Source organism: Helianthus annuus, chromosome 1, assembly GCF_002127325.2.
Source record: "Helianthus annuus cultivar XRQ/B chromosome 1, HanXRQr2.0-SUNRISE, whole genome shotgun sequence".
Taxonomy (NCBI): domain Eukaryota; kingdom Viridiplantae; phylum Streptophyta; class Magnoliopsida; order Asterales; family Asteraceae; genus Helianthus; species Helianthus annuus.
The window spans coordinates 131,886,240-131,958,328 of NC_035433.2; the positions used below are offsets into that span (position 1 = coordinate 131,886,240).

At 37.9% G+C, this 72,089-nt stretch overlaps 4 protein-coding genes and 3 long non-coding RNA genes across 9 annotated transcripts in view; 4 read left to right on the forward strand and 3 right to left on the reverse strand.

The window, feature by feature from the left end:
- Positions 1-1,757, forward strand: part of LOC110878483 (polygalacturonase) — a 2,969-nt gene extending 1,212 nt beyond the window's left edge. Inside the window, exons 2-4 of the mRNA XM_022126796.2 lie at positions 1-59; positions 772-997; positions 1,363-1,757. The exon at positions 1-59 is cut by the window's left edge and continues 231 nt beyond it. Coding sequence (XP_021982488.1) covers positions 1-59; positions 772-997; positions 1,363-1,581 — 504 coding nt within the window. The 3' untranslated portion in view covers positions 1,582-1,757. The remainder of the gene's footprint in view (positions 60-771; positions 998-1,362) is intronic.
- Positions 1,758-3,548: 1,791 nt separating this feature from the next.
- On the forward strand, positions 3,549-13,965 carry LOC110939914. 2 transcript variants are annotated; one of them, XR_004861807.1, is made up of 4 exons: positions 3,549-3,807; positions 3,872-3,994; positions 13,301-13,711; positions 13,788-13,965. It is a non-coding gene; the product is annotated as an uncharacterized LOC110939914 (long non-coding RNA). The 2 variants fall into 2 exon arrangements; XR_002592607.2 differs by lacking the exons at positions 3,549-3,807; positions 3,872-3,994 and adding an exon at positions 12,383-12,501.
- A 673-nt stretch (positions 13,966-14,638) lies between these two features.
- On the reverse strand, positions 14,639-16,222 carry LOC110939909. The gene is made up of 2 exons (XR_002592594.1): positions 16,142-16,222; positions 14,639-14,820 (listed from the first exon to the last, which is right to left on the reverse strand). It is a non-coding gene; the product is annotated as an uncharacterized LOC110939909 (long non-coding RNA).
- Positions 16,223-19,947: 3,725 nt separating this feature from the next.
- LOC110931590 lies at positions 19,948-25,697 on the forward strand. Its single transcript, XM_022174978.2, has one exon. The coding sequence runs from the start codon at positions 19,948-19,950 to the stop codon at positions 25,021-25,023; it is 5,076 nt and encodes a 1,691-aa protein (XP_022030670.2). The 3' UTR covers positions 25,024-25,697.
- A 30,841-nt stretch (positions 25,698-56,538) lies between these two features.
- LOC110939904 lies at positions 56,539-59,304 on the reverse strand. The gene is made up of 3 exons (XR_002592593.1): positions 59,169-59,304; positions 58,287-58,374; positions 56,539-56,720 (listed from the first exon to the last, which is right to left on the reverse strand). It is a non-coding gene; the product is annotated as an uncharacterized LOC110939904 (long non-coding RNA).
- Positions 59,305-65,623: 6,319 nt separating this feature from the next.
- Positions 65,624-69,598, forward strand: LOC110878474 (ankyrin repeat-containing protein At5g02620). Its single transcript, XM_022126784.2, has 3 exons — positions 65,624-66,707; positions 67,539-67,948; positions 68,517-69,598. The coding sequence occupies exons 1-3, from the start codon at positions 66,296-66,298 to the stop codon at positions 69,375-69,377; spliced, it is 1,683 nt and encodes a 560-aa protein (XP_021982476.1). The 5' UTR covers positions 65,624-66,295; the 3' UTR covers positions 69,378-69,598.
- LOC110878460 (type I inositol polyphosphate 5-phosphatase 12) overlaps positions 69,594-72,089 on the reverse strand; it is a 7,084-nt gene continuing 4,588 nt past the window's right edge. Inside the window, exons 9-11 of one of the 2 annotated variants that reach the window (XM_022126773.2) lie at positions 71,129-71,252; positions 70,670-71,027; positions 69,594-70,086 (exon numbers count right to left, since the gene is read on the reverse strand). In XM_022126773.2, coding sequence (XP_021982465.1) covers positions 69,736-70,086; positions 70,670-71,027; positions 71,129-71,252 — 833 coding nt within the window. In that variant the 3' untranslated portion in view covers positions 69,594-69,735. The remainder of the gene's footprint in view (positions 70,087-70,669; positions 71,028-71,128; positions 71,253-72,089) is intronic. The other variant, XM_022126766.2, reaches the window with a different exon arrangement.

Sequence of the window (72,089 nt, forward strand, 5' to 3'; positions counted from 1 at the left end):
CCCGGATCCAAAAACATATGGATGGAGAAAATCGCTTGCGGCCCGGGCCATGGTATTAGGTATAAATTTCTCGTATAAATTCCTCTTAACGCATGACCTTTTTTCGATTTTTATAAATAAGTTCTTTTGAAAATACATGACGACAAATGGGGGACTTTCGTTATTTGAAATAGCGACTTTAGATTTTTAGAGGAAGCAAATCTTACTAGATTTGACAAGCGTATAGAATTTTGTCCTTATGTGTGGTTGAAGTAGATATCTCAGAACACGATTAGTGAAGTCGCCGTATGAAACAGCGACTTCAAGGCATTGCAAAATGACAAAAAAAAAAATTTGTTGTGCAAAGTGAGATCTCCAACTGATGTTAGGGATGAGCATTTTTTACCGAATACCAACCAAACTAAATCAGTACCGGCATTCATATTAAGGCTTTTTGCACTACTGGTACCGTACCGCGAAAATCCACCCATTTGTAATGATGCATTTTCAATTAAAAAAAACGTCAATCTTTTTTATTATAATAAAGGTTAGATGCACGGTACCCCTGACCGCGGAAGGGATCCCCCTTCCCAAGCTAGCGACCCAGCAACGCTGCCTGGCGGTTAATACCCTACCAGGTGGGCATTTTGGTTGAACCAGGGCTCGAACCTGCCCACACCAATTTGTAACGGGTGCTGGTGACCACTGGGACACCCCAAGTGTTTGCAGCATAGGTTGTAACCAGTTTTTATTATAATAGGCATACCCTAATCGTGAATCTTGGATTTGCAGCATAGGTAGTTTGGGAAACAGTTTAAACGAAGCCGGAGTGCAAAATGTGACGGTGACAAACGCGATTTTCTCGAAAACACAAAACGGGGTGCGGATCAAGTCATGGGCACGGGATAGCAAGAGTTATGCAAAGAATGTAGAGTTCAGGAACATTGTAATGAGGGCAGTCGATAACCCGATCATCATCGATCAAACATACTGCCCAGGTAATCGATGCCCGCGACAGGTGAGCCAACTTTCATCATGCACTAGATCTTGTATACATATCAACATTAAATTTCAACCCATTTACCTAAAAGAAAATCAACATCAAAACATGTTTTTTTTTTTTTTTTTTTTTTTTTTCATTTGTTACATTTTAAAGGCTGTTTAAATAAATATTTTAAACAGCCTTCTTAATGGTTTCATTTAAAAATGCAAGAATAGGGTGTTGACCGGTCAATCCAACCCGTCCTTAACATTTGGACTATATATATTAAAGTTACCCATTTTGATCTGTTACCTAATCTGTCAATGGCGCCGGCGGTGACGGCCATCTTTCTCCGCCACTAACCATTATTGGCCCATTAACACTTTATCGAACAAATGCAGACTTCCGGAGTTGAAGTGAGCAACGTGAGATACAGCAACATTAAAGGGACATCAACTACAGTGGAAGCAGTGAAGTTCGAGTGCAGTGTGAGCCGTCCATGTAGAGGGATTCAGATGCGTAACATTAGACTAACTACTCCGAATAGAGCAACCACCTCGACCTGCGAAAATGCTCGTGGTTGGACTTCGGGTCTGGTCTGGCCCCGAAGCTGCCTTTGATTAGTTACATCCTTTCGTTATCGCCAAACAATTGTAATGAGTTTTATTTACTATTCAATCCTTTGGTTGAATATTGAAATTGAATACTATAAAGTTTTAGTATGAATTTGCCAATTTGGGCTAGTGTCATGTCATCAATGGCATATGCTTGTTTCCTTGGTAAGCTTTTGTGAACCAATGTGAATCTTTTCTTAACTTGGTTGGATATAACTGAAAATGAAATTTCCTGGTTCATTGCTCAGATCTGTAGAAATATTTTGAAAACCAGATGAGATCACAACTAATTTAAAGTCTGTAAAATAAATTATACAAATATACACAAGTTCAAAGTTAAAACATTATCACTAAAATATAAAATAAGTTTTAAAATTAACTTATTAAAAATAACAAATTAAAAAGAAAATAACATAATATAAAAATTATAGGGTAAGTTTATTGTAAAAAAGGTGTTTTGTGTGAGAAAGGTAAGAAAGAATCTAAACCATTAGATTATTGATCTAATGGTTTAGATTAAGATGGCAATATTGTAATTAAAATAGTGTTTTTTAATACTGATTTGATTACATAGGGGTAAAATAGGGCTTTCACACCAATTCAAATCAATAACCGTATCTAATAACTCTTAAAACCTCTCTCATAGCGATCATTTCGCACGAAAAATCAGGGTGTTCTTCATCACCAAAGCTTTTAACCTACAATCGACAACAATGAGCCCTAAAAGAACTCGTACACAAACGGAAAAAGCACGAAACTTCATCATCAGATAATTTTGAAAGAAGGACGAAGAAGAAGATGGATAATAGTAGTCGGAAAAACACTACAAGCAGACGGCTTAAACTACCCAAAATCAAGAAAACAACATCTGAGATTCGAAAAGGTTCGTCGTCCAATGGTGTTTTATTTATTTTAAGATAGTTTTTGTTAACAGAGAACAAACAGAACTGATCGTTTGTTCAATGGTGTTAAACCTAGGTGTGTTGTAATGGTGTTTGTAGTTCAATGAGTTAATGTTTTGGTTTTATATAGGGTGTTAATGGTGTTTTATGTTTGTTTATCAGTTAAGGTTGTTATAAGATTGTGGATGTTGTTGAACATGGTGTTTTTAATTAGACAGGGTGTTATATAAGTCAGGTGTGTATTTAGTGTTATTTTTTGTTGTTGTATGTTGTTGTATCCTTATACATGTTCTGTGATGTTATATGGTGTTGTTAAACATAATGAGTTAAGCATATGTTTGGTGTTATGTATATCGGTCTTCCTAGCTATGGTGTTATATGGTGTTTATAAACATATTGGGTTAAGCGTATGCATGATGTTATGTATATTGGTTTCACAGCTATGGTGGTATGTGGTGTTATTAAATAGGTTGAGTTAAAGATGTGATTTTTTTTGTATGTATAGTGTTATGTATATTGTTACATGGTGTTATGTATATTGGTTTCCCAGCTATGGTGGTATGTGGTGTTATTAAATAGGTTGAATTAAAGATATGATTTTTTTTGTATGTATGGTGTTATGTATATTGTTACATGGTGTTTTTAAACAGATTGAGTTAAACATATGAATTTTTTTTGTATCAATCTATATATATTAATAAATGAGATGATTTGGGCCATGTGGCATGTGATGGTTGAGCTTTTTTGCTGATGTGGCATGTTATGGTGTAGGTATATGATGATTTTGGGGGGAATCATTCTAAATACACACAACTTTCTTGGACGCGGGATCCGAAAAAAATGAGTCGGATTTTTGGGCTTCTTGATCTATGGATTCGGATCTACTATAAATTCATTTTTTATTCGGCTTTACACACCGTCTTTCAGAACACTAACACAATTAGAGTTTCTTCTTCGATCTCTCTGTGCTCCTCCATCAATGTGTGAACCCAATTGGAACATGCTCCTTCTCCATGATACAACATTGCAAACACTAATTCTTCAAGCTTAGCCTCTTCGTGTCTAAAGATCAAGGTACGTATCTCTAACCCTAATTTCATCAAATTCATTAACAAGTATTCGAAATCTCATAGTTCTGTTTATGATTGTTTTGTAAACCCTAACCTCCATCGTTAACCCCAAAATTGATGTTTCTTTGTAGAAGATTGAAGATTGTTCTTTGTTTTTCAATGAATTATGAAGAATGACGGTCGGTGGTTCTGATTGGGTTTTTGTTGACGACTTTGATGTTCAATGTTTGTGTAGATTTATCTACTTCGCGAATTAACAGGTATTGTTCTATTTTTTCATTTTCGTCTTTTTCTAACCGTATAAGTAACGTTTTTGATTCACAGGGAATTGGAAACCTTAATTTGAATTATTGGACTTCCATCTGTTGTCAAGAAGATAGCGATGGTTCACAGGAAATTGGAGTTTTCTATGGGGATTCCCCCTTTTATCTTGAACCCATTGAAGATGTAAGTTTGTTTTCAATTAATTTGTGTGTGTGTTGTTATGTATATTTATTTTGATTAAGGGGATTTCAATTATTATGTGTGTTCTTTTATGTGCAAAGTGAGTAGTAACCAACTGGGGTAGCCTAGTTGGCCACCGACACCCACCTCTTCCCAGATGTACCGGGTTCGAATCTTGGGAGTGGCATATGTCGCCCAGGGTAAGATGTAACACCCCGTGTTACCGAATGTCAAAGTCAAGATTAACTTCTTTGACTGTAATTAGTTTATTTTTGTGATTTATTAGTTGTATTATGTGGAGTAAGTGTTATTAATCAAAGAAATCGAGGTAATCGAATGTTTATCGACGCGAAACGCTTTACGCCTGTGAATAGTAGGAAGTAACAATGCGATAAAGTCAATCAATCAATAATCAAGCTAATCGAATCATCTTCGAACTCGAAACCCGAATTGTGCAAACTTTGGTGTTGTTATACATGTGTGTGTGCCATATGTGTTACTTGTGCGTGCTTACCTTATGTTATGTGTGGTGATCAATCAAATCGAAACTCGAAACTCAATCAACTCAATCGAAATCGAATTATGATGAATGGTGGCGAAAAGATAGTGTGATATATAGATGCTCGTATGTAGATATAGTGGTTGGGATTAAAAGTAATTTGAATAGGAAACTCTATCGTATTCGCATCGTCTTCAATCAAAAATCGAAATATCAGAAATCGTCGCACCGAACGCTCAAAACAGGTTGTTGATCGATCAGGCTCCAGCCGATCGAACAGCCCAGCCGATCGGACGGACTGTCCGATCGAGCAGGCTGTCCGATCGGGATGCCTGGCCGATCGGCCAGCCCTTTCCTCTTTGGGAAGCCTATAAATAGCCCAGTCATTGTCATTCTTTCCACTTTTGGAAACTTCTGGACAATCTGTTTCGCTCAGTGCCAAGCCTCGATGATTCCGCCATCGGTTGGGGTGTGACAGATTGGTATCCGAGCCATAACTATAGGGAATTAGGCTAGACACGACCTAGTCCGGGTCGCTGTCTTAGAGACCTAGACTATAGTTAGGAACCAACAGACCAAGCCTATGTGCTATGTTCTATTGTTCTTCGCTAACACTGCACTCGAATTTTCAAATAGAGTCAAGTAATTTAGTCGAGATTAGGTGTGAAAGCCGCAAACTCTCGACTAGATTGCTTGGTCAACGCTGAATTTATCAATTTATCAGCGATTTCTTCATTATTTTTCAATAACGAACGAGGAGAATTATACCAAATCAGGAGTGAAATCCATATTTTGATGAATAATCTCCTCAATTATACTAACAAAACAAGGAAGAGGTTGCTAAGCCAGGGGTGAAACCCAAACCTTGGCAACTTATTCCAACTTTTACTCATCTCACCAAAGCCTCGACGGACTCCAACGACCTGAACTCACGAGTATGACCTAGGGAATACGTGCTGAATGCCCAAGAATCGAGGCGGAAGCACGATCCCGAAAGTCGAAATGTGACGACAAGTCTATTTAGAATAGTCGAATCGCTTTGGGTAGTCGATGTCTAGTAGCCGCAGACGATCCAATTCCCGATTTTTTTGTGTTTTTGAGTCGGCAGTTGTCACTCTAACGAATCGTCGATTTTATGTGTAATTACCTGTTTATGTGTTTAAATTTTTGGAGAATTTTTCAATTTTTGGTATCACTTCAATCAACACACACGACTCGCATTTGCTCTTCTATCTCAGTACGCTAACAAGTTGCTGCGATCTGGACGACATTATGCTATACGCTTATACTATACCATACTACTCGATGTATTATACGCGATCGCTATATTCGAATACTCGCAAACTTTGAGGCAGTCAGGATATTGTATGTGCTTCTGTGTGTTGATAGGAGGATTACGTGATAGTATCTGCCTCTGTGATTAAATGCGTATGTGCCTAAGTGCTTTTGTGACTTCGTGCTCTACGTGCTTATGTGCTTCTGTGATTATGTGATTTTGGTGCTTATGTGTTCATGTGATTCATGCTATATCGTGTTCCTGAGTTTTAGTAAGTAGTAGACGAGTGAGGTGAGATTTGATTTGTTGTGTCTGAGACCTACGACAATGTCTGTTGTAGACCATGTCGTTATCTGGACACCGAACCCCTCTTACCCGCCAAGAAAAGAGAGACCGTCGTCTTGCTGCTATCATCGCCAAGCAAGTGGCAAAAGCTGTGAGCGATGTGTATGAAAACGTCAGCAAATCTTCTGAGGAGTCGAGAACCGAAGCTCCTAAAGATGCTAACAAGACTGTTTTCAGTTTCAAACAGTTCAAGGCATGTGGACCAAAAGAATTCACCGGAGAAGATGGCCCAACGGCTATGTTTCAATGGTTCGATTCTATCGAAGTCACTCTGCGCCAAAGCGGATGTCCTGCAAATCTCCGTACCCTAAACGCAATCGGCGTCTTCCAGTCCCGAGCTCTAGACTGGTGGACGGCCGAACGAAACAAACGCGGGAATGATGCAGCTTATGAGCTGACTTGGGAAGAGCTGAAAGCCATCATGATGGACGAATTCTGTCCTCCCCATGAACGCCAAAAGCTGGAGGACGAGTTTTGGAACATCAAGCAGAAGGACGGAGACAACGCTGCCATGACTGCTCGTTTCAAGCAGCTTAGCATAATCTATCCCGATCAAGTCAAGACGTCAGACATGGCCATCAAGAAGTACATTCGAGCCCTACCCGATTGTGTTGCCGATTTTGTTCACGCCGCGAAAACCTCATCGATCGAGGAAAATTACTTGCTTGCCGCCGAGATCAATGACAAGCGAGTAAAAGCTGGTTTCTGGGATAAGCCCTCCAAGTCTCTGCATCAAGCCACCACTGCACCGACCACCGACACCACCACTGCTCAACCATCCAAGTCATCGCGCCGAAGGAAGAAGCACAACAACAGCAGCTCCAGCAACAAGAACTATGCTGTCACAGCCACTGCTGCTCCTCTGCAAGCCGTACTGGCTCAACAGCAGTCTCATCCTCGACCAGCACCAGTTACTCAAGCGCCGCCCGCAAAGCGTGCTTACACAGGTCCCCACCCGCTCTGCCCGACATGCTCATATCATCATCCGATGGGACTCGCCTGTCATTTATGTGCTCATTGCAACCTTTTACGGTCATTTCACTGCGAATTGTCGCTATGGTCCCCGAAACACCGCAGCTCCTGCCAATGCTCATCAAGCTCTACTCCCAGCCCCGCAAGGCCAACACGCAGCTCAAGCACCCGCGATCAACGCTCGAGTCTGCTTTGCATGTGGTGACCCTAACCACTTTGCAAACATGTGCCCAAACAGGGTTGTGAAGCAAGAACCCCAGCAGCAGCAGCCTCAGCAGCAGCAACAAGTAGCACGCGCCAGAACCTTCAATATCAATGCTCGTCAAGCCCAGGTTGACAACAACGTGGTTAATGGTACGTTCCTTGTGAATGGTATATATGCATCATGTTTGTTTGATACTGGAGCCGATAACAGCTTTGTGTCATTTGAATTCGAAAAGCTCCTTAGTCGTAAGCGTTCTTATCTCCCCTCGTCATTCGAAGTTGAAGTTGCTACTGGAAGAACTGCCGCTATTAACTCTGTTCTTCGTGATTGTACTCTCGAGCTCAACAATCACATCTTCCCAATCGAACTTATTCCGATGCAGCTCGGAAGCTTCGACTTCATAGTAGGCATGGACTTTCTTCGCGAAAACCATGCTGAAGTTATGTGCATCGATAAAATGATTCGATTCTCGCTCGCGAATGGTGATTTATTATGTGTATACGGTGAAAATGCTTCGAAAGGTCTCAAGCTCATGTCATGTGTCCAAGCTAGCAAGTATCTCCGCAAGGAATACAGAGCTTTCTTGGCCAACATTGTAGTAGCGGAGAAGGAAAAGAAAAAGAAGGCCGAAGTCAAGGATGTCCCAGTGGTCCGTGAATTTCCTCAGGTGTTCCCTGATGATCTTCCTGGACTACCGCCAAGTCGTGATATCGACTTTCGTATTGACCTCATTTCCGGAGCTAACCCTGTTGCCAAAGCTCCTTATCGACTCGCTCCATCCGAAATGCGGGAACTTTCGAACCAACTCCAGGAATTACTTGAAAAAGGCTTTATTCGCCGAGCACCTCTCCATGGGGCGCACCAGTCCTTTTCGTCAAAAAGAAGGATAGTTCGTTCAGGATGTGCATCGACTATCGAGAATTGAATAAGCTAACCATCAAGAACCATTACCCGCTGCCTCGAATCGATGACCTGTTTGATCAGCTACAAGGTGCTAAGTGTTTCTCGAAGATCGATCTACGTTCAGGCTATCACCAATTGCGCATTCAAGAGGAAAACATCCCCAAAACCGCTTTTCGCACTCGTTACGGCCACTATGAGTTCGTTGTTATGCCTTTTAGTTTAACCAACGCACCCGCGGTTTTCATGGATCTGATGAATCGCGTGTGTAAGCCATTTCTAGACCGTTTCGTCATCGTGTTCATTGACGATGTCTTGATGTATTCCAAGTCGAAATCCGAACACACGCAACATCTATGTTTGGTTCTCGAGCTACTCCAGGGGAATCAACTCTATGCCAAGTTCTCCAAGTGTGAATTCTGGCTGGAGGAGGTTCAGTTTCTGGGTCACATCGTTAATAGTCAAGGTATTCATGTCGATCCTGCGAAGATTGAAGCAGTTAAGAGCTGGATTACGCCTAAGAACCCGTCTGAAGTCCGTTCTTTTCTCGGACTAGCGGGCTATTATCGACGATTTATCGAAGGATTCTCTAAAATCGATGTGCCGCTTACCGCCCTTACTCATAAAGACAAGCCTTTTGTTTGGGGAACTGAACAAGAGTCTGCCTTTCAAACCCTCAAGCATAAGCTTTGCAATGCTCCTATTCTCTCATTGCCCGATGGGAACGACGATTTCATTGTCTACTGTGATGCTTCCAACCTTGGTCTTGGTTGTATTCTCATGCAACGGGACAAGGTTATAGCTTACGCATCTTGTCAGCTCAAAATCCACGAGAAGAACTATACAACCCATGATCTCGAGGTAGGCGCAGTTGTTTTTGCATTAAAGATATGGCGACACTACCTGTATGGTACCAAGTGTACGATCTTCACCGATCACAGGAGTTTACAACACATCTTTAATCAGAAAGAACTTAACATTCGTCAACGCCGATGGGTAGAACTTCTTAACGATTACGACTGTGAGATTCGTTATCACCCAGGCAAGGCAAATGTTGTTGCCGACGCGCTCAGCAAACAGAGTTATTTGCTCAGTATTCGCAATACTCAAGCCCAACACGATCTCGAAACCCTCATCCGCGAAGCCCAACATGCTTGCTTTAATGAACGCACCTTGAAGAAAGAGAGGATTTATCACGATGGAGCTCAGCTTGTAAGCAAATCAAATGGGATCTTTTACTATCTAGATCGAATTTGGGTCCCTAAGCGGATGGGATCTTTTACTATCTAGATCGAATTTGGGTCCCTAAGCGGACCGATTTGCGAAAGATTCTAATGGATGAAGCCCACAAATCCCAATATTCTATTCATCCCGGTGCCAATAAAATGTACCAGGACCTTCGCTACAAGTACTGGTGGCCGGGCATGAAACGGGATATCGCTCTCTATGTTGGAAGTTGCCTGACTTGTGCGAGAGTTAAGGCTGAACATCAACGACCTTCTGGCTTACTCGAACAACCGCCAATTCCGATATGGAAGTGGGAGAGTATAGCTATGGATTTCATAACCAAACTTTCGCCCACGCCATCAGGTCACGACAGTATTTGGGTTATAGTTGATCGTTTGACCAAATCAGCCCACTTTTTGCCAATACGGGAAGACTACAAGGTAGAACGATTAGCCCGAATCTACACCGACGAGATCATTTGTAATCATGGTACGCCTTGTGACATCATATCTGACCGTGATGCTTGGTTTACGTCGCGATTGTGGGAAACGTTTCAAGCAGCGCTCGGTACGTCGCTTAACCTAAGTACCGCATTCCATCCCCAAACCGACGGATAGACTGAAAGAACGATCCGTACTCTTGAAGACATGCTCTGTGCGTGTGTCATAGACTTCGGTGGTAGTTGGAACAAATACCTTCCGCTAGTCGAATTCTCGTACAACAACAGCTATCATGCCAGCATACAAATGGCACCGTTTGAGGCCCTATATGGAAGAAGATGTCGATCGCCTATTGTATGGCACGAGATCGGTCACTCGCAATTAACCGGTCCTGAGCTTTTACAAGAAACGACTGACAAAATCCTTTAGATTCGAGACAACTTGGTGAAAGCTCGAGATAGACAGAAAAGTTACGCCGATAGAAGACGCCAGCCCCTTAAATTTGACATTGGCGACTACGTACTCCAAAAGGTATCACCTTGGAAGGGTGTAGTCAGATTCGGCAAGAATGGGAAACTAGCGCCTCGATATGTTGGACCTTTTAAGATTCTGGAAAGGATCGGAAAAGTCGCCTACAGACTCGAACTACCGAAGGAACTTAGTAACGTCCACCCGACTTTCCATGTGTCGAACCTCCGAAAGTGTCTAGCTGACCATGATCTGATTGTACCTCTCGATGACCTTCAAGTCAACGAAACGCTACACTTCGTGGAGAAGCCTGTCGAAATCATGGACCGCCAAACTAAGCAACTCAGGCACTCGCGCATACCTATCGTGAAAGTCCGATAGGAAGTCAAACGAGGCGCAGAGTTCACTTGGGAACTCGAAAGCGACATGAAGGCAAAGTATCCGCAGTTTTTCAGGTGAGAGCCTAGAGAGAGAAAGTAGCAAAAGGTGATCCACGGTGCTGTGCAGCTTTCAGCCTAATTTCGGGACGAAATTCCCTAAACAAGGGGAGGTTGTAACACCCCATGTTACCGAATGTCAAAGTCAAAGTCAAAGTCAAAATTAACTTCTTTGACTGTAATTAGTTTATTTTTGTGATTTATTAGTTGTATTATGTGGAGTAAGTGTTATTAATCAAAGAAATCGAGGTAATCGAATGTTTATTGACGCGAAACGCTTTACGCCTGTGAATAGTAGGAAGTAACAATTCGATAAAGTCAATCAATCAATAATCAAGCTAATCGAATCACCTTCGAACTCGAAACCCGAATTGTGCAAACTTTGGTGTTGTTATACGTGTGTGTGTGCCTTATGTGTTACTTGTGCATGCTTACCTTATGTTATGTGTGGTGATCAATCAAATCGAAACTCGAAACTCAATCAACTCAATCGAAATCGAATTATGATGAATGGTGGCGAAAAGATAGTGTGATATATAGATGCTCGTATGTAGATATAGTGGTTGGGATTAAAAGTAATTTGAATAGGAAACTCTATCGTATTCGCATCGTCTTCAATCAAAAATCAAAATATCAGAAATCGTCGTACCGAACGCTCAAAACAGGTTGTTGATCGATCAGGCTCCTAGCCGATCGAACAGCCCAGCCGATCGGACGGACTGTCCGATCGAGCAGGCTGTCCGATCGGGATGCCTAGCCGATCAGCCAGCCCTTTCCTCTTTGGGAAGCCTATAAATAGCCCTGTCATTGTCATTCTTTCCACTTTTGGAAACTTCTGAACAATCTGTTTCGCTCAGTGCCATGCCTCGATGATTCCGCCATCGGTTGGGGTATGACATAAGAACTCGGCATGGGGAAGTCACCGCGGAGCTAGCTATTATAATTTCTTACATGACTTCTTAAATCAGTATTTATTTAAATAGTTATTTTTTGAGGTTTTATGATGATTTTACAAGATATTTTTTGTTCAAGTAAGTGAGTGTTCAGCGTGGAGTTATAAAGTTGTGGAGTGGACTGTATAATTAGGTTGATGATTGATGTGTTACGGGTTTTGTTGTTTGTGTTACAGATAAGTAGCATCTTCCGCAGATCCATGCGAAGAAAAAATACAGTAATTGGGGACCAGTAACGTTCTGGATCTAATGCAGTTACAACTTTCAAGAGCACATTGCAATCTGGTTTCTTACCCATTTTATACAGGCTAGGGTATGTAATTTTTGGTTTAATAGTTTTGTTTGTGCTTTTGTTGGAATATTGTAGTTTTGAATAAATGGTAGCTTCTTATTTGGTTATGTAATTGGATGTTTTTGTAGGAGCTAGCCTTTGCAGATATGGGATAAAGAAGGTGAGTGTTGACTTCTTTTATTGTTATGCATTTTGTTTAATTATGAATTAAGTGTTTGTATGACTTTTATAGTTTTACCCAATTAGTTGTTGCTCCAAAGTAGAGGATGCGGAACTATATTAAACTTGAGTTGTTTTCGTGTCTAAATATTGTGATGATTGGAACTAGAACTTCATCCTTGGTAGCAAAAATTACAAAACGTCCGAGGCGATTGACTCTAGATGCTTTATACATATGCTTTTATATTATTGGATGTTAACACTTACCCCCTTTTTCTTTAGTCAAATATTAGATAAGCCATCAGAGAATGTCTGCTTCCGCACCGCAAATTTTGAGGTAATGGATATAATGATGAATTGATGATTACCCCAGATGTTGAAAACTTAATGCTCATATGTGCTTCTTTATTTTTTCGAGGAAAAATAAAACCTTTTCATGGTTCTTTCTCTGTTTCAAGAATTTTGAAGATTTTTTTTTTCAAGAATTTGACTATTTTATCCTGGTGATGTTATCCAAGCAGGAGCTTTGAACGATTCTCCTTATCTTTCAATTTTTTTAAAGATTTTTCATGATTCTCTTAAATAATGTTTGAAAATTCGTATGATTTTGGTACCTAAGATATGTAGTTGACTTTTTTTCCTTTTACATGAGTATATTTTGAAGATACAATTGACATTGCGATTACGAATGCATATTACAGTAGACTTGTTGTTAGCTACGTGTATAACCCTTGATGTTGAGATCAGAGATTAATTTTGTACTATTTGTTATTTGATCATTGTTAAAGTAAATTAATAATGGTTCTTAGATGTATTTGTTTGAGAACAGTGAGTTTTTTTTTTTTTTTTGAATTTCCCTCTGTCGCTCTTGCAGAGAAAAGGTCTTCTACCTGATATAGAAAAATGCAAACTGAAAATTGTACAATTTTTTTCACACGAAAAAGATTCTGCTGGTTATAATGTAGTGATGATTGGTTTGTTGCGTTATTGTGTGTGTGGTGGTTCTTTAATATGTAATGTATTGAATAAGAAAGTGTGGAGTTGTCATATTTGTAGATTGGTTTGTAATTTTAACTTAAAAGAGTTTGAAGCATAATGTCTTTTATATATCTCATGTTGGTTTTAATCCTATGTAGATGACAATTGTAACAAAAATGGTTCAAAGTCAGCTTTCTGGAACAAGTTGTCTGGGCTTCTACAGGCAAGTTGCACAACTGACCAGTTATGTATAACGAAGAAGCATTTGTTGTCCATCATATGACCTCGGTGCCAGAGGCTAAGCAACGCAAGGCTGGTGTTGTATCTGTTTGGGTCAGAGAACCTTAAAAAGATGCTTCTTGAATATTTTGGGCTTTGAGGAATATGTTATTACTATGGATTATGTAAGAATTTATATTTTAGACATAGGTGGAGTTCTGACCAATGTAATGGGAGAATTCAAAAGCAAGCTTTTGTTTACTGGGGTGAGTTTTAAATCACCTAAATTACACACCAGACCAGTTCTATTTTGGAGTTGAGCTATAAATTCATTGCACCCATATATATATGTACGTAAAAATTTGTCTAATTTAATCACGTGGTAGTTTTTACTCTTACTTGAATAACTTTTTTAATCATTACCAGGTTGTACTTGAAGGCAAATGGAAAGAAGGTTACCTAGCAATGGCTCCAGTAGGTGCAACAAATGTAGGGTAGGGATGAGCTTAGTACCGAAAATCCCCAAAAGTATGTCCACTTCTTCATTAGTTTATGTAATACAGTATTTTTTTTCTATTTAATCTATTTATATATTTATGATCTATCATTATGATTCAAAAATGTGTTATATATGGGCAAAATACATTCATTCACTTAATTACAAATAACATCATACACAATTTGAGTAGATATCTTATAAAGTTTGGCCCGTTTATTTTAATTATCTATATTTTCCGCTAAAGCAATAACAATATCGTTGCATTACAAGTAGCAGTATGTTTATGGCTTCTAATTTTTGATGTTTTTACTGTTCTTCGTTTGCATAATCATCAGGTATGTTTATGGGATCTAATGTTTGATGTTTTTGTTATGTGATGGGAACCTAAATAATCGTGATATTTTTTGTTTTTGATTCTATAAACCATAAATGCTCAATGGTTACAAACGGTGGTTATTTCCAATCTACCTAATTATATCATTATAAGAATTTTCTTCAAGCACCTGGCTGCCGTTCTCAAATACCTTTCCGCTGAGGTAAGTTTGGCCATTGTTTTTCTAAAGTGGCGTTTGCTGGTTTTCTTTAGGTTTTTTTCTCAATTTGTAGCCCTTTTGTTTTGATTATGGTGATTAAAGATTATTACATTAGTTTATGTAACACCCATATTTTTTAACGGTTTTCGCATAATTTACGAAAATAGATTATTAATGAACGTAAGACCCATCTCTATTAATCAATATTATAATATTAAACACGCATTTTATATGAAAATGCAAGCTTACAAAAACTTTTCCAAGTTAAACTTCTTACATAATTTAAAACATTCCAAAATATAATTTCAAGTGTTTACAATATCCACTTTTTAAACTATAACAAAATAAGATCGTTGCGGAAGCTTCAAGACATGTGTTCGGTTCTCCTTTCTTGCTTGATCCTCATCCGGAGTTCCATAAGACATTCCTAAAATCAAAACCAACATAAAAGTTAGTTTTGACAGTTTCACAACAAGTTATAAACATATTTCCATCCAAGTCATTCATCCATTATTCAAAATTTTTGTTTCCTTCGAATTCAAATTTCAGGTTCTTAAACCGAATTATTTGACCCGTTATAGGTATTTATGTCAAACTATAATTTTATCAACTCTTAAAAAAACTCTCATTTCCTCCAACCATAATCCATATTATGGTTGGTACATGTACCCTTCACGAGAGTATCATTCCTTGTGCGTACCTGACACGGGTCAACATTGACTCGTTTTTAATACATTGCGTTACCTTTCGCCAACTTTGGCAAAACATGCTCATACTTTCCGCTTGCCTGTATTTGTAACACTTAACAATACATAATATTACCAATCATCATTTGTATTATTATACAACTTCTGACCAAGTATTGAGTCTAAACTAAGTGTTTAAGACCCCGAAACAATTTCTGCGAGTACGGACCTGCTTGCTGTCAACAACTATTTTGTTGACAAAACATCTACGAAAACCATGTTAAACAACTTCCGAAAAATTTATAAAAATTACTAATCATCATTTATATTGTTATACCACTTCTGACCAAATATTGAGTCAAAACTAAGTGTTTAAGGCCTCGAAACAATTTCTGCAAATACGGACCTGCTTACTGTCAACAACTATTTTGTTGACAAAACGTCCGTGAAAACCACGTTAAACAACTTCCGAAAAGATTATAAAAATTACCAATCATCATTTATATTGTTATACCACTTCTGACCAAATATTAAGTCAAAACTAAGTGTTTAAGGCCCCGAAACAATTTCTGCAAATACGGACCTGTTTGCTGTCAACAACTATTTTGTTGACAAAACGTTCGCGAAAACCATGTTAAACAACTTCCGAAAAGTTTATAAAAATTACCAACCATCATTTATATTGTTATACCACTTCTGACCAAATATTGAGTCAAAACTAAGTGTTTAAGGCCTCGAAACAATTTCTGCAAATACGATCCTGCTTGCTGTCAACAACTATTTTCTTGACAAAACGTCCGCGAAAACCACGTTAAACAACTTCCGAAAAATTTATAAAAATTACCAATCATCATTTTTGTTGTTATACAACTTCTGACCACATATGGAGTCAAAATTAAGTGTTTTAGACCCCGAAACAGTTTTGCAAATAACGGACCTGTTTGCTATCAATAACTATTTTATTGACAAAATACCCGCGAAAACCATGTCCATTTTATTATTCACAATACTATCCATTATACAAGTAGGTATTCTATTCTAGAAGGTGTAGGCTTTACTTACCTTGCATCCGAAACACACTTTTCCTTCACACTTGATTCGTCCGACCCGCTTCCTTTCCAAGCCTCCACCTAGCTTGTCAAGCGTCAAACTATCATCATAATTCGTAAGACGGTTAGATTAGTCATCATTAATTATGACTATTCCATCTTACGGATTTTACATCAAAATTTACCATTTGATTTCATTTTGGTCAGTTTGACTTTTAAAGGTCAAACTGCCTATTAGCATAAGTGATTATATTATGAAACTCGACAATTCATTTAAGCACTTTGTCAAGTATCCGATAGGCATTATTCTTATGCCACCGTTTTAACTACTTTTCAAGTCTAAGTTCATGCTATTATTAACACCAATTTAACTTAGCTCTCGATTATGAAAGCTAATTATTCACTTGTTAAGCAAGAACTAAAAGTTTCCATCTACATGTAAAAACCCGTTGTATCATAGCATTAGACATTCATCCGAACATCTAATATTATCTAGTTCTACATATTAATTAGTAGACTTCATGATTATTCGGGATAAGAAGTCATATTTGCAGCGGAAACATGAGGTGTGATTGGGTTCATGTTTGAGAGTGATCCGAATTGGATTTCCATGGTGCAAATAATGAATGAAAGATAATGAATATCGAAAGGATACTGGACAATTCTAACAGAAGTTGAATGTCTTGATATCCGACAATGTTGTCGGCAATCATGAATAAATACATAATGTTTTGGCGGTTGAATTTTGGCGGGTAACTACCTCCGGCAGTTATTTGAATTATTCACCCGCTTATCACACCGGTAAATACATAAGCTTATCATCTACAATTCGAGTGCATATCATACATATCTTACCTACTTATAAATTCGATTAAATACATATAAAACATAATAAAGTTTAATAATCCTAACATAACCCCTCTTAAACTTTAGTTATGTTTCCGAGCTTGCTCCATGACACTCCGGTTGGCTTCTTCGACAGCCCATCTTGCGTGATTGAAGTTGAAACGCTTCCTCTTCTTCATTTGATTCCAGTCATCTTCATCATTTCCAGCAAAGAGTGCAAATTGTGCCGATCCAGCAGGTTCCTGTTGAATATCACTTGCATTTTTCGGTCTCCTATGGCAGCCATTAGAGGACCCTTCTTCTTCAAACACCATCTCCTTGTCATGCACTTTCCCTTGAACCGTTTTAAACTTATAATAATACTCTAGGATATCGAGATACATGGCATAAGTGACCCTCATGTAATCTCCGTCTTCGTATCCAAATCCTAGATCTTTTGCTATTGCAGACCATAGATTTTCTGTTGTGACTTCCCGGTAACCACCGTCTATTGCCACCAATATATATAGACTTAACAAGTCTATTTTTCTTTTGTTTGGAGTAAATGGTGGGATTGGTCTTGTAGTTATTCCCATATAATCGATCAGAAACCACATAACCATCTCTTCAAATTTTGACTCCAATGTGTGTTTATATTTAAAAACAAATTCTCTATCATCGATTAAGTCCAGAAAGGCCTTACAGTCGGCAAATTCGTGGAATTCCATTGCTTTAACGATCATCAAACTCCAATCCGTCTCTTGTGAAGACAGATTTAGTTCTTCGAAATAAGAGTTTAAGTATCGTTCCTTGAATTCATCATCATACACACTCTCATCGAGTATACTGATGGGGTCTAAATTATACATATTTTTATATAAATATTTCCTACACTTTTGAATAGTTTTAAGGTTGTTTTTATTAAAATCCACTTGTAGTTAGTTCATATTTGGATTTCAATGGTTTTAAAAGAAAATAAGCTAAAATGGTTTAAAGATGACATTTAGTGACAAGTGAATAATGGACATTGAGGTTAAATGGAATTCAATTAGAAATTAATTACGGAGTTAATAAAGACATGTTTTGAAAAGAAAATTCTTGCTAAACACGCGTAAAGAAAAGAAAGGAATTTAAATGTGGCTCGCATTTATTGCCATGACTTCACTAATATGGGCATTTAACTTTTGTATCTACAGGAAGATATTAATACTTGTGGGGTCAAAAACTAAACCAAGAACTTGGCATCAATTTGGAGGCAATTGAGTGGATCATGAAAAGGACCCATGTCAACATTTACGTGGATTAGTGAACGAATTTTATTGGGCCTCCAAATGACATTAGGCATGAGTATGAAGTTGTGAAAATATGCCTTGGACGAAATTCAGTGAATATATCTTTGTGAAGATAGTGAGCCGCAAAACTCCACAATTATGTTCGACAAATCAGTGGGGTAATGAACTTGTTTTGTTTATTGGGCTTTGAAACAAAATTAGTGGGTATTAAACAATTAAAGCCCTAAAAGGCCAATATATATACATATAGTAGGCGTCAAAAAGAAGAGGGCAATTCACGCAAGATAGTGACGGCAACAGTTGAAGAATTGGCAGCTGAAAAATAAGGAGGGCAGACAGAAGACAGTTGGACGGCGAAAGAAGAAGTATTAATTATTTTTAAGATATTAGTTCGCAACCCGGTTAGATTTAAACACTAAACTTTGTTCTCTTCATTAGTAGACATGATGTATGCGGTCAATTTGAACATTGTTTATGCGTTTTTATTGACTATGAGTAGCTAAACTTTTTATGGTTGCCTAGGGTTGATGAACTAGATGATTGTTTAATTGAATAATTTTTGGTTTTGAATGAATGTGATGATTTATAAGTTATAATTTTTGAACCCGATTCTAATTATTTGTGTGTTGGTTTTGATTGGCTTAATAATTTATTTGTTGGTTCCATTGCTCTAGATACTTAGAAATATACTTTAGAGCCGGGAGTCAGTCTAGGTTGTAACCTTTCGGTCTAGACCTTGAAGGTGAGAAATCTAATTCAAGTGTAATAATTATTAAAACCTATTAATTAAAACGTGCAATCTTTTCTAGAGGTGAGAAATCTAATCTAGAATTGCTAGGTTATTAGCTGGGCGTTGTTTGGCAGTTTGGGTGGCCGATAACTCGGGTTCATCTGTCTATTCGCGTCTAGAGTTTTCTAGGGTCTCGGTGTTCTTTATTATTTCTGCTTCATAATTGGAGGGTTTTAGTAAATAAATTACTTTATACCTAATAGTTGTGGGATTTGGTGGTCGATAACTCGAGTCAGTCCATTTTAGCACTTCATCACTTGTCATACTGTTTGGTTCGGTTTTCCTGCCGGGGGTCTATCGGGTTAGACAGAGTCTTCATTCGAAACCAAGGATAGGATTTTATTCATGAGTCTAGGGATTCTTACCTAGGTAACCTATTTTTCTCATACTTGAGTTTCAGTCCAGTCTCTAGTTGTCTGTGCTTGCTGCTGTTTGGTCGTATATTTATTTAAATTGCTTTTTAGTTTAAAAATATTTTTCTCAAAACAAAACCAATTTATTAGGCTAGGGGTCGATAGAGGTTTAGTATCAAGAGTCGCTAGATTGTGTCCACGGTTCGATACTCGGACTTACTTGTTTTACTACTTACGACCGGTACACTTGCCGGTAGTGTGTGGTTTACGGGTTTTTCCAATTTTTAAAACTTGTTGAATTTAATTAACATATATTTCACACATCAAGTTTTTGGCGCCGTTGCCGGGGACACAGTGCGCTTTTGAGGACGACCCGAGTCGGGGATTTAGCCATTTTACTGCTTTCTTAGATTAGTTGTTTTTTGTTATTTCTTAGTTAAAAAAATTAAAAAAAAATAGTAGGTTTGTTTTTTTTTTAGGATACTTGCTAGTTCTGTGTGCCTACTTGTTTAGCTAGCTTGTTTGTGATTCGTGCCTTTTTATACTTGCTTTTCAGTGTATGCACACACGTTCCTCGGGCCCACCTGATACTTCACCATTCTCTGAACCCGAACGCGAGTTTCACCGTCGTTTACGCCAGCCACATGTACTTCTTCCTGATCTTGTCTTTTCTGTAGTTATGGCTGATCGTAGGACTGTTGCTGATCACATTAGTGTTGCTCCTACCACCGTTCGCTCGAGCATCACACTTCCTGCTGTAGAGGCGAACAACTGGACCATCCCACCCACCTTGATCAACACCATTACCCATTCGGTCCAGTTCCATGGTTTACGAGACGAGGACCCACATGCTCATCTGACTAGATTCGGTAGGGTCTGTAGTACTTTCCGCCTTACGGGCGTTACTGAGGAGGCCATTCACCTTCGTTTGTTTCCCTTCTCACTCACTGATCAGGCTGCTATCTGGTTGGACTCCCTCCCACAGGGAGCAATCACTACTTGGAATGATCTTCAATCTAAATTCTTACAGAAATACTTCCCACCTGCAAAAACCGCTCGTCTTAGAAATCTCATCTACGCATTCACTGAGCAGCCGGGGGAGTCTTTCTACGAGACTTGGGATAGGTTTAAGGCACTGCTGAACAAGTGCCCTCACCATGGGCTTGAGGAGTGGAGAGTCGTGGAGAAATTCTATAATGGAGTTTCTGAAGCGACTAAGAGACTGCTTGACTCCACCGCAGGAGGAAACATGATGAAGACCAAGACTGCTGCTGAGTGTCTTGAGATGATGGAGGATCTAGCCACCAGTACTTATACCGAGCCAGGCTCCGAGGGCGTTACTACTGCCTCTAGGGGTATTCATACGGTGGATTCTAGCGTAGCTTTAGCCGCCCAGGTCGAGTCCTTGACAAAGATGGTCAAGGACATTCAGGTGAAGATTAGCTCTAAGTGTGAGGTGTGTAGAGGTGGGCATGAGACGGTAGATTGCCCGGTAGGATCTGAGGAGGAGTTGAGTTTTATACAGAACCAGGGACGAGGCCAGGGTTACAACTCTGGATGGCAGCCGCGCCAGACCTCGAACTGGCAGGGAAGGAATCCCCCTGGATTCCAACCACGTCAGAGTCTCTTTCAGACCCCTGCTGATGGACAGAGTAGTGGAGAGCCCAAGTCTGAGTTGAGCGAGTTCTTGAAGAGGAATGAGGAGAGTCAGAGTAGGACGAATAAACTCCTAGAGTCGATAGTGATGCAAGGTGAGGCTAGACATCAGGAGCAGGTCAAGAAAAATCAGGAGTTTGAGCTCATGTTTAGGAATCAGGGGTCCACCATAAAGAGTCTAGAGAGGACCGTTGGAGAGATGGCCAATAGGATGACTGAGAGGCCAGTAGGTACATTCCCTAGTAGCACCCAGACTAACCCAAACGCCACTGCAAAGGCAGTGACTACTAGGAGTGGTAGGAGAGTAGAAGAGGAGAAGCCGGTAGACGAGGACGAGGACCCGGTTGATGAGGAGATTGAGATGGAGACTCCTGCTGGCAAAGTGCACCCTAGGCTGCGCCCAGCAAGTACAGCACAGTCCAGCGGGTCTTCGGGAGAGAAGGAGAAGGAAAAGGAGCCACTTAGAGTCTATAAACCCACAGCTCCTTACCCTGGTAGGCTTTTAGCTAAGAGCGATTCTGAGCAGTATTCACGGTTCTTGGAGATGCTGAAGAAACTCCATGTGAACCTTCCTTTCATTGAGGCTCTGTCTAAAATGCCTAAGTACGCCAAGTTCCTAAAGGATCTTCTCACAAACAAGAAGAAACTAGAGGAGTTGTCTACTGTCACTCTTAGTGAGGAGTGTTCTGCAGTCGTGCAGAACAAGCTTCCTAAGAAGATGACTGATCCAGGGAGTTTCACCATTCCGTGTCTGATCGGAAATCTTACTGTCAGCCATGCGCTGGCTGACCTAGGAGCTAGCATTAACCTCATGCCTTACTCCATTTTTGCTAAGCTCAATCTAGGCGAGCCATCTCCTACGCGCATGAGCCTTCAGCTCGCAGATCGATCTGTGAAGTTTCCACGTGGTATCGTAGAGAATATGCTTGTCAAGGTTGACAAGTTTGTTTTTCCGGTGGATTTCGTCATTCTTGATATGGACGAGGATTCTAAAGTTCCACTTATTTTAGGACGTCCATTCCTTGCTACTGCCCGAGCCGTCATTGATGTTCTTGACGGTAAGCTTACTCTCCGCGTCGACGATGATGCGGTCACCTTCGACATTCAGCATTCGATGAAGCATACGTCGCAGCATGACGACACTCTTTACTTTATAGACACTCTTATGTTACATGTAGGTAGTTTTCTTGGTGAGGTTTGCGGTAGAGAGTCTATAGAGACCCAGATGTTAGGGGTAGATGTCGAGGGCATTGAGTTGACCGAGTTCGACCTAGAGCAGGATTCACCACTACCATCGAGCGAGCCATCCATAGGATCCGAATTTTCTAAGGTTTCTGAGGTGTTTGAAGTGTTAGAGAGAAAGACACCTGAGGAGAAACCCTCAGTGGAGATACCCCCGCCTCTAGAGCTGAAGGAACTGCCATCTCATTTGGAGTATGCATTCCTTGGTGAGGGATCTCAGTTGCCCGTCATTATTTCATCGAGTTTGACGGAGGAGGAGAAGGAGAGACTGATGGTTGTTTTGAGGGCGCACAGGCATGCTATTGCCTGGAAGTTAGTAGACATCAAGGGTATTAACCCTTCCTTTTGCACCCACAAAATTCTTATGGAGGAGGAGTATAGACCGGTGGTACAGCCGCAGAGGAGGCTGAATCCCAATATGCAGGATGTCGTGAAGAAGGAGGTGTTGAAGCTGCTCGACGCCGGCCTGATTTACCCGATCTCTGATTCTGCATGGGTCAGCCCTGTCCAGGTAGTTCCCAAGAAGGGGGGTATGACTGTAGTGGTGAACGAGAAAAATGAACTGATACCCACCAGGACAGTCACCGGATGGAGAGTCTGCATTGACTACCGCAGACTCAATGATGCCACCCGCAAGGATCACTTTCCCTTGCCGTTTATTGATCAGATGCTTGAGCGACTGTCGGGGCAGCAGTTCTATTGCTTCCTTGACGGTTTTTCCGGTTATTTCCAGATTCCCATCGCACCGGAGGATCAGGAGAAAACCACCTTTACATGCCCCTACGGCACCTTTGCGTACCGACGCATGCCGTTTGGACTATGTAATGCTCCGGCTACTTTCCAGCGCTGTATGGTGGCCATCTTTCACGAGCTTATCGAGGACTCCATGGAGGTTTTCATGGACGACTTTTCTGTTTTTGGGAGTTCCTTCGATTCGTGTCTGCATAATCTAGATCGAGTGCTAGCTCGTTGTGAGGAGACGAACCTGATGCTTAACTGGGAGAAGTGTCATTTTATGGTTCATGAGGGGATTGTGTTAGGTCACAAGATTTCACACGCGGGGCTTGAGGTGGATCAGGCCAAGATTGATACGATTTCTAAGCTCCCGCCGCCTACTTCTGTGAAATCTATTAGGAGCTTCTTAGGTCACGCAGGATTCTATCGCCGCTTTATTCGTGACTTCTCTAAGATAGCTAGGCCTATGACCCAGTTGTTGGAGAAGGACAGGCCATTTGTTTTTGATGCCGAGTGCACTAGGGCCTTCGAGTTGTTGAAGGAGAGGCTTGTTACTGCTCCCATTCTTGTGGCTCCCGATTGGAGTCTTCCGTTTGAAGTCATGTGTGACGCAAGTGATTCTGCCGTTGGAGCCGTTTTAGGGCAGCGTAGGGATAAGCATTTTCATCCCATCTATTACGCTAGCAAGACCCTAAACGATGCTCAGGAGAATTACACCACGACTGAGAAGGAGTTGTTAGCGGTCGTGTTTGCATGCGACAAGTTTCGGTCCTACTTAGTGCTTTCTAAGACCATTATTTTTACCGATCACGCTGCACTTAGGTACTTGTTCGCGAAGAAGGACGCGAAACCCAGGTTGATTAGGTGGATTCTCTTGCTCCAGGAGTTCGACATAGAGATTAGGGATAAGAAGGGAGCAGAGAACGTGGCTGCTGACCACCTATCTAGGCTTGAGAATTCGGAGAGTGAACTGTCTAGCGGGGGGGCAATAGGCGATTCCTTCCCACATGAGATGTTGATGTACGTGAGGGCCCAAGAAGAGGGCTATCCCTGGTTCGCAGATTTTGCGAACTACCTGTCCACAGGAGAGCTTCCACACGAGATGCCATACCAGCAGAAGAAGAAATTCTTTGCCGACCTTAAATTCTACATATGGGAGGATCCTTATTTGTTTAGGATAGGTGCGGATCAGATGGTTAGGAGGTGTGTGACTACACCCGAGACTCGTAGTATTCTTGAGCATTGTCATTCGGGGCCCGCTGGTGGCCACTTCGGGGGAGCGTATACCGCTAAGCGAGTGTTTGATTCGGGGTTTTATTGGCCCACCATCTTTAGGGACGCCCACGAGTTTGTTCGTAGTTGTGATGCTTGCCAGAGAGCCGGCAACATCTCATCCCGGAATGAAATGCCCCAAAACCCCATCCAGGTGGTTGAGATTTTTGATATCTGGGGCATCGATTTCATGGGACCCTTCCCCATGTCACGTGGGAGTCGTTACATCCTTGTAGCTATCGATTATGTGTCTAAGTGGGTAGAGGCGAAAGCTTTGGCCACTAATAGTGCTAGGGTTGTAGTGAAGTTTCTGAGAGAGTTGTTTGCTAGGTTCGGCACTCCTAAGGCCATCATTAGTGATCGTGGCACCCATTTCTGTAACTCGCAGATGGAGAAGGTGTTGAAGCGCTATGGGGTCACCCATCGGCTTTCGACTGCCTATCACCCTCAGACGAGTGGACAGGTGGAGAATGCCAATCGTGGCATTAAGCGTATCTTGGAGAAGACTGTCGGACAGAGCCGCATTGACTGGGCCGACAATTTAGATGACGCACTCTGGGCTTTCCGTACTGCATATAAGACACCTATCGGGACCACACCCTTTAGGATGATCTATGGGAAAGCGTGTCATCTTCCGGTTGAGTTAGAACACCGGGCGTACTGGGCCTTGCGAAAGGTAAATCTTGATATGGACGCTGCGGGTAAGAAACGGTTTTTTCCAGATACATGAGTTAGAAGAGTTGCGTGATGAAGCATACGAGAAGTCGTGGGCTTACAAGGAGAAGACTAAGCAGTTGCATGACCGCCACATTAAGAGTGTGAAAGAATTTAAGTGTGGGGATAAGGTGCTGCTTTATAATTCCCGGTTAAGGTTGTTTCCGGGAAAGTTGAAGTCACGATGGACGGGTCCGCATTTAGTCACTGAGGTTTTTCCGTATGGCACTGTTGAGATTGAGAATGAGGAAGGTCAAAGGTTTAAGGTGAATGGGCATAGGTTGAAAATCTACATTGAGGGCCCATCTGAGGAGAGAGAGGGAGAGACGCTTGATCTTCCCGAGGTTGGCATGAGTGTGTGAGGTGTAGGCTTATTTGTTGTAGAGTTTTGTATATTTTCTTTCATTTTACTGTTGAGTCAGTCTTGAGTCGGTCTTCGTTTAGAGTCGATATTATGCTTGGGTTTGCTTTGTTTTGTTTGTGCAGGTTTGGAGGATACCGCCCGTACTCAATCTCCATTCGGGCGGGGATTTCGAGCTTTGTCATTATTGTAAAAGGCAGCCAGGTATATCAGTTTTGGATACGATCGCGAAGGAAATGCTATACGGTCGTGTACGGGTTCGGATTGATGACACGCGCAGCTGGCACTGATTTTTATCCTAACCAGCTAAGTCCTTTCCAATTCGTTGTATTTCTGTATATTATTTTAGGTTTTATTTCTTATTTATTTTTAGTTGTCTGTCATCCTACATTGAGGACAATGTAGAGTTTAAGTGTGGGGATGGGAGACTACGTCTTTCTAGCTAGATTTGAGTCAAAAAAAAAAAAAAACAAAAAAAAAAAAAACAAAAAAAAATGAAAAAAATTGAAAAATTGAAAAAAAAAAAGTGAGTTTGTTGCGAGTCCCGGTCCTATAGCGCGTAGAAAACAAAAACCTTTTCAAAACGTCGGTCAAAAACGGTTTAATTGTCGAATTTACGAGTCGAGAGCGCATGTTTCTTTAAGTTGCGGGATAGTAGGTTGACTGAATCGATTTTTGGGAGTAAAAGGTTTTGGGATGCCTAGGATAGTGGATGGAGCCGGAGAGTTAATCAATTGTGCATTGTCGATATCGGTAGCCATATTTTCCACGTGATAGTGAGATTTGAGCCTTTACATGTTTCATATATATGACCACTATTTTCGTTTCATGTGTGTTTACCGACTTGTTGCATTACTTTAGAACTTGTGCGTTTTGATACAGTTTAAGACCTTCGGTTAGGATTTGACATGGATGTGATAGAGGCATTAGGATCACCTTGTTTGTGTAACCTTTGTGTTTAACCCGTTTCACCATTACCCTTAGTTACACCACTTTGCGCCTAACCATTCGTTTGTTACCCATTGTTGATTTGATAACCGGATCGTGTTATGTCATTTGTGTTTTTCCTTAGAAAAAAAAGAGAAAAAGCCAAAAAGATAATATGAAAAAAAAAAAGAAAAAAAAAAGAGCAAAAGATGAGAAAAAGAAAAAAAAAAGAATAAAAGTTGTGGGTCGAAATGACCAATTTGTTAGTGTTTGTTTCGTGCTTATCCGGTTTATTGTGTGATTATGTGTGTAGCCACTTTTTCCCAATAAAAAAAATTAACCTACCTTTAGCCCTTGCCTACCCAATAAAGTCCTTTTGATCCGTGTCAAGTTTTAACATTTAGGTGGAGATCTGATTGACGTACAAGCTTATGATAGTATGCTTCATAGTTTGATTTTGAGAGTTCACTCAAAATTACATATTTATTAGCCGAGTGATGAGTGATATTGTGAGGGGTGTTGACAGTGCATAATTGATTGCTTGAAGGTGAGAAAAACTTGATTAGGTATGCCCCGTTTTCATTTAAATATTATGATTCGTCACCTTTTGAACGTTGTAAGTCTTGCGAAACCTCTGTGTTTGATGATTTCGTAGTTCGGGTTATAACTTATTCGAGACTTGCGTTATTGTTAAGTGTTTAAGTTGGACATGTTGCTTAGGATTTTGCTTAGGGACAAGCAAAAGGTTAAGTGTGGAGATATTTGATGGGGTCTAAATTATACATATTTTTATATAAATATTTCCTACACTTTTGAATAGTTTTAAGGTTGTTTTTATTAAAATCCACTTGTAGTTAGTTCATATTTGGATTTCAATGGTTTTAAAAGAAAATAAGCTAAAATGGTTTAAAGATGACATTTAGTGACAAGTGAATAATGGACATTGAGGTTAAATGGAATTCAATTAGAAATTAATTACGGAGTTAATAAAGACATGTTTTGAAAAGAAAATTCTTGCTAAACACGCGTAAAGAAAAGAAAGGAATTTAAATGTGGCTCGCATTTATTGCCATGACTTCACTAATATGGGCATTTAACTTTTGTATCTACAGGAAGATATTAATACTTGTGGGGTCAAAAACTAAACCAAGAACTTGGCATCAATTTGGAGGCAATTGAGTGGATCATGAAAAGGACCCATGTCAACATTTACGTGGATTAGTGAACGAATTTTATTGGGCCTCCAAATGACATTAGGCATGAGTATGAAGTTGTGAAAATATGCCTTGGACGAAATTCAGTGAATATATCTTTGTGAAGATAGTGAGCCGCAAAACTCCACAATTATGTTCGACAAATCAGTGGGGTAATGAACTTGTTTTGTTTATTGGGCTTTGAAACAAAATTAGTGGGTATTAAACAATTAAAGCCCTAAAAGGCCAATATATATACATATAGTAGGCGTCAAAAAGAAGAGGGCAATTCACGCAAGATAGTGACGGCAACAGTTGAAGAATTGGCAGCTGAAAAATAAGGAGGGCAGACAGAAGACAGTTGGACGGCGAAAGAAGAAGTATTAATTATTTTTAAGATATTAGTTCGCAACCCGGTTAGATTTAAACACTAAACTTTGTTCTCTTCATTAGTAGACATGATGTATGCGGTCAATTTGAACATTGTTTATGCGTTTTTATTGACTATGAGTAGCTAAACTTTTTATGGTTGCCTAGGGTTGATGAACTAGATGATTGTTTAATTGAATAATTTTTGGTTTTGAATGAATGTGATGATTTATAAGTTATAATTTTTGAACCCGATTCTAATTATTTGTGTGTTGGTTTTGATTGGCTTAATAATTTATTTGTTGGTTCCATTGCTCTAGATACTTAGAAATATACTTTAGAGCCGGGAGTCAGTCTAGGTTGTAACCTTTCGGTCTAGACCTTGAAGGTGAGAAATCTAATTCAAGTGTAATAATTATTAAAACCTATTAATTAAAACGTGCAATCTTTTCTAGAGGTGAGAAATCTAATCTAGAATTGCTAGGTTATTAGCTGGGCGTTGTTTGGCAGTTTGGGTGGCCGATAACTCGGGTTCATCTGTCTATTCGCGTCTAGAGTTTTCTAGGGTCTCGGTGTTCTTTATTATTTCTGCTTCATAATTGGAGGGTTTTAGTAAATAAATTACTTTATACCTAATAGTTGTGGGATTTGGTGGTCGATAACTCGAGTCAGTCCATTTTAGCACTTCATCACTTGTCATACTGTTTGGTTCGGTTTTCCTGCCGGGGGTCTATCGGGTTAGACAGAGTCTTCATTCGAAACCAAGGATAGGATTTTATTCATGAGTCTAGGGATTCTTACCTAGGTAACCTATTTTTCTCATACTTGAGTTTCAGTCCAGTCTCTAGTTGTCTGTGCTTGCTGCTGTTTGGTCGTATATTTATTTAAATTGCTTTTTAGTTTAAAAATATTTTTCTCAAAACAAAACCAATTTATTAGGCTAGGGGTCGATAGAGGTTTAGTATCAAGAGTCGCTAGATTGTGTCCACGGTTCGATACTCGGACTTACTTGTTTTACTACTTACGACCGGTACACTTGCCGGTAGTGTGTGGTTTACGGGTTTTTCCAATTTTTAAAACTTGTTGAATTTAATTAACATATATTTCACACATCATATACCCTATTTTTCATTTAACCCAATTTCCTCTTCCCTTATCAGTCCACTTACTTCATTCACGGAGTTGTTCACCGGGGTTGAAAACATAGGAAAAATTCTGCAAGTATCACTGGCCTTATTGACGGTGTAGCCTTGCAGTGTCAATTGATCCATGCTCAAGACGTTCCGGTCTAACTCCAGAGAATAAAACACACTTTGTATTCTCATAGTTTCATTGCATGTTTTAATTTCAACCGATCCAACCCCTCGTGTGAATAAGAAGTTGTTTCCCCCAGACCGTGTATCAACCCCAACAATAAGTTTAATGCGTTTAAACACATTTAGATTTCCGACAATGTGATGTGTAAATACAGAACTAACGTACCAAATATCGCTCCATAGCCCTCCTTCGATACCGATGACAATCATCTCCTGATGATTACTGATTTCTCCTTCTTGTTTCTGTATTCCCGTATTCACCGCTTGTCAAATCAATTGGGTTGCCTCGTCTGTTTCCTTCTTTTAACATGAGTAAATTTGGTGCCCAGGTTGGTGACAGTAAAAACATGTTTTCTCTCGATGAATTCGCTTGTTCTTGCCGTTCATCTCATCTGTGCAATGTTGGCATGGCAACAAAGTGGAAGTGGATTTAATTTCAGTCTTCTTCTTCCCCATTGCCGCTCTGATACCACTAAGTTGGGGATCAGAAGTCATATTTGCAGCGGAAACATGAGGTGTGATTGGGTTCATGTTTGAGAGTGATCCGAATTGGATTTCCATGGTGCAAATAATGAATGAAAGATAATGAACATCGAAAGGATACTGGACAATTCTAGCAGAAGTTGAATGTCTTGATATCCGACAATGTTGTCGGCAATCATGAATAAATACATAATGTTTTGGCGGTTGAATTTTGGCGGGTAACTACCTCCGGCAGTTATTTGAATTATTCACCCGCCTATCACACCGGTAAATACATAAGCTTATCATCTACAATTCGAGTGCATATCATACATATCTTACCTACTTATAAATTCGATTAAATACATATAAAACATAATAAAGTTTAATAATGCTAACAATGATTCCAAAGGCCTATTTACATGAACAAAATCACTAATTTCATCATAATATACAAAAACCCATTTCAAGTCATATATGAGCATTCACTCGAACTCATAATTGTTCAAATATTTTGCTCCAACTATCAAATATGATGATTTTAAGCACATGCATATCATCATCTTTACTATTTAGTCAAAACCCACTTAGTTCATACTTGATTAATTGACTAATCACTAGTTTATGATACAATTCTACAAGTTTGCATCTAGGGTTTGTTCCTAGACTTATACTCACATCAATATCACTATAACATTCAACATTCATATAAAAATTTCGTTTATGCATGTTTATCACAAATTCAAAATGTCACCAAACATCAAATTTCAACATACCTTGTGATTCCCTAAACTTGGTGATCACGTTTTTATTAAAAGCCCCAATTTCCCGGCTCGATTTCTCTTTTAATTTGCTGAATTTTTGTGATTTAGGGTTCAAGAGAAGAACCCTCCTTTGCTCTGTGTAGAAGTCGACCAGGAACACACTCTTGTTTGTGTTTTTGGTGTAGATTTTTCTTTTATTAAATTCACTTTCACTTTTGCCTATTTTAGTCCCTCCAATATTCAAGGTTTATAAAAGGCTTACTAATTCATGCTTCTTTATTGTTTTAAAACAAATAACTAACTAGGTTATTTATTCCTAGTTAACTTAGTGGGTTCCGAGAGTTATAACCCGTTTATTTTAAGTCTCGTTAATTCGGGCCCCTTTTTATATACTTTGTTTTTTCTCAACTTATTTATCCTCCTTTTAATTAATATTAGGTTTATTTATTTAATTCCTAATATTTACCGGGTTAATTTCACCACTAACGCTATTTTACCCGTTCATAAATATTAATGTGGTTTGATTACCAAACCCATTTTCAGGGTGTTACAAGTCTACCCCCCTTAAAGAGGTTTCGTCCCCGAAACCTTATTTGCGTAGCTCATTGGTTTAAACCAAACGAACTTGATTTCATTTTTAAAGCATTCATTCCTTTTTGTCAATATTTATCATTCGTATTGACATGTGTATCCTTCATGTGTAAGTCCTTACGAACCGTAACTTTCATCTTATATTTCTTATCTTTGTTACCTATTTGAGCGAGTTGTCACTTGACCCCTCATTCGCGTTAGTCTGTTAACATGCTTATTCTGCGCTTGTCTTATATTAACAAGCCCTTTGCATTTATCATGACATTATCTTGACTTTGAATAGTTTTACCGGCTAGACTACCTAGTCGCCGCCACTTCATACCCCGTCACTCGGGTATACTATTTTGCCATCTCCGGCCTTATGCGTGTTTAATATTTTCTAAACCACCTCATACTACTTATATTTGTTAAAACATTGCTTTTGGCTAAAAACTAAATTTTTAGTTTACGTTCTCTCTTTGTCTTACGTTGTAACAACCCTCAAAGATAGTCTCGATAACAAACCGTAATCAAAACCAGAACTACACGCGATGAAACTTGTATACTCAATCTGGAAAATTTAGCAGGTAAGGAATCTTGTAGTCCGATGAACCAAATTGCATAAAAATAGTCTTATTAGATTCACAATTAAAAAACCAAATTGATTGGAATCAAGATCAAGCATACGTGATAAGTATCGGCATGAAAATCAAGGAAAAACGCACGATTGGATGAGAAGGGTGGCCAAGGACACGCGTTACGACACTGCGACACGTGTCAGAACTACGTGGGACATGTGGTAACCGAAGCCAGGTCGACCCTCCCCGTGAAACGCGACAGGGGAGGCCGACCCGTGCGCGACACGCGGGAGGCAACAAAATTGACTATAAAGCCAGGGTTTGGGATCAGTTCAAATCGCTCAGTTCGACGGTCTAAAACGTTGTCCTACTCTTTGTATCGCCGTTTCTTTCTATCAACGCCCTAAAACCCCGAAACTCTGCTCGTTATTAGGGTAATAACTCTAATCACTGCTACGATTCAATCTCCGATCGACTGAAACTATCCGACGGGATGTTTAAGTGCTATCCTTTGTCATTAGTCGTGATTCTGACAGGATGTTTAAGTACCACCCGAACTCGGGGAATACTTTGTCATTCGTTGTGAATCCGATAGATGTTTAAGTGATTACACTTTGTCATTCGTTGTGAGGGTTTTATCTCGTGATTATCGTTAAAGTTGAATTGAGTTAATACACTAATACGAGTTCCATAGTATCTAGAAATTAGAACTCGAAAGCAAGGAGCTGCTAGAGTACTTAATAGCTAAGTAAACTTAATAGTTAAATAAACTTAGCAGCTAAGTTAGCTGAGTAGATTAATTAATCTATTAATTAAGTTAAGTATGATTAATTAATCAAGATTAATTAAGTTAATCAAGATTAATTAAGATTAATTAAGCTAAGAAAGATTAATTAAGCTAAGCAAGATTAATTAAGCTAAGTAAGTTATTTAGTTAAATGGATAAGCAAACTTAATAGTTAAGGAAACTTAATAGTTAAGGAAACTTAATGATTAAGGAAACTTCCTAGCTAAGGAATAAATCTACATATAAATAGGAAGCTTAGGATTCATTTTCCTTTGTTCATTTCTTCTATTCTTCTCTCTATACGTTGGTGTTATAACCAATAATCACCAAAGCGATGTTCTGTCCAATTGATTCAGGAACCAACGAACGAATACCAAAGTGTTGTACTTTGTGAATTTCGGTAAACGGAATCCAAAGTACTATACTTTGTGAATTTCGGTAAACGGAATCCAAAGTGTTATACTTTGTGAAATTCGTTAAGGTTCGAATCTCGTGATCATCGTTAGGTTTGATTTGGGTTTTACGCAAATACGTATTCCATTCTGTTAAACTATATGTTTAACCATCAGAATACTCCCAACTATACGCTTACAATCAAAATGGATGCTTAATCATCAGAAGATCCAAAATAATAAAGTATATGCTTAATTATCAGAAGGAGTAGAATCAAGAAGCTTGTTAAATCAATACTGCATGCTTATATTGTGAGTCATTCTCTTTTTATCAACTGTTTTACAATACTCCAAATTATTTTCGAAGTTATAATTACAGGGACTAAGTCGTGGATATCTTGAATCACTGGCTAGTGGGGTATTGTGCACATTACTAATTTTCTCCCAGTCAGGTTCATTAACCTACTAGGGATAATCATCACTATTTGGGTTCATTGACCTAATAGTGGTATGACCATCGTCACCATTGTGACATGTCACCATTGTGACATGGCGCCAGATAAATATAAGATATAAACCATTGTAATTGCTCTTATGCTGTAATTTATAACTAAGGGTCATTTTATAAAACCTGAATGAACTCACTCAGTATTTCCCGCTGACAAAACCTTTTTAAAACGCGTTTCAGGTAATTACAGTAGATTGGAGTAAGGATTGGATCCAGCACTGAAGGACTTCAAGAAGGCTTATTTTATTAATTAAATCAACTTAAGAAATATTGTTTTTGGGTTTATCCCGTATTAAAAGCTACCTTTGTAAAACATGGGTTTATCCCATCTATTTAATAAATAAAATCCGGTGTTTCTAAACTCTGATATTTTTCCTAACTCACGGTCCTGATGAAATTTCCGCTGCAATATTTTTCAAAATAACTCACCGGTACCACTGGACTGCTCGCGGCTCCCGATTCCGTCCAGGGTGGGTCGGGAGTCGTGACAGAAGGTGGTATCAGAGCCACTGCTTTAAGCCTATAAGTGTTGTGATAATAATACTTAAGCTTAAATAAAAGAGTTAGGAAATTGCTTTTAATTGGTAGCACATTTGATAATATTTAGACTTGAACATAAGAAAAGATGCCTTAGTATAAGCTAAGCCACTTGTTTAAGCAATTAGGTGTTATAACAATACCTAAGTTTAAACGGAAGAATTAGGAACTTAATAATATCTGGTAGCACTCAGGATAATATTTAGACTTGAACTTAAGAATTTTGCCTTAATATAAGCTTCAAGATAAATTACTTATATAAGTATAATGTGATGAATATTGGTATGCCATAAGAATGACGATTAGCATGCAATAGCACTTAATTGCTATTTATTCTTGCTTATTGATATTACTTGGTCTAGAATAAAGATATGTTATGGAAATACAAATTTCCTTGATTCTGAATAAAAGCCCTAATAAAAGAGGCATTTTTAAAATCTTGAAAAGATACTATTTATGGGAAATAGAAAATTTTCTCTGGCAAAACTGGGTATAGAGTAGCAGACTCTCCAGCTTGTCCGGAAATACTGAGATTACCTCTCCGGCGCGAATCGGATAAGATGGGGTATATAGTATGTCAAACAAGTGACAAGATTTCCCTAAATAATATCATGACCTGATATCTGACTTGTTTTTGGAAATATGAATCTGTTAAATACATTGACCTTATAAAGGGTATGTATATTATAACATGTGAAATATATGATTATATAGATATGTATATCTATAAGAAATTCCAAAAGTCACTTAAGAATAAAGCACAAACAGATGTGTTAATAATAAATCTAAATTTCTTTATCAGGAATCTCTTTTCCGATATCAAACATTATTTCGTTTGATCATCTACCTCGTAACTCGTGCGACAATATAAACAATGGAAACCCATTAAGTCGGGACATCATCAAAAGTAAAAGAAATTCTAAAAGAGTTACCATATACGATTTATGCAAGTAAAAAGCATATAAAGTTGTGCTAATGCACAAGAAAACACATGAAACTTAAATTATATGTCCACAGACGTCAAAGTTTATCACACACGACTTCCAAAACAAGACCTTTGAAAAATATAAATTTGGGCACGATGATACCAATACTAATTCCGTCAGTAAAAGAACTCCTAATCAAAAAGCGGCACTTTGCCACATAATCTTACAAACGATCAAAATATCGCTGAGATACGATAGAACCAAATTTCACAACAATCGGTGTACAGTCTAATCAAAGTCATAACTATTGGCACTGCAAAAGAAGTCATATACCTTTATAATCCCCACTTTTATTCGATATTCTCTAGTAATATCACTTAACAACGGTTATCACACGAAATTCCAGATAAAATTCTTATATTCCTTCCGTTGCAATCCTGACTTCTGCCTATAATGAGTTGACTTTTGCAATCATCATACCATGAGGATTTCTTTCATAGTAGCAAATATTGATCCATTTCATTTCTTGGTAAATCCACACGCTACACATGCACCGTTTGTTGCGCATGTGGTTCATTTGAATTATGAAGACCATAGGAGAGCATCATTCCAATTTGTTGTTTTATCAAAAGTTCAAATATCATTTCGCTATACTTGATCTTTTCATTGTAAACCGCGTTTTTACAAAGCGATGACTCTTTAATATCGAATCAATGAATTTCTTGAAAAACTCGATTTTCTTTGAAGAGTATACATGGTTTCTGTTATAATCATGTCCGAACTTCCTTATTAAAACTCGTTTTATTCAAACCAAGTAAACTTGCTCGCAATACGTATTCAATTCAAAGTCCCATATAATATTTTTGGGTCATCATATTCGAAATAATCCCAACAAGCACTTTGATTCTCTTGAGCTATAACATGTTTCTTGGCCTTCGACTTCACTGAGTTATTTCTTTGATCACGATCACCTTGTGGTGACGTTTTTTACAAAATCTGAAGCTTGCGCTAATCTCGGATTTAATAATTTGTTTCCGCTTTGTTGATTTATTTCTATACAAGCAATCTTAACACAATCATGTGCTAAGATAATGATACACAAATTCATTTCATATTTCGGTATACTCTCATTTAAGTTTATGTTTAGTTTCATTATTAGTAATAATATATTAATAGTAATAGTGTTAGTATTATTTTAAAATACTAGGGTTATTGTCAGGGATAGATATTGGATAGCCTAGCCTTAGTTAGGCATGGACTGATCACCTATGCTTAAACAAGGCAGCACTAACCAATATCCAACCATGATAATAACTATTTAATGTATGTAAATTAAGTCATCATACTTATTTAGTAAAATTCAAATTATATATAAAAATATTTTTATATTATATATAGAAATATATATACTTTGTACTGTAAAGAGAAGACATTTTCATAAAACAATTAAAGGGACGGATAAATTATCTAAATAATTATGAACAGGACATATTATAAATAAATGTTCATCTTGATTAATATTTCACAACTATTAAATACTTATAGAAATATTCTTTTATAATATATATATATATATATTAAAATATCAAAAGCCAATATTTAAGTATGCTTGATATTAAAATAAACATTTTACTTTTATGATTTAAAATACCCTATTATAAAATCTTATAGTTAAACATACTTGATTTTAAAAATGATAATCGTGAGTTCTCGGATATTGGGTAAACCTATTTACAAAACATATATCATTATTTTGTCAAAATTACCACGGGTTTTGATATTTTAAACCTATCTATATTTATTTATTATTCTACTTTATGATAACATAAAAGGAAAATGTATTTAATAAATCAAAATATCACCTATCTTTAATCAAACATTTTGATTAAAATCATCTGAATACAATTATGTATTAAGACAAAAATACACTAACTTTATTGTCTTTTCGTACAAATCACCCATCTCAGCACATTGATTTTCTCATATCATAATTCAATATTTGACAAATCATTTTCATGTTTTCATTTCATTTTGAACTTGTCAATCTTAAGTCTTCCTTAGGTATCAATCAAGGTAAGTTTTCTTCTGACAGAGAATTTTATTAATTTAAAAAAAAAAATTCTTCACATTCATTTTAAATATCTATTGATCATATATCTTTTGGCTTGAACATAATCACCTTGGAAACTATATCATTTCATCGGAATGTCTCATCTTTTGAAATATCTAGATTCGCTTCCTTGAGACTCTCAATTAATTTCGAAAATGGTGAATTTATTCAGTCACCATAATTATTTTCTTTCCGACACCTTGCAGTATTCGTATAAATTTATAGCCTGTGCTAATAATAAACCCTATTCATACGTCATTCGTTTAATTCATCATTTTTATAGTTCTGATACAGTTATGTATTCAGACCAGGATACACTAAATTCTATTGTCCAGTGTGTCCTTACCATTTAAGTAAACGATATTGATTTTCGGTTTGATCATTGACAAATCATTTTTCATACTTCCATTCACAAAATAGAGATTTATCAATTCAGAATCTCCCTCAATTGATAAAAGTAAGTTCTTTTCTGACATCGAATTCTATTGTTTCTACAAAGTCATTTTATTTCAAAATTTCATGCCTATCAAGTATCTTTTGATTCCATCCGATGATATATTGTTTTTACTAATTAAAAAGAGTAACGTAACCCCTAAAGATATCATAGTCCAAATCTCGAGGACGAGATTTAAAACAAGGTGGGGAGGATGTAACAACCCTCAAAGATAGTCTCGATAACAAACCGTAATCAAAACCAGAACTACACGCGATGAAACTTGTATACTCAATCTGGAAAATTTAGCAGGTAAGGAATCTTGTAGTTCGATGAACCAAATTGCATAAAAATAGTCTTATTAGATTCACAATTAAAAAACCAAATTGATTGGAATCAAGATCAAGCATACGTGATAAGTATCGGCACGAAAATCGAGGAAAAACGCACGATTGGATGAGAAGGGCGGCCAAGGACATGCGTCACAACACTGCGACACGTGTCAGAACTACGTGGGACACGTGGCAACCGAAGCCAGGTCGACCCTCCCCGCGACACGCGACAGGGGAGGCCGACCCGTGCGCGACACGCGGGAGGCAACAAAAATGGCTATAAAGCCAGGGTTTGGGATCAGTTCAAATCGCTCAGTTCGACGGTCTAAAACGTCGTCCTACTCTTTGTGTCTCCGTTTCTTTCTATCAACGCCCTAAAACCCCGAAACTCTGCTCGTTATTAGGGTAATAACTCTAATCACTGCTACGATTCAATCTCCGATCGACTGAAACTATCCGACGGGATGTTTAAGTGCTATCCTTTGTCATTAGTCGTGATTCTGACAGGATGTTTAAGTACCACCCGAACTCGGGGAATACTTTATCATTCGTTGTGAATCCGATGGATGTTTAAGTGATTACACTTTGTCATTCGTTGTGAGGGTTTTATCTCGTGATTATCGTTAAAGTTGAATTGAGTTAATACACTAATACGAGTTCCATAGTATCTAGAAATTAGAACTCGTAAGCAAGGAGCTGCTAGAGTACTTAATACTAAGTAAACTTAATAGTTAAATAAACTTAGCAGCTAAGTTAGCTGAGTAGATTAATTAATCTATTAATTAAGTTAAGTATGATTAATTAATCAAGATTAATTAAGTTAATCAAGATTAATTAAGATTAATTAAGCTAAGAAAGATTAATTAAGCTAAGCAAGATTAATTAAGCTAAGTAAGTTATTTAGTTAAATGGATAAGCAAACTTAATAGTTAAGGAAACTTAATGATTAAGGAAACTTCCTAGCTAAGGAATAAATCTACATATAAATAGGAAGCTTAGGATTCATTTTCCTTTGTTCATTTCTTCTATTCTTCTCTCTATACGTTGGTGTTATAACCAATAATCACCAAAGCGATGTTCTGTCCAATTGATTCAGGAACCAACGAACGAATACCAAAGTGTTGTACTTTGTGAATTTCGGTAAACGGAATCCAAAGTACTATACTTTGTGAATTTCAGTAAACGGAATCCAAAGTGTTATACTTTGTGAAATTCGTTAAGGTTCGAATCTCGTGATCATCGTTAGGTTTGATTTGGGTTTTACGCAAATACGTATTCCATTCTGTTAAACTATATGTTTAACCATCAGAATACTCCCAACTATACGCTTACAATCAAAATGGATGCTTAATCATCAGAAGATCCAAAATAATAAAGTATATGCTTAATTATCAGAAGGAGTAGAATCAAGAAGCTTGTTAAATCAATACTGCATGCTTATACTGTGAGTCATTCTCTTTTTATCAACTGTTTTACAATACTCCAAATTATTTTCGAAGTTATAATTACAGGGACTAAGTCGTGGATATCTTGAATCACTGGCTAGTGGGGTATTGTGCACATTACTAATTTTCTCCCAGTCAGGTTCATTGACCTACTAGGGATAATCATCACTATTTGGGTTCATTGACCTAATAGTGGTATGACCATCGTCACCATTGTGACATGTCACCATTGTGACATGGCGCCAGATAAATATAAGATATAAACCATTGTAATCGCTCTTATGCTGTAATTTATAACTAAGGGTCATTTTATAAAACCTGAATGAACTCACTCAGTATTTCCCGCTGACAAAACCTTTTTAAAACGCGTTTCAGGTAATTACAGTAGATTGGAGTAAGGATTGGATCCAGCACTGAAGGACTTCAAGAAGTGGCTTATTTTATTAATTAAATCAACTTAAGAAATATTGTTTTTGGGTTTATCCCGTATTAAAAGCTACCTTTGTAAAACATGGGTTTATCCCATCTATTTAATAAATAAAATCCGGTGTTTCTAAACTCTGATATTTTTCCTAACTCACGGTCCTGATGAAATTTCCGCTGCAATATTTTTCAAAATAACTCACCGATACCACTGGACTACTCGCGGCTCCCGATTCCGTCCAGGGTGGGTCGGGAGTCGTGACATACGTCTTTTTCTCATGTCAAGGAATTTCCGTTCTAAGTTTTATTCCTGGCCGTTATTATTTTACACGGAGAATTGTAACCAGTTTTCCACGCTTTACCCAAATGACCCGTAGGTTCTTTTACTTAGCCTTGTAGGCTATTTCTTTAGATTTCCACCTCTTTAAGGTGAGACTCCAACAGTTTGTTTCTTTCTATTTGTGACCCAAGGGTCTTTTTGGTGCCGTAGACCTCATCACCACTTACTATCCCGGGGGTTATGACGATCTCGTAGATCATCTTTTACTCATGTCGTTCTAAAATTATACTTTCGGTGTCAACACGCCCTTTTTAAGTTTAGAAGTCGTTCATTTTCATTCTTGAATTCTATGGACCTTGACCGTAGTCTAAGACTACATCCGCTTCCATTTTAAACTAATCTCCAGACTCTATGACTTCTTATGTCATTTACACGTCGGTTTGTTTTCTCGCTTATTGTTATCCGGTTTATTCCTATATTTATTTACAACCCGTTACCCGGGTTCTTTTATCTTAACATTTCACGCTTTTATTTATTCAGTTCGCGCTTACTTACATTAGCAAAGGTTATTTTTTATTTAGTTTGTTTAACTTGTTCATGTGAAATTTCGTTACTTGTGAATGTCAAACTTCATTTTTTTTATCCTACCCGTTCAACTTTGAAACAGTTGAACGAAATTTTCAAAATTTATGTTTGCAAAATTTTGTTGTCTTTTAGTCATAACTCTCAATCCGAGTCTTTTGACCTTCAATTCGCGTTCCCGTCTCATGGTTTACGCATACACTCAAAATCCTACCCGTCTATCGGGTATTTTACCGAAGTCATTATTAAGGCAACCGTACCGGTATGTAATAAGACTTTGCTTTAATTTATTTGGTCGTCTTAGCGAAATCCATCGCTTTTATTCAATCAAGTCCTTTATTCTTTATTTAATTCATTTGACTTGTTCGTGTGAATTTCATCACTTGTGACAGTCGAACTTTTATCCCTATGCCTTAGCATTCCTATTAGTCGGTCTGTGTTTTCATTTACTTTCTTCCTTGTCCCTTCTCTCAGGCTCATTATTCTAACGTAATACGCTTCTGTCATCCGACTTGCGTTTACGTTTATCATCAAACATTTTGTTTATTTTATTCTTTTGGGTACCCTTTTTAAATTGTCCCATTCACCCCGTCCTTATTACATCGGATGTAAATGCGTCCATCATAAGAAGTTCATGGTATCATGTGTTCACTACTTACTTGGCCAGAGTAAGCGGTCAACACATGACACGCATGACCTTTTCATAATTTTCACATCACGCCCTATGTAAGTAACGTCTCTGTTCATTTCTATATCTTTGATTTAAATTGGCACAACTTTACTCAATTGCTATTTAATCAATTAGTAGTTTTACCCGTTTCATTCTTGAACATATAAAAAGTTTTCTTTTTTATCTAACTATTATATAATCGCAATCGTTAATGTGATCGTTACCTTTCTCAATAGTATTATGTTGAGAATTATTCACTTGGATACTCACTCCCGCCCAAGTTTCCACATGAACTAATCTTGTTATTGCATTGTTATTCATCATTGTGAATAACACATGTTTTTATTTAACTTCTCTTGGAAACATCATCATGAATAGATATTCTATTCAAGGTTTTCCAAGTTTTGATACGTGGTTAAAACCGGTGTTCGTAATCGTGTAACTTGATGTTTTTATATGATTTTTAATTCCAAATAGCCTACTCTTAATTAAAAATGTGTTTTGCAGTTTGACGGAGTTTAAGGAGCTTTTTGGGAGCTTTACGAGTCACCGGGACGCAAACCGGACAATCGGGATGCAATACGGATCAACCGGGAGTGCAAAATGAAGAAATTGGAGAATTGGAGCTGGACCCCGAGCCAAGTGGAGCATGCATGAAGGATTCATCGGACGGGAAGTGGTGTTTCCAGTGGCGGATGGGTGAGTAACGCGTAAGAACCTGCCCTTGGGAGGGGAACAACAGCTGGAAACGGCTGCTAATACCCCGTAGGCTGAGGAGCAAAAGGAGGAATCTGCCTGAGGAGAGGCTCGCGTCTGATTATCTAGTCTCTAGGCCGTCTGGGACGGGCTCTAGAAACACCCGTCGGCCAATCTTGCCCGTAACCAGTCAAACAAGGCTGTTGCCAGTTTTTCAGCTTTTGAGAGGGCGTCGCCGACGGGGTCAAGGTCGTCGGCGACGAGCTCCCGTTTGTTCAAACGCGAAACTTTTGTTTTCTTGATCTTTTGACGAGTTTAATTAGTTCTTTGGCCATTAATTCGAGAGTTACACTTCATGTGAGTTGAATCATCATCCTTGGAGCCTAATTCACCGACGATTGACTTCTATTCCATCTCTTATCACACATATCACCTAAATCATCAAGAACATCATCATCATCATCATTCACAATCATCAATCCATCCATAAACCCTAATCATCTATACATCATTCCTTTTACCAACATCCTTCACCAAAACCCTCAACATCCACCATTTCTCCATTGTTCAAGCTTCAAGATGGTCCAAGTTAAGTTCCAATCATCCGGTGATCAAGTTTCTTCAACCATGAGCGGCTAATCACCTTGGTTTCACCCCGGTGTAGATAGTTGTTAATTTAGGGTTTTGAATTGTTCTTGATTCAACTTTGTGACAATTTGTATTGATTTTTGAAACCATTGACAATAGTTTACATTTGTTTCGTATTCGTAAATTGTCGAACGATTATAAAGTTATGACTTTGCGAAATGGTTATGTGTAGTTATGCATTGTCTTGGTTAGGTTTTACTTGTGTTGATTACAAAGTGCATTCTTGTCCGTTTTTCGAAACGTTGATAGTTATTGGCACCTAAGTCACGGTACACTAAATCCGCTAATCGTATACAATTGAGTTGTATCTAAAACTTGTAGAAACCCTAGGTTGGCAATTACCGAAACCGGGTGTGAACCCTTTTTATCATTATTGTTAATAATCAAATTTTCTTGCAATCGTTAATTATTAGTCTTTAATCAATTAAACCAATTCACATCTTTTTCCACCAAATAAAAATACAAAAACATTATAGCAAGCTTCATAATTTGTGACTTTCATTTTAATTCAATCGAATCCATTCGCAAACCACATACTCTTCGTGGTTCGACCCATTACTACCACTAGCTATTTGTTAAGGGTAATTTGGGACTATAAATATTATCTTTGACCGGAGCGCGACACTCCGATCAAATTTTGGCGCCGTTACCGGGGAGTGCGTGCGCTTTGTGTTTGGATATTGTTTGAATTTACGTGATAAACTATTTAAATTGCATAGTTTCTCTTCTTGTACCTTGTCTTTTTCCTTGTTACGCGGGGTGTGTTACTTGTGCAGGTTACAGGTAGTGTATGCATACGCGAAACTCTGGGAGGACTTCACCATTGGTTTACGAACCGGAAATCGAAAGAGTAGCAAGAAGAAACTTAGCAAGCCGGTTAGAAGCAACTCTTGTTTCTAATCAAACCACTCAAACACTACAATTCACACCAACCATTGAAACCGATTCAATGGCAAATCAAAACTCAAACCAAAACCAAAACCTTAACCAAAATCAAAATCCGAACCAATTCCAATACCGAAGCAACTTCAATCCCGCCCAAAACGTTCAACCTATACCTCAAGAGCAACCGGGTGGTAATAACAACTCTAGACCACCCACACCACCTTTCCGAAACCAAAATCCCAACAACACCCAAAGAACACCCCAACAACAAAACCTTCACCAACAGAATTCCTTACCCATTCACATCGATGACCGGAATGTCAATTCCGACCGTAGAGGCAATCGAGATCGTGGCAATCCCCCGAATGAAGACCCGTTCTTTAATATAGATGATTTGAGAAACGCCATCCCCGACAATGAGCCGTTTAGTGTTCCCGGTTACCAATCGCCGGAACATGTGAGTGTTCATACGGAAAATTCGGATGATGGGGGATATTACGATGATCAGGCTAATGATTATGAAGATTGGGGGTATGTGAATAGGGGTAACGTCTACAATGATAGAGGTTTTGAAGATGATGAGTTTGGCTACCAAAACGCCAACTTTGCGGGGAATGATGACTACGGGTATGGGAATGTGAGAAATGACGGTTATGAAAACAACCGTCAACCACGAAACAACAATCAAAGGAACCGGAATGATGGGTTTTACAACAACAATTGTTGGTGCAGTTGTCTGTCGACTACATCTTCGTTCGAGTCTTAGAGTCTTAGAATAGGAATGATTGTAAATGATTGTAAATATGAGAAATAGTGATTGTATAGGTTTAGATATTGGATCGCTCACTAGGGTATTATTGGGCTGAACTGCTCGAACGGTTAGAAGCTGAACCGTTCGAATGGCAATCAAGCTGGATCGCTCGTATGGCAAACCAGCTGAACCGCTCATTGGACATGATTGCATGAACCGCTCCAATGACATGTATGGGCCGCTTATTGGGCCTGTCCAATAAGCGGTCCCAGAGGTCTATATATACCCTTGGGGCGATTCCAGTTGTAACAGTTGGAACATTGTGTAGAAATCGTGCCGAAGCTTTGCCGGTGCGAGATTTGAGCTGTAAACGTCTGATATTAGTAAAACAAGTAGTTAAAGTGATTTGCCTGCTGTTTCTACCTTAGTTTCTTGTAATTCCGCACCTGAAACCAAGGAGAAAGCCTCTGAACGACTCGTTCGGGTCAGAATACGATCCTACAAGTGGTATCAGAGCTCAGGAAGAGGTTCTCTGCAGAAATTAGCCGGATTTCGTCACTTTTTCTTACTTCTACACCTTCTTTTTCTGATTCGAGAAGATTTCACGGTCGGAATTTGCTCAATTTTTCACAGATTGTGCGAAATAGTATCGAGATAAACCCTAGAAAGTTTCAGATCAAAATTCAAAGTCTAAGTGGATCAAAATTGGATTTGAATGTGGACCGCTCGTTCGAATATAGCCTGAACCGCTCGACCGAACAGTTCTGGACCGCTTATCCAGACGAATCAGGAACCGCTCATTCGATCGGACTACCCTTGAACCGCTCATCCGGACGGTTGGGAACCGCTCATTCGGACAATCTGATCTTGGACCGCTCCAAATTCATTGTTGTGAATCGCTTATTCAGACTTATTTGGATCGCTCATCCGGACCAGTGTGAATCGCTCATTCGGTCGAATTGCTCCTGGATCGCTTATTCGAACTGATTTGGACCGCTCCAAATTCACTGATTGTGGATCGCTTATTTGGATCATTTCTGGATCGCTTATTCAGACAATTTTTGAATCGCTTATTTGTCATCCGGATTGCTTATCTGGACCGCTTATTTGGCTCAATTGCTGTTTGGTTCGCTTTTCTGTCACATTTAGATCGCTTATTCGTCAACAAACACGTGTCGTTCTGTTTTGCGAAACATGGCAATGATGTTTGATGAAAAGGAGAACTATTATTTCGAAAGATTTAATAACTGGAATAACGGATTTCTAGATGAGGGGTATAGGAAAGTGAGCAAAGATGGTTGGGCAAAAAGGTTCAAATATTTTGTGTGTCTGAAAGACGAAACGTTGGATGATCTTAAAGACAGATATAGCGTTTTACTGAATTATATGAAAGATCATGAGATATATCCTTCAAATGTTGAAAAATTGGAGAAATTTGCAGATGCATTACCGATTGAATGGGAAGAATGTTTGAAGAATTTAAGGAAGAACTCAAATTTTTCAAAATTACCTCTTAATCAATTCATCAGCAAACTTCAAACTCATGAACTTGAAGTTAGAAAGAAAAAGAAAGATTTGATCAAGGTTTTGGAGTATAATGTGCTAGATCTAAGTTCAGATGCGATTGAATAGATACACAAAAGGGTTACTAAATGTATCAGGACAAAACATGTGCTGAAATACGATTTCAAACGAGGTTGTTATATTGATAATAATGGAAATCCTTTTGATTTCGTTAAATTGTTTTGTGCAGGTACATTGATAGCAAAGGAAGAAGAAACTTCAAAAGCTGAAGAATCGGTGAAGAATGAAACAATGTGCTCAACATGCGATAACTTTAAGACTGACAATGACAAACTCGTGAGAGACATAGAAAGTTTGGCATTTGAAGTCAAAAAGTTGAAAGACGAGAAGCACGTTGCTGAAAATCAGATTCTTTCTCTGGAAAAAGATTGTGAGAAGTTGAAAGCCGAAAATGACAAACTGTTGGTTGATTTTAACAGTTTGACTTTGAAAAATCAAGAATTTGAGGGGCAAGTGAAAATTCTTGAAGATGGGAGAAATGTGTTTAGTAAAAACAACATTGAAAAACAAAAGATGATAAATTCCCATCTTCACAAGATTGTCGAACTTGAAAAAGAAGGTGAAAGCGCTCAAAAGAGAATCAAAGAGTTGGTAAAAGAGCTTGAAATCAAACAGAAATCTTTAGAAGATTTAGATTTCTCGATACAGCTTGAAAACAAAAACCTGAAAGCGAATGAATCAAAATTTCAGGAACAGATCAAAATTTTGATAAATGAAAAGTCTGTTCTTGAAAATTTGAAGGTTGAGAATGAAAATTCCATCAAGTCTCATCTTGAGAGAATATCTCAGCTTGAGGAAGAAGCTAAGAATTCCAGGATCAAGATAGATAAACTTGAGAAGAAATTGATCAGTTTTGCGACTAAATCTGACAAGTTGAATATTCCTTGTCCAAAACCGATCAATTCAGTTCCGTTAAGTGTAACTGCTACAAACTTTGACAAAGTCAAAGTCAAAGATTGTGATGATAAAACTGATGAGGAAAATGAGAACTTTTATTCAGCAGATGAGTCTGAGACAGAGTCTGATGATGAAAATGTTAAAAAAGAAAAACAAAAATTGTTTTTAAAGTTGAAAGAAAAATTTCAGAAAACTGTTCTGCAATCAACTGAAAAGGTGAATGCTCTAAGCAAAAACCTGTGAAGAAGATTGTAAAACAGAATCAAAACTTTAAAAATGAAGAAAAAAACTCATCAGTACGATCATCCAATCAAAAGAAAAAATTACAAAAAATAGAAAATGAAAATTCAAAATTTGTTGTGTGCAGAACAAACCACAGTGCAAAAGCGTCAAAACCAGCACATTTGAGGAAGGAATATCACCAAGCCAGACAATGCTATGATCTGAGCGTTTGGTGTGAAAATGGTAACTGGTATGATAACAGGGTATGCTACAGCTGCGGATATCAGGGGCATATTGCTGTTAACTGCCAATACTGGAGTTATGAGACCAGGAGGTGCTATAATTGCAATATCAAAGGTCACATTGCCAGAGATTGCCCAAGGAGATCGAATGAAAGATTGAGGGCTAATTCTCAGAAATCGGCAAAGATTCCAGTCAAAGTCAAGCCCCAGGAGCAAAAGGTTCTGAAATCTAAAGTTCCAGAACAGTCAATTCAGGAAAAGAAAGTTAAACTTTCACAGGGGCAGAAAGACAGACTGAGGAAAAAGAGAAAGAAAGCGAGAGAATATCTCGAAAAGATTTTGTCCTCGGGTTCACCCGACAGATCGAAGAAGAGTGCTGATGAATCAACTTCCTCAACTGCAAAGTCAAGCAAGTCGAATTCATCAGATGCAAATCTGAGGACAAAAGAGGAGAAAAAGAAGAAAGTGAAGTTTTCACTTCCTGGCGATGAATTTGTTTCTTCAAAAACAAAGGAGCCACATGTTGGCGATGAATCTGACTCATTAAAGTCAGACAAGCCACATTCAGGCAATGATTCTGGTATGGTAAAACCAGAGGAGCCATGTGTTGAGGTAAAAGTCGAGAATTCTAGTTTAACAATGGATGAGAAAAACTTTCCATCATTGTTGAACAAGAATTCAAAATCACCCAAGGCTGGTCAGGCTTGGGTGAAACTATTCAAATAGAAAAAACCTGACTTGCCGGAGCTCCCAGGTTTGTAAGAGTGGAGCATGAATCGGCATCTTTTTAAATCTGTGTTTGAAGATTTTGCAGGAATTGCCGGAGATTCCAAGATGGTATCGTGGATCATGAATCGGCATCTTTCTTGAATTTTATTCGGTAACGTCAATCATGCAAACGGTAAAGAGGTTTGGTTGTGTTTGTGAATGTTTTACAAGTGGTACAGAGGATTCTGGACTGCATATGGTAAATCAAGGACATTAACTTGTACTTTGATTTTAGGGGGAGAAAAATTTTAAAAAAAAATTAGAAAATTTGAAAATGTCAAAAACATTAAAAATTTAAAAATGAGTTTTGTTGTGAAAAAGAGGAAATGATTGTAAATCAGTGGACTATCACAGCATGCTAAAGAAATGTAATGTAAAATGTGATAAACGGTCTCACTGATGATGTGACGATAGGTTTTTATACATTTAGTAGATTTATTCGGGATATAAACCTAAAATTTCAAACTTATGAAATTCGTGGGGAACACTACTTGGATATATAGGTAACCCCTGAAATCTCGTTTGAAAGGTCTCGTATTCTGATATACTAGGTGTTTATACTCTATGATGTCTGGGGTATTATTCCGGGACTTCTGCTGAACGGTAGTTCTGACCTAGTCCTTGGCTAATACTTTCCGCAAAATGCTTGAAACATAGCATAAAGCCCTCAGCTGATTAGACAATAAAATTGATAATCATCTGTTGTAGCTGAAAAGATCCTCTAAAGGGGACACACTGCTAAGTCGAAGCTGATATCTCTCTGCTGAACGGAAGTTCTGACCTGAGATCCCTCAGTTCTCGCATCTTTCCCCTAATTTATGTACAGACATCATTGTAGTGTTCATACCTGTAAGACTGAATATTGGGATTCTGGATACGGGAGTATATTCAAGAGGTGGGACACATGAATTGAACTAAGTTCATAAAATACCTAAATAGTATCCTGAATAGATTGAAAATTGTATGAAAATTTAAGAGGACAACTATATCGTCAATCTACGTGAATCGTTTAGAACTTAAAACGATTAAAAGCTTAACGGTGCTTGTGTTATGTCTTCAAAATCTGATATGATCCTCTTGCACAAACTCACAAAAATATGTTTGTTTTGCATTTAAATTTCTGTCTTTGCATTTACATTTCATATTATCGAAAATCCAAAAAGATTTTCGACAACTGATGGTGAAGAGCTGATTTTCAAAATCTCAAAGGCTAAACTTGATGAACAGACAGGTTGGTTAAGTTGTTTGAAATGTTTAAAATGATTCACTAGGTTGAATCAGAAATTGGAATGTTTCAAATTTGTGAATCAGTAGTTAATTGAAAACAGTATCACATGATTAAGTTGATTCATTAGGTTGAATCACAATTAGTTTGGTTTGTGAAAGTATGGTTGAGTTTTGCAGGTTTCTGATCCTGTTGCTACAGATAGCCAGGAGACATATCAGAACCAGAGATGATGAACTGAACAGAGAGAAGCCAGGAGATAATTTCGATGGTGGTAACAAAATCCCAGACATCTATCCTAGCAGAGTGATAGGGGGAGTCTGATGAAGGTTATAGCCAAAGAAAGTTAGATCCAGGCAGAATTCTTGAAGAAGACCGAACTATATACGAGAATGTCTTGTTGAAGACTCTCACTGAAGATTCCGTCAACATTCAAGGGGGAGTCTGTTGGTGCAGTTGTCTGTCGACTACATCTTCGTTCGAGTCTTAGAGTCTTAGAATAGGAATGATTGTAAATGATTGTAAATATGAGAAATAGTGATTGTATAGGTTTAGATATTGGATCGCTCATTAGGGTATTATTGGGCTAAACCGCTCGAACGGTTAGAAGCTGAACCGTTCGAATGGCAATCAAGCTGGATCGCTCGTATGGCAAACCAGCTGAACCGCTCATTGGACATGATTGCATGAACCGCTCCAATGACATGTATGGGCCGCTTATTGGGCCTGTCCAATAAGCGGTCCCAGAGGTCTATATATACCCTTGGGGCGATTCCAGTTGTAACAGTTGGAACATTGTGTAGAAATCGTGCCGAAGCTTTGCCGGTGCGAGATTTGAGCTGTAAACGTCTGATATTAGTAAAACAAGTAGTTAAAGTGATTTGCCTGCTGTTTCTACCTTAGTTTCTTGTAATTCCGCACCTGAAACCAAGGAGAAAGCCTCTGAACGACTCGTTCGGGTCAGAATACGATCTTACAACAATAACAACAACAGTGCTAACCCTAACCGGATTCCTCGTTTTATGGGAGGAGGTAATCAAAGAGGTAATCCAGGTGGAAACCTAAGAGGTGATAGGGGAGGTGATAGAAGGGATAATCGAAGGCCGGTGGATCAAGAAGTTAACGGTCCGCATCGTCGTCAACAACCTCCACGGGGAGTAAATGACCGTTTTAGACCGGAGGTTACTGATAATGACTCTCCAATAGTTTGTGAAAGGAGAATGTTCGATTGCAAACCTCACTACATCAATATACTTCCCCATTTCAATGGGAGGTCTAATGATGAACCGTACACTCATTTGGCGGAGTTTTCCTCCATTTGTAGCACTATCGGGGGGCATAATTTTGCATTGGAGGAGGTCAAGCTTCGATTATTTCAGTTTTCGCTAAAGGACAAGGCGAAGCAATGGTTTCTTACACTTCCGGTGAATAGTACTCGGACATGGGGTGAGATGCAACATGTTTTTCTTGATGAATACTATTCGATGGCGAAGACCGATGACGCTAGAGATGAAATTAGATCTTTCCGCCAACTATCAAGCGAACCATTGCACGAAGCATTCACAAGGTACAAAGAATTGATTCGGAAATGCCCACATCACCAAATAGAGAAGTGGGAATTGGTTAAGTGTTTTGTACGAGGATTGGATGATGAGACGTGGAATCGCCTCGAGTCGACGAGTAACGGAACTTTGTTGAGTAATCACGAGGACGATGATTAGGAGTTCCTTGAGAGGATGAGCAAGAGGTCAAAGGCAAAAGAATCGGCCGACCGAGCCAAAAAGCACTCTACCTTAAGGTCTTGGCCTGATCGCGATGCGAGTTCTAAGGATCGGATTGAAACGTTGGAGTGGGAGTTGGCCCGCATGAAGAAAAAAGAAGTGGGTGCGGTGCAATACACCGTATGTGAAGAATGCGGCGACGTCGGTCATCGGACCGAGAATTGTCAAGCCACTGTGGATGTGAAGCAAGTGTATCGAGACCGGAGGCAATGGGTTGCCTGGGATTTGAACCCGGAACTAGTTGGATGGATTAGATAATTTCTTTGTTAAATAAGTAAAAATCCATCCCCAAGCCGTGCTTGCATTTTTCATTGCACACGACTTTCCCAATACGATATGAACTCCAACACTTACCACCCCGGATTGAGAAACCATCCTAACTTTAGGTATGGTAATGCCTCTAACCAAATGAACCCGAATTTTCAATCGGGAAATCAAGGTGGATATTCGCACCAAACTCGCCAAGGAGGTAACCAAGGGGGTTACCAACAGAATAACAATCAAGGCGGTGATGACTCGATAAATTCTAAATTTGATGCCCTCATGAATGCTATGAGTACGCTTACTAATTCACATCAAGCCCTTACTAATTCACATCAAGAGATCAAAACCGAAATGAAGAAAGAGTTTGAAGTAAGAGATAAATCTCATAAGGCGTTGGAGAAGCAAGTGGGGCAACTTGCTCAAGAGATGGCTCAGATTCGTGGAAGCGGAGGAGGACTTCCAAGTGACACTACAGTGAACCCGAAGCATCAAGGTTCTAGCACAAGCAACGTGAGGAATGCACGCGTTAGCGCGGTAAGTCTCCTTTCAAATGATGAGGTTTGTAGTAGTGTTGAAAGCATTCCACCACCACAATGCGTTGATGGTGTAGTGGAAAATATAAGTGATGAGTCGGAAAGTAAAAATGAACAAGAAACGATTTCACAAATTAAAATTGAAAACATGAATAAAAATTCTTTTTGTGAAAATTGTTTAAATCAATTAACTCGAGAAATGCATCAAAGCTTGAAGAACGGTGCCCACCAAAGGACGAGAGGTGGGAAATTTTTAAACAAGAAAAAATTAATTTGCCGTTATTTGATGACATTAAAAAAATTCCGGCTCATGTGGAATGTTTGAAAGAGTTGAGCATTGAAAAACGGCACAATAAATTACCCGAACCAATTGATTTGGTATCACATGTTAGTGCCGTTTTATCAAGTGCGCTCCCCCAAAAAGTTCAAGATCCGGGAGACGCTCTTATCCCAATTCAAATTGGAACATTTAAAATTGAGAAGGCGCTCCTAGATCTTGGAGCTTGTGTGAGCATCTTGCCCGGGAGTTTGTTTGACCAATATGATTTTGGTCCATTGAAAAACTTTGATACTCCCGTAGTATTGGCCGATTAGACTCCCACGCATCCACGGGGGATGGTGGAGGATGTGATTGTTAAGGTGGATGATTGCTACTACCCAGTTGACTTTTTGGTAGTAGACTATGTTGGGTGTGTTGAGGACACCCAACCGATAGTCATACTAGGTAGACCGTTCCTTGCAACAGCTAATGCCATAATAAATTGTGCAACGGGAACGGTAAGCATGAAATTTGGGGACCGGGAATTAAATTTAAATGTTTTTCCAAATTTCACTAACCCGCTCGGTGAGGATAAGTGTCCTAAAAAGGACATGAATCTAAACAAAAAGGTGTGTGTTATGGTTGGTAGGTTTGGAGAAACAAAGAAGAAGACGGTCAAGAAGAAGAAGGCGAAGAAGTCACCTCTAGAAAAGAAGAAGGAAGAGGGGGTGAGGAAGTTTGGACCGTTTGGAAACAAATGGTATGAATCACCGGTGGGTGATTTCGAGGAGTTTGTTGGTGGCAAGCACGCCATTCAACCACCATGAGGTGGTAAGTTAATTGTTGTTGTATATTTTCTGTCACAATTAGTTTTAGTTTTTCTCCGTAGTTTTGTTGTTGTTGTTGTATAATTTGTTATTTCGTTTTAGTAGTTAAATGAACGTTGTGGGTGTGTTCCCTATATAACCCTCACGAGACCTACTCGTCCTCCCGAGCTATCGGGTGGTTTAAAAGGACTTGTTGCATAAGCTAAATGCAACCGTGATTCCTACGAAAGTGAGTTAGGACTGTTATTGTTGTAAATTATTTTTTCCACATAAATCAAGGTAAATTAACGCATGACTTGGTAACACTTTCATAAAAATGGTAGAACTAGGTAGCTAAAAAATTTCAATGGTTGTGAGAAGCATGCTTCTACACAAGGGTTAAAATTTGTAGGTACACCATGTTCGCGGGACAACCATTTTTATGAAGAGAAGAAGAAGATAGGAGCATCTAGCGATAAAAATCAGGTGCATACGTTTCCTTTTTACCTTGATTCTTAGATTAGTAATAAGTGGATTGTAATTGTATATTATTTTCTGGGGTGGAATTTTTGGGAAGTTAGCCGTGTCACATCCCTTGTGCGTTTTAAAACTCTAGTTCTTACATATTGAGGACAATGTTTACCTCAAGTGTGGGGATGGGGGAGTAGTAAAAGTTTTCGATTTTGACCCGTTCATTTAAACACTACACATTGAGGACAATGTTTACCTCAAGTGTGGGGATGGGGGGAAATTTCAAATTTTTTTCAAAAATGTCTTGTTTCGAAAGAGATCTTAAAGCACAAGTAACTAAGTCAACAAGGGATGGCACGACCCATTTGGTCTTTTGTCATGGTGAAGTTCAAATTAATAGCATGACGGGTATTTAGCGGGTGGTTATTTGGGAATAATCCGCTTAAGAAACTAGCATTTTATGCATGTCACATATCATACCCTTTACATATGTGAGGTTTTGAGCCACTTTTACATTATAGAGCACATGCTTATGTTTCTTTGTTTGAGTGGACCATTAGTCATGTATTGTAGAACTTGCAACTTTTGATACGTTTGAGACCATAGACCGAATACAAGCACGAGAATGATTAAGGCATTAGGTAAACCTTTTCCATTTTACACCATTTTTATATCCTTACCCAAAAATTTATCCCTTAGTAGCCAATGTTGAGCCTAATACTTTCGTTTGACCACCCTATAGCCCATAACCTTAAACCTTTTTCTATTAAACTTGTGTGATAGAAATTCGATTATAGGAGTCAAGTTTGTATAGTTGTTGTGTTTGTTTGTTTGCATATATATATAAAAAAAAAAGAAAAGAAAAAAAATCAGAAAATGTTACGAAAAAGAATAGAAACTGTTGAGAAAATAACAAAAAAATATATGTTCCTAGTTGAGAAATAAAAGGCAAACATCATTGCTTTGAAGTTGATGTATAGTTTAGTTTTGTTTAGAATAGTTGTTTTGTAATAAAAATTGAATTTTCATCACCTTAGCCACTTTAAAATATCTTATTTCCTACCCTTAGCTTAGCCCCCTTACAACCCTTACAAAGACCTTATGACTTGTGCTTAGTATTCGTGATCGGTGGTGGAGAATGATTGAGTTGCAAGCCTATGCGGGTACGTGTTCTAATCGGTTTTGAGCGATTATTCTTTGAAGTGCTAATCCATTATGAAAATTAGCCAATTTATAAACCGAGTGGAGAAAACATTGTGAGGGATGTGCATGAATTATTAGTTTCACGGGCGGGTTAATCTTGGATAACCATTGTATTTGTGAATGCACTTTACCGTTAAATATGTTGAAAATTGTAAAGAGTTTGAACTTTAGTATGACAATTGACCTTAACCTTTGTCTCGGGAATGGGGAGTGTATTCTTTGTTTGACCCACGTGAAAGTGAAAAACAGATTTGCTTGAGGGCAAGCAAAAGACAAGTGTGGGGATGTGATATGTGGTTGAAAACCGGTGTTCGTAATCGTGTAACTTGATGTTTTTATATGAGTTTTAATTCCAAATAGCCTACTCTTAATTAAAAATGTGTTTTGCAGGTTTGACGGAGTTTAAGGAGCTTTTTGGGAGCTTTACGAGTCACCGGGACGAAAACCGAACAACCGGGACGCATTACGGATCAACCGGGAGTGCAAAATGAAGAAATTGGAGAATTGGAGCTGGAGAGGCCGTCGCCGACGGGCTCTAGGCCGTTCGGGACGGGCTCTAGAAACACCCGTCGGCCAATCTTGCCCGTAACCAGTCAAACAAGCCGTCGCCAGTTTTTCAGCTTTTGAGAGGGTGTCGCCGACGGGGTCAAGGCCGTCGGCGACGGGCTCCCGTTTGTTCAAACGCGAAACTTTTGTTTTCTTGATCTTTTGACGAGTTTAATTGGTTCTTTGGCCATTAATTCGGGAGTTACACTTCATGTGAGTTTGAATCATCATCCTTGGAGCCTAATTCACCGACGATTGACTTCTATTCCATCTCTTATCACATATATCACCCGAATCATCAAGAACATCATCATCATCATTCACAATCATCAATCCATCCATAAACCCTAATCATCCATACATCATTCCTTTTACCAACATCCTTCACCAAACCCCTCAACATCCACCATTTCTCCATTGTTCAAGCTTCAAGATGGTCCAAGTTAAGTTTCAATCATCTGGTGATCAAGTTTCTTCAACCATGAGCGGCTAATCACCTTGGTTTCACCCCGGTGTAGATTGTTGTTTAATTTAGGGTTTTGAATTGTTCTTGATTCAACTTTGTGACAATTTGTATTGATTTTTGAAAACATTGACAATAGTTTACATTTGTTTCGTATTCGTAAATTGTCGAACAATTATAAAGTTATGACTTTGCGAAATGGTTATGTGTAGTTATGCATTGTCTTGGTTAGGTTTTACTTGTGTTGATTACAAAGTGCATTCTTGTTCGTTTTTCGAAACGTTGATAGTTATTGGCACCTAAGTCACGGTACACTAAATCCGCTAATCGTATACAATTGAGTTGTATCTAAAACTTGTAGAAACCCTAGGTTGGCAATTACCGAAACCGGGTGTGAACCCTTTTTATCATTATTGTTAGTAATCAAATTTTCTTGCACAATCGTTAATTATTAGTCTTTAATCAATTAAACCAATTCACATCTGTTTCCACTAAATAAAAATACAAAAACATTATAGCAAGATTCATAATTTGTGACTTTCATTTTAATTCAATCGAATCCATTCGCAAACCACACACTCTTCGTGGCTCGACCCCTTACTACCACTAGCTATTTGTTAAGGGTAATTTGGGACTATAAATATTATCTTTGACCGGAGCGCGACACTCCGATCAAGTTTTTGTCTTATATATACAGTCAATCCTACGTACTTATTGCGTATTACTATTTGTGCAATAGGTCCAAAAACGTGCACCTGGTAAATGCTTGCCCTTACGGGCTTTCCTTGTTATTAACCTTACTCGCGACTGTTACGCGATATAGGTCCTTGGCGAATATGCTCTGCTCGTCATACTTCGGACCGCTCCTCCATCATATCCGAAATTTGTTCAACTCTCGTCACCTTCAGGTGCGAATGTCCTTCAATTAAAACATTCACAAAAGTTAGTAATGTCGACATCAATAATCGCCCATATTACAATACGAGGCTTTCTTACACGTGTCAACGCACGTAATTTCATTAACTACATCAATCATTTTAATTGGGGTAACGTGTATCACATGATAATCCTATGTGTTGTTTTCAATAATTTAACATGCTAAACCATTACTATATACATGTACTTACCGGATTTGCAATCAAGCCTCGAACTGAACACTTTATCCGTTTAACCTTGAGCTCTGATTCCCAACTTGTAACACCCATATTTTTTTTGAACAGTTTTCGCATAATTTACGAAAATAAATTATTAACGAACGTAAGACCCGTCTCTATTAATCAATATTATAATATTAAACACACATTTTATATGAAAATGCAAGCTTACAAAAACTTTTCCAAGTTAAACTTCTTACATAATTTAAAACATTCCAAAATATAATTTCAAGTGTTTACAATATCCACTTTTTAAACTATAACAAAATAAGATCGTTGCGGAAGCTTTGAGACATGTGTTTGGTTCTCCTTTCTTGCTTGATCCTCATCCGGAGTTCCATAAAACATTCCTAAAATCAAAACCAACATAAAAGTTAGTTTTGACAGTTTCACAACAAGTTATAAACATATTTCCATCTAAGTCATTCATCCATTATTCAAAATTCTTGTTTCCTTCGAATTCAAATTTCCTGTTCTTAAACCGAATTATTTGACCCGTTATGGGTATTTATGTCAAACTATAATTTTATCAACTCTTAAAAAAAACTCTCATTTCCTCCAACCATAATCCAAATTATGGTTGGTACATGTACCCTTCACGAGAGTATCATTCCTTGTGCGTACCTGGCACGGGTCAACATTGACTCGTTTTTAATACATTGTGTTACCTTTCGCCAACTTTGGCAAAAACATGCTCATACTTTCCGCTTGCCTGTATTTGTAACACTTAACAATACATCATATTAACAATCATCATTTATATTTTTTTTTTTGAATGGCAAATTTGGATCACTAACGGACCTCTGGAGTATCATCGTGCCACCAGCAGAACCACCCGATCATATCCATCTCCACTAGGCAATGCCTATACACTAATTCAGGAGGAAACCCAATAAATATGGGAAAAACCCCCTTTGTGAGAATCGAACCCATGACCTATTGGTCCCAAAGCCTTATCCCACCCCCAAGATGCCACTAGGCTATAAAGCATTGGCCATCATTTATATTATTATACAACTTCTGACCAAGTATTGAGTCAAAACTAAGTGTTTAAGACCCCGAAACAATTTCTGCAAGTACGGACCTACTTGCTGTCAACAACTATTTTGTTGACAAAACGTCTACGAAAACCATGTTAAACAACTTCCAAAAAATTTATAAAAATTACCAATCATCATTTATATTGTTATACCACTTCTGACCAAATATTGAGTCAAAACTAAGTGTTTAAGGCCTCGAAACAATTTCTGCAAATACGGACCTGCTTGCTGTCAACAACTATTTTGTTGACAAAACGTCCGCGAAAACCACGTTAAACAACTTCCGAAAAGTTTATAAAAATTACCAATCATCATTTATATTGTTATACCACTTCTGACCAATATTGAGTCAAAACTAAGTGTTTAAGGCCCCGAAACAATTTCTGCAAATACGGACCTGCTTGCTGTCAACAACTATTTTGTTGACAAAACGTCCGCGAAAACCATGTTAAACAACTTCCGAAAAATTTATAAAAATTATCAATCATCATTTATATTGTTATACCACTTCTGACCAAATATTGAGTCAAAACTAAGTGTTTAAGGCCTCGAAATAATTTCTGCAAATACGGACCTGCTTGTTGTCAACAACTATTTTGTTGACAAAACGTCCGCGAAAACCACGTTAAACTACTTCCGAAAAATTTATAAAAATTACCAATCATCATTTTTGTTGTTATACAACTTCTGACCACATATAGAGTCAAAAGTAAGTGTTTGAGACCCCGAAATAGTTTTGCAAATAACGGACCTGTTTGCTATCAATAACTGTTTTATTGACAAAATATCCGCGAAAACCATGTCCATTTTATTATTCACAATGCTATCCATTATACAAGTAAGTATTTTATTCTAGAAGGTGTAAGCTTTACTTACCTTGCATCCGAAACATGCTTTTCCTTCGCACTTGATTCGTTCGACCCGCTTCCTTTCCAAGCCTCCACCTAGCTTGTCAAGCGTCAAACTATCATAAAAATTCGTAAGACGGTTAGATTAGTCATCGTTAACTATAACTATTCCATCTTACGGATTTTACATCAAAATTTACCATTTGATTTCATTTTGGCCAGTTTGACTTTTAAAGGTCAAACTGCCTATTAGCATAAGTGATTATATTATGAAACTCGACAATTCATTTAAGCACTCTGTCAAGTATCCGATAGGCATTATTCTTACGCCACCATTTTAACTACTTTTCAAGTCTAAGTTCATGCTATTATTAACACCAATTTAACTTAACTCTCGATTATGAAAGCTAATTATTCACTTGTTAAGCAATAACTAAAAGTTTCCATCTACATGTAAAAACCCGTTTCCTCATAGCATTAGACATTCATCCGAACATCTAATATTATCTAGTTCTACATATTAATTAGTAGACATCATGATTCCGGCCTATTTACATGAACAAAATCACTAGTTTCATCATAATATACAAAAACCCATTTCAAGTCATATATGAGCATTTACTCGAACTCATAAATTGTTCAAGTATTTTGCTCCAACCATCAAATATGATGATTCTAAGCACATGCATATCATCATCTTTACTATTTAGTCAAAACCCACTTAGTTCATACTTGATTAATTGACTAATCACTAGTTTATGGTACAATTCTACAAGTTTGCATCTAGGGTTTGTTCCTAGACTTATACTCACATCAATATCACTATAACATTCAACATTCATACAAAAATTTCGTTTATGCATGTTTATCACAAATTCAAAATGTCACCAAACATCAAATTTCAACATACCTTGTGATTCCCTAAGCTTGGTGATCACGTTTTTATTAAAAGCCCCAATTTCCCGGCTCGATTTCTCTTTTAATTTGCTGAATTTTTGTGATTTAGGGTTCAAGAGAAGAACCCTCCTTTGCTCTGTGTAGAAGTCGACCAGGAACACACTCTTGTGTGTGTTTTTGGTGTATATTTTTCTTTTATTAAATTCACCTTCACTTTTGCCTATTTTAGTCCCTCCAATATTCAAGGTTTATAAAAGGCTTACTAATTCATGCTTCTTTATTGTTTTAAAACAAATAACTAACTAGGTTATTTATTCCTAGTTAACTTAGTGGGTTCCGGGAGTTATAACCCGTTTATTTTAAGTCCCGTTAACTCGGGCCCCTTTTTATATACTTTGTTTTTCTCAACGTATTTATCATCCTTTTAATTAATATTAGGTTTATTTATTTAATTCCTAATATTTACCGGGTTAATTTCACCACTAACGGTATTTTACGCGTTCATAAATATTAATGTGGTTTGATTACCAAACCCATTTTCGGGGTGTTACAGTTTAACTTCGATAAAGTGTTGATTTCGAGAATTAGGGTCATTGATTTCAGGATATTTTTATGTTATCTTTGAATCTGGTACTCGTGTATTTTATTCAAAATATTATTAAATGTTAACACCAGGGTGAGGTTGATACCGGATCCAACTGGTTCACTTTAGGCTTTATGTTTAGATGATTACACTGCAAAGGTGATTATTTATATCTTAAAACTTACTATGCTTGAAGTCCTAATTATATACATATATTAATCATGGAAAAAATTTATAAATATGGAGCTTCTTGATTGTTTTGTTTATCATGGCACTTAGGAGAAGAAAGTGATGCAAATGATCCGCCAATATGAGGTCCATCCGCAAAGATACATAGCTATGATTGATTGTAGATACTTTTCAATCAAACAAAAAGAAAACAGATGGTTCATCATTTATACATGCTTTTACTTTTATTTGTGTGTGTTGTAGGAGAGAAACAAGCGGTTATTTTACATCCTTTTAATAGATAATGTGGAGGAACTACTCTCAGTTGTTTATGCTCCAACTGTGGGTGAAGCATGCGAGAATTTTGGTAGCATTTTTCGGCGTTCACAGGGATGTTACATGTTTTCAAAAAACAAGTATGATTTCACATTTATGTTCTTTGTTTTGAAAGAAAAGTTAAATCTTTATTTTGTTTTGTCCCATGTAGTTTGGTGCTTTATGCTTATTGATCTTTTTTACCTCTGCTTCTACTAAAGCATTTTCTATATATTAGAAATATTCATGTTTATATATCATATTTTTATTATTCAGAGATGCTATATTGTATTTGGAGTGGGCACCTGACGACGTTCTAAGTGGAGATCAAGTGGATGGCTTAAAGGTTCCCTTTGCTTCTACCCGCCACGAGGTTCCCGGGTCGACCACCCAAAAGTGATGGTTGTATCCAGAAATTCTAGATGGCTTAGAGAAACATTAAATATTGTTTGTCGGAGGACACCTTAATCCTTAATAAAAGTAAAAAATATATATAATGTTTTATATTTTTATGCATTTTAATTGTAATTTTCACTTTGTCAATAAGTGATTTATGTAATATGTCACTTTATTTGTATTTATATTATTTATACACTTTGTGATAATGTAGATTAAATTTTCCGACTCGCGAAGTTCACGGGTGATAACCTAGTTGTGTTATATATGTTGTTGTTGGCAGCCATGGTGTTATATTATGGCAATCAGTTAAATGATATTGTTAACTGTATTTTGGTTGTGTTGTTAACTTGTGATATCATCCAGTTATGTGTCTGTGTAGGGTCCTAATATCTTGTGTCATGGTATAGTTGATTTTGTTTTAAACATGATTTAGGATAAGTTGTATTAGATGTAGTCTTTTAAATATAGTGTTTAAATCTCTTCTATAGTCAAGTCAAGCCAACGGCTTAAAGGGAAAATGTACAAATCATGATTCAAAAACACATTTGAAAGACCGTTGGTATGTACTGACTCAGAAACATCAAATAACGAGGACAAAGGTATTCCTAGTGTAGTTTAAAGTATAAACAAACAAAAAACACTACAGTATGCTAAGTAGCCCATATGTGAGTATGTATGTATTATGATGAGTTTTGTATATGATAAAAATTGCTTTGTATTAAACTGATGGTGATGCTGGAAGGAATGATGCTGGTAATGCAGAAACAACAGAAGATGTTCAGCAATTGACAAAAAACACACAAGGTAAAGAAGAAAAAAAATGCTCTTGTGATTATAATTTGTTAGCATATAAGACATGACAACAACTGATTTGAACCACAACAGATATGCATGAATTAAAGGAGCAAGTTGGGAATGATAGTCAACTGGTCATGCACCCGTCCGTCCATAGAACATCCAACACAGGTATTATATTGAAGTGTTTATCTTGTGGTGTACTGGTATACTAAAACAAATATTAAAAATATTGTAGATCGGCTGCGAGACCCGGATGACGATTTTGTCGACACCCCACCGGGAAAGCGACGGAAATCGGCTGCAAAACGACCACCGACTCGTAGAATGCATCTAAGAGTGACACAACCATATCAGCCATTCATGGGTGCACGGATCAAGCCAAAAGTAGGGATCGATAATCTGATAACACTAGCAGTCGACCTCAATGAGGAACAACGTCAGACGGTAAAGGAAATTGGGTTTGGGTCGATATTTGGTTATAAGGTGATATGTGTGCCTACAACATTGGCAAACTGGTTGGTTTCAAATTACGACCTAGACGCATGTGTTTTGAATGTGGGCGGCGGTCGCCTTGTACAAATAACATCGGAGCCGGTGAAGCGTGTTTTCGGGCTACCTATGGGACCAACAGAACTTGTTGAGAAGAAAAAACCAAACAAAAAGAAAGATGTTGTTGTCCAATAGTTAAGGAATCAGTCTGAGCATACGGATACCAAGCGATTGTCGCCGTTGCAGCTGATGCGTTACACATTAGATAGGCATGATCACGGAAGGCTGTTTGTCTGACTTCTTGATTCTCTACTTCTCACTCCTAGGTGAAACCACAACGAACAATACGGCGAACGTGCGATACGTTCCATGTATACAGCCGGACATGGATATCAAAAGCTTCAACTGGTGTGCGTATATGGTCTCGTGTCTTAACAGAACGAAAAAGGCATGGCATGGTGGTGAGGATGCTTTCCGAGGACCAAAACTCCATCCAACTCATGTGACAAGAATATAACTATAAGTTTGATGTTGTTAGTGTGATGGACCAAAACTACAATAAAATAGAAACCTTAGTATTAAAATTGCAAGTCATTTAGATTTTATAAATAGTAACAATAACCACTAAACCATAGGGAACAAAACCGCAATTTACTCTTTTGTACCCCTCTTAGTTGTGTTTCTAGGAAGGAATGCTAATTATATGACCGACTAAATTAAGAGATAACCATTTTGATTTAAGAACTAATTGAAACACGGGTATATTTCTTTACTTATTTGACTCATTTTGTTTTTAACTTCAACGTCAACACTATAACATTGAATCCTTAAGTTGAGTCAAACTAACAATTTTTCTAAAAGCCAGTATAGAAATATCGATTACTGACTACACATAGTTTAAATTTTTTTAATATTACATAAAATGAGAATAATATATTCTATACTTACTTAAAAGACAAAGTCGGTGGGATACCCATCGGCTTTGCCTTGCCCCCCTAAAGCTTTACATTTTTGTATTTCAAGCCCCTTAGCTTTGCTAAGGCCATTTCGCTTTTAGAGTAATCAATTTTAGTCTCTTATCTAACTTTACTATTCTTCTACTTTAACAATTGACATTTTTAACCCCTAACTTTTTACTAATTTAAATTTCCTTCGATAACATTCGTTCGTTAGTTTCTTTTGTTTACTAATATCATTTTTTTACTTAAAAAAATATTTTTCCGTGCATATTTTTATGTACGTATCCGTATAAATTTAAGGGTGTCTACATTTCGACATAAACTTTTTCTGTAAACAAATGAGGTCAAATATAACACGTTTTCGTTTAAAAAACCATTTTTACGTGCATATTTTTATATATACGTCTGTATCAATTCGAGTTGGTCTACATCTGGATATACTTTTTTTATTATAATACTTTTTCTTACTTATGTATGTTTTCATAAATTTTGTTCTGGACAGAGTGGAGTCAAATTGTGGTTTCTTTTTTTTTTTCCTTTTTTTCTCAAAGCCTTAATTCATCCTATAGAATAAGTTATGATTGTACGAGAAAAATTCAATGTACTTTATGTTGTGATCCAAGGGCAGTACTTACATAGGTTACATTGAGTTCAATCAAATTTGTCGAAACACGCATTTTCATGTACTTAACGCATTACCTAACACTTGAACAAATCTATCTGATACTTGCGATGTCCTCGCGCCGCAACGCGCGCGGGCCTTATTACTAGTTTTATTGAAAGTTCAAAACAATATCATCAATTTAAAATTTTTTAATCAAGTTCGATTCCCATTTGTTGCAAAAAAAATGAGTGAAGCACTGGTGGGCAATGATAGGAGACACAGGAAACCTGGGTTTGATCCTTGAGTCAAATGAGTTTTACCAGTAATTTCACCGTCGTGTTTATGTGCGGGTGGGTCACCGGGTTTTCTCCGGAAGTGGTGGTGGACGACTCGGGTTACTCTAGGAGTACTCCGTTTGTCCAGTGGGTGCCCCGAGAGAGTACTCAGGATTGATTTGTTTGCCGATAAAAAAAAATATTACATAAAATGTAAATAATATATTTATTGAAAGTTTAAAACAATCATATGGTTATGTCGATTATCATTAATATACCTCTTTAAGAGGCCAAGAGTTTGAAAGAATTGAGTATTTAGTTAGTTACATTTAACTACAACATTAGCATTTCTTTTCTTAATTAGTTGTCAAGCACTCTCAAAATCTTAGAATTTTTTTTAACTTTTTAACAAAAGACAAAAACAGTTTTGTTTATCAAACCCGAATACCCGATCCAACGATTGAACCGGATTACTGGTGCAACTAACTAAAATTTGACCAGCCAACCCTATAGGATTCCCAGCATTCGATTTGATTATGAAAACATATAAAATAGAGAATGATAATTAATGATAAATCTCTTACTTAAGGCAGGGGCGGATCTAGGCCATTTTTGTGGGTTTCTAGGAACCCATTCGGTTTAGAAAAAATGGAAAAAATTAGTGAGAGCCTCAAATAGTGAGAATTAGTGAGAATCTACCAAAAGAAACCTAGTGAAAAAAGTTATTAGATCCGCCACTGACTCGTTCAGCTCATATCACTTTTTTCCTACCTTATCTTTGTATTCAGCTTGACTGTTTGAAGAGCCTTGATGGATTAGGTAACCATGCAAAACAGTAGCAAATTATCTCTAGAACAAGTAACCTTTGTTGACTAGATATTTATATTTTCAAAAGCTTCTCTCCACATGTATATTTTTCTACGTATATATGTTATAACATATTGATATTGAGCAGTGTTGACAATTTGACCCATGCAAAAGTGCAAAGCCCACCACCTACATTGACTCCTGTTTTGGTTTTTGTTATGGGCCCACCTTTCAACAATTCAAGTAGAATAATAAGACTAGTGGGTGCCTTCTATCATCTTCTCACCAAACTACAACAATGACTAAAAACAAGTTTATGTAACATGAATTCTACTTTTAACCTAATAAATATGAGATGGCCTCAAAAAATTCAAACATTATTACTTTTTATATATACTTAATATAATATGTGTGCGCTCATACGAACCAATGTTGTCTGTTTTGCCATAAGAAACTTTGGTCCGATTGCCTAAGTGGAGATTAAGAGCTTACAAAGTTATTTTTGGTCATCAAGCGAAAATTTCAAGGTCATCTATCCTAGGATTACTCTTACCCAAACACGCTTGACTGTATGTTGGTTGTGAATATGCGAACTCTATGGTTAAGCATGTTTGTGGGATAGCAATCCAAGGACAAGTAACATACATCTTAAAAGGTTACTCGTCCTTGGATTACTACCACTCAAATATGCTTGACGGTCGAGTTCTAGTATCATCCACAACCAGCACACAGTCAAATATGTTTGAACGAGAACAATCCCATGATGAATGACCTCCTTGAAATCTTCACTCGGACAACCAAAAACAACTTTGTAAGCTCTTATCCGGACAAACAAACAATATTATTTGGCACATGGATAGAAAATTACTAGTTTTTGGTATTAGTTCTTGTTTATGCAGGCCATCATCCACCTTCTTGCTGGATCACTACAACAACTTTTGTCCAAACGTAATGCATTATTCTGTGTGTTTTATAAAACAAATGAAATGTGGGCCCAAACTTCAACTAATCCATATGCCATGTGGGTCCCACCTTCACAATCCATCACTCTCTCTCCATCCATACATGGATGTTACATATCTCATGGCGGCCATCTATCCTTTCTTCGAGGGTGTTTCATCTGCAGCCTAACTCATCAACAATTTAGATTCATGCACTCAAAACAATTAAAGTTTCCACCTTTTTCCCAGTTGCAGTCCTCTTGACCCTTTTTCACTTTCCATCAAGAATTTAGGGTTTGGTTTCTGCATCCTGGGACATGAACACTTGATGTTTTTTCAACTGTTTTTCTCACTAATTCACCTAAAGATTCAATCTTTTGATTCTGGGTATTAACCCATTTTCAGTTTCTTGAATCTTGACCCCTTATCTGATGTTTTTCAAGCTTCTTGCTCACTAATTCACCAAAAGATTCAGTCTTTTGATTCTGGGTATTAACCCATTTGCAGTTTCTTGAATCTTGATCTCTTATCACTTTCTTTCAAGAATTTGAATCTTGCTACAAGTGGGCACATAAAAATCTGATGTTTTTCAAGATTCTTGCTCACTAATTCACCAAAAGATTCAGTCTTTTGATTCTGGGTATTAACCCATTTTCAGTTTCTTGAATCTTGATCTCTTATCACTTTCTTTCAAGAATTTGAATCTTGCTGCAAGTGGGCTCATAAAAATCTGATGTTTTTCAAGCTTCTTGCTCACTAATTCACCAAAAGATTCAATCTTTACATCTGGGTATTAACAATCATGGAGAAACAGATCAGTTTCAGGTTAGGAAAGATGGAAAAACAGCAAAGTTTTCGGGTTTCCGCCATGGAAAAACAGAAGAGTTTTCGAATATCCATGGGGAGACAGATGAGTTTTGGTGTTGACAGAAAAAAAGCTAAAGATTCACCTGGAAAAAGAGGTGATTCTGTGCTTCATTTAGCTTGTAGAGGAGGTAATCTATCAAAAGTTATAGAAATTCTTCAAAGTCTTGGGCTTGATGCATTGTCAAAACAAAATCAAGAAGGGGAGACTCCTCTTTATGTTGCTGCAGAGAATGGGCATGTTCATGTTGTGGGTCAGTTTTTGAAGCATCTTGATCTTCAAACTGCTTCCATTGCTGCCAATAATGGTTATGATCCATTTCATATTGCTGCAAAACAGGGGCATTTAGGTATGATTTAGTGGTTTACTCTTGTTTTTGTTTGAAATTCACTTGTTAGGTTGGTGTCTCTTGAAAGTGATAATGTTTGAAGTTGTAACAATATAAGGTGTAATTAGGAGTGTAAACAAGCCGAGCGGCTGGCGAGCTGCTCAAGAAAAATCTCGAAACGAGCCAAGCCTTATCGAGCTTGAGCCGAGCTTGAGCCTAAAATAAAGCTCGTTTATTTATCGAGCTATCGAGCTCGAGCCTGGCATGTGAAGCTCGTCAGGTTCGTCGAGCCTTAGTGTAATATTAGTTTTTTATTAATATTTAATCACATTTACCCCTTATTTAAAGTTGTCTAGTAGACGAGCCTAGTTACGCTTATTTAAACTTCTCTACGAGCCGAGTCGAACCCAAAAATAAGCTTGTTTAGTAAATGAGCCCAAGCTTTACTTATTGAGGGCGCAAGCCTAAACGAGTCTATTATTGATATTATTTTTATTTAATATATTAATTAATAGATAACAAACGAGCCGAGCCCGAGTCGAGCTTGAGCTTTGAAAACAAAGCTCAAACCAAGCCGAGCTCGTGCTCTCATAAGTTAATCAAGCTCGAGCCTGGTCGAGCTCGGGCTCGGCTCGTTTGCACCCCTAGGTGTAATATATGCATGAATAGTTGGCATATTTTGATTATTTAAGGAGTTAATGATGTAGGGATCAAAAGGGTATTTGCATTAAATGTGTAATGAACCAGAAAACTAGAATTAGGGGGAGGTTGTAACTTGTAACTAATATTATTAAGTTTACTTACATCATGCATAACTGTCTTCAACTGAGTATAATTGTCTATATCTTGCAGAAGTTTTGAGGGAACTTTTGAATTCGTTTCCGAATCTCGTTATGACGACGGATTCTTCAAATTCAACCGCTTTACACACGGCTGCAGCTCAAGGACACGTAGACGTGGTCAACCTGCTTCTTGATGCCGATTCAAATCTTGCGAAAATAGCAAGAAACAACGGTAAAACCGTGCTGCATACTGCTGCAAGAATGGGTCATTTGGAAGTGGCGAAATCGGTGTTGAATAAGGATCCAAGTATCGGTTTTAGGAATGATAAGAAAGGTCAAACCGCTCTTCATATGGCAGTTAAGGGCCAAAATATGGATATGGTGGTTGAATTGATTAAACCTGATCCAACTGTTTTGAGTTTGGAAGATAACAAGGGGAATACAGCCCTCCATATTGCAACTAAAAAAGGCCGTACTAAGGTTTTTCCTTCACCCTCTATGCTTGCTTATCCGCTCATTGTAGTTCAAAACTGGTCATCTTTTAGTGCACGTCGAAACTAGTTGGGTCGGATCGGGTCGGGTTGGGTTGACCTGCTGACACTTTTTGTCGATTTTTAGATTTTTTTCAAATAATGAATGGATTACATATGGTTATAAACTCAATAGTCAATATTATTGCAATAGTAGTCTAAATCTTTGAATAAAACAATTTTGAGGTTGTATTGCATTAATAATAGACGTCGGGCACAGGGCTGGCAAATCGTGTCTTATCGTGTTTAACAGGTCTCTGACGATGCGAATAACACAAGTATTAAACATGTATACAGCTCCTTTAACTACTTTATATCTCAGGTCTATACACAGTTGTATGTCTTATGTACCAAGAAAAAGAAATGATGGATCCTAGCCTTCTAATGATTTTTAAAAAAGCAAAAAATCACATAGTGTACTTTTCAGTAAACAGGTCTAATCGTGTCTTATACAGGTGATGTATGATATAACTTGTAATGAATTATAACCATTTTAATCGACTTCTTGTAATTGACAGATTGTGAAATGCTTGGTATCATTTGAGGACCTCAACGTCAACGCAGTCAACAAGGCTGGAGAGACACCTCTCGACATTGCAGAAAACGTGAAAATAACAGAATTGATTAATATCTTAAAAGAAGCGGGAGCGGCTCACTCTAAGGACTATGGTAAACCGCCTAGTGCCGCCAAGCAACTCAAGCAAACAGTCAGCGACATAAAACACGACGTTCAATCCCAAATCCGACAGACCCGTAATACAGGATTTCGTGTTCGCAAGATCGCAAAGAAGGTGAAAAAGCTCCACATCAGCGGGCTTAACAACGCGATAAATTCCGCCACTGTTGTTGCGGTTCTTATAGCCACAGTTGCTTTTGCAGCCATTTTCACTATCCCGGGCCAATACGTTGAGGAGAAAAAAGACGGGTTTACCCTCGGGCAAGCGAATATAGCTACAAACGCTGCGTTTATTATGTTCTTTTTGTTCGACAGTTTAGCACTCTTCATCTCATTGGCGGTTGTGGTGGTTCAAACATCTATTGTGGTGATTGAAGAGAAGGCGAAGAGACAGCTTATGTTTGTGATTAACAAGCTTATGTGGTTGGCATGTCTTTTTATCTCGATCGCGTTTATTTCGTTGACTTATGTGGTTGTTGGGTCCCACGAGAGGTGGCTTGCCATTTACGCTACTGTGATTGGTGCCACGGTTATGTTGACCACGATCGGGTCAATGTGTTATTGTGTCGTGAGGCATCGGCTGGAGGAAACTAAAATGAGGAACATAAGACGAGCCGAAACGAATTCGCATTCGTATTCAATGTCGATGGCATCGGATCCTGAGATTTACAGTGAGAAATACAAGAGAATGTATGCTGTCTAAAAGAAATCGGGTTCATGGGTATTTCTGGAATTATGGTTATCGACGGGTCTAAAAGAAACCGAGAGGTCAACACAGACAAGAAAGTCGGATGACTACTACCGGTTGTCCTTCATGTGAGTTTATTCAACTTTTTCTGTAATAAATTCTAGTTATACGAACGTCTATGTTTGTATATATATAATCTATAGTACACAATTTCATTGCAGGAAAAGTTCTGTTCATTGTTTTCTACATAACAATATATTAGTTAATTCAACAAAAAAATACAATTTAAGCTATCTAATTCACAAAATTCAACAATAAAATACAAATCAACCTGTTAAAAAGTTACAAATTTAAGCTGTCTAGTTTTACTTACTCAATGTTCATGTCTACTACGATGATGATCATCAAGCTTGTCATTATGTTTAGCCGAAGACCGTTGATGAGAACTTTGATGTTTTTTAGAACTCTGACCTCCTTTTGTTGACGGTTCGTGTTGCACCGTGTTCTTGGGAGAATAGCAGTGACGTACATGACATTGGTGACTTCTTGTTTCGGTTGATTTGCTGCCTCTAATTGCTACTGATAAGATAACTAACTTGTCACGTGTGTCTTCAGAATGCCAGTATTGTGGGCCCCCGTCCTCTTCTGAGGCGTGTGTGTCGTCATGGTGTATCGAGATTTCTGCTGTGTTTCCTGGTTTTATTATGCCTACAGCAGGAGCCACCTACATCACAATTTTAAACAAATTATATGATCACGGGTCAATTCGGGTTGTAATTGTTTGGCAACACGGGTCAAACCGGTAAAATGTTTATAGAGAAAAGTAGATGAAAATGCAAGGGGTCAAGATCCGTCTCGATTTAGTCCCTAGCTTTCCAAAAGTACACGATAGTCCCTGTTGTTTGCAGTTTGTAACGTATTTAGTCCCTAACTTTTGTAAAAAAGTACACAGATGGTCCCTATGGTTTGCACTTCTTAATGCATTTAGTTCCCAACGTTTAGTGACTAAATGCGTTACAAAGTGCATACCACGGGGACCATGTATTTTTGGCAGAAATTGGGGTTAAATGTGTTACAAAGTGCAAATCACAGAAAAAACTGAGACTAAATCCAAAATTCTGGTTAACCACAGGACCATCTGTGTACTTTACTCTGTTTTGTGTTTATGTAGGCGACCCGTTTTGACCCGAATATTTGATTTGCTACCCAACCCAACTGACATGCCATTTTTGGCACCTGTAGTGTCAATTGTCGATTCTTGAAAACGGCCTGAAAAACAAGAAAACGCGAGTAGTTTCATAGTTTACCTCAAGCCACCTAGGAAATCCGAACGAGCCTCTGTTTCGATACTCTGGTTCTTCACCATCTTTAACAGCCGAAAGACCTTCGCATAAAATGTGAAAAATTGCATCGTCTTTATTACTTCTATTTGTGATCGTTAGCGAACGTGTTTCTTGATTCTGAAGGACTATTTTGTTTGTACTAAGTGAAGTATCTGGAACACAACGTAACTCTTCGCGTATAGATCTTATTTTCTCGTTTGACATGAATATTTTCCCGAATTCTTGTCGTCTCACTGATCTATCCACATGGGAAATCTGGACTTTAAATTTGCAGCGAACCGGTTTGTGATCACTTTCTACTACATCCATACAAGCTTCATACCTGTAAATGTCATCACAGAAAAAAAAAAAAAAAAAAAAAAAAAAGAAATAAATCAATAAAAATAGATGTAAAAAGAAAAAAAGTTTCTTAAAGAGACCTACTGCCAAACTGAAGCAACAACAGGGCATGCTAAACTGCATTCTGACGTTGGTGATGAGCGATTGTCTCGGTATAATATTCTATCGCACCATGCAGGTATACGTTTTTTCTCTCCTGAATCGTATCCTGAAAACAAAGAAAAAGAAAAGATTGTGCGATTTTTCATACATTATTCATAGGTGTTTGGGTCGGTTTTGGCTCAAAACCATAACCACAATGTCGGTTAATGGATAATCATAGTCATAACCGATCAGTTACGGGGGTTTCAGTTAAGCGGTTTTGAAGGTTATTGCGGTCTGTTATGAGTTGGTTAACTGTGAATTTAGGTCTAGCTAAAAATAGCTCAATTTTTTTTTTGACCAATAAATTGTTATTACACATTTCTATAAATTAGTAAATTACATAGTATTAAAAATACATATAATTTTATAATATTATTACCGAACAGGCGAACATTCAAACAAAACGATATGATATAACCCATAAATTCTAAAAACATTCAAACAAAAACATCAAATATTGAAAAAATAGTGAAAAGTCCAAAATCCGAAATCCGACAACGATTTTACTACATGTCGGTTTGATTGGGTTATGACGGGTATGGGAACATTGATAATTATAAACGACCCGCTACTTTCGGTTTTTAGAAACACAACTAACCGACCCACTGGTTTTTGATTTGGTTCACTATTGTCGGTTAATTTGGTTATGGGTCGGTCATTTCGGTTTTTTGCACACCCCTAGTGGCAATGTGACAAGTTTACTTATAAATGGGTTGATTTGGGCTGTGTTTTACTTTAATGTCTTGAATCGAAAAAATTGCTAAAATGAAGACCGGTTAAGTTTTTGTAATCATATTTGACACTACATGTTTGTTAAAAGTTCAATTTTTTGTACAAAAGTTATCGAAGACAATCCGAATGCTTTTGACCCATTACCAGACCCACCCGCCAACCATTTTCC

Coding starts and splice junctions, on each gene's coding strand:
- LOC110878474 (XM_022126784.2), top strand. CDS start 66,296: ATGGAGAAACAGATCAGTTTCAGGTTAGGAAAGATGGAAAAACAGCAA. Junction 66,708..67,538: donor TGCAAAACAGGGGCATTTAG/GTATGATTTAGT, acceptor TATATCTTGCAG/AAGTTTTGAGGGAACTTTTG. Junction 67,949..68,516: donor CTAAAAAAGGCCGTACTAAG/GTTTTTCCTTCA, acceptor TGTAATTGACAG/ATTGTGAAATGCTTGGTATC.
- LOC110931590 (XM_022174978.2), top strand. CDS start 19,948: ATGCACACACGTTCCTCGGGCCCACCTGATACTTCACCATTCTCTGAA.